General features: G+C 45.7%; 2 protein-coding genes and 2 long non-coding RNA genes across 4 annotated transcripts; 1 reads left to right on the top strand and 3 right to left on the bottom strand.

Annotated features, from left to right (window-relative positions):
• Window positions 1–12,976: 12,976 nt before the first annotated feature.
• On the bottom strand, window positions 12,977–44,441 carry LOC116988576. The gene is made up of 2 exons (XR_004415994.1): window positions 44,401–44,441; window positions 12,977–13,301 (listed from the first exon to the last, which is right to left on the bottom strand). It is a non-coding gene; the product is annotated as an uncharacterized LOC116988576 (long non-coding RNA).
• Window positions 12,978–15,079, bottom strand: LOC116988574 (C-reactive protein-like). Its single transcript, XM_033045417.1, is given in 3 exon segments — window positions 12,978–14,230; window positions 14,233–14,394; window positions 15,016–15,079. Coding segments are annotated over 3 exon segments (678 nt in total). The 3' UTR covers window positions 12,978–13,778.
• Window positions 39,742–54,591, top strand: LOC116988575. Its single transcript, XR_004415993.1, has 3 exons — window positions 39,742–39,753; window positions 47,429–47,433; window positions 54,450–54,591. It is a non-coding gene; the product is annotated as an uncharacterized LOC116988575 (long non-coding RNA).
• On the bottom strand, window positions 44,454–46,345 carry LOC116988573 (C-reactive protein-like). Its single transcript, XM_033045416.1, has 3 exons — window positions 46,310–46,345; window positions 46,118–46,193; window positions 44,454–45,495 (listed from the first exon to the last, which is right to left on the bottom strand). Exons 2-3 carry the CDS (start codon window positions 46,179–46,181, stop codon window positions 44,879–44,881), a joined length of 681 nt encoding a protein of 226 aa, XP_032901307.1. The 5' UTR covers window positions 46,182–46,193; window positions 46,310–46,345; the 3' UTR covers window positions 44,454–44,878.
• Window positions 54,592–54,815: the final 224 nt, after the last annotated feature.

Genomic DNA, 54,815 nt, shown 5'->3' with positions numbered 1-54,815 from the left:
GCCCAGTTTTCAAGCTGCCACCAGCTTCAGTGAACCGCTTACTGCCGATGAAGGCGTGGGGTGTGTTGTCGCCGAAACGATGAAGCTTTGCTCGTCGTCGGTACCTTGATTAGTCCGACAGCTTTTGCTTCCTTATGCAGGTATTCCTTATGCAGGTATTACTCCGGCCCCTTCCGGGTTTTCTGCCAACGGCTGGTAACCAACTCTTCTGGCAGCAACACCTTCGTTTGCGAGGATTCCCTTGAAGCCATACTCATGTGCTTCAGTATGTTCCACGGACATACTTTCGAATTTGAAGTCAGTTACACACTGACCACTCGCACTCCCCTCCACAGAGATGGAGATTCGTAGGAAGCCCTGAAACAGGTGCTGCCGCAGGCCCCTGAGGATACCTGCGCTGATATGGCCCCTCCTACGGACCTATATCAGGATGGAGCATCACATTTGTGGGATAAACGCCCGAGGGCACTATCCATGTTCCATTTTTTCCATTGCGGGCACTTCTGATTCATGCCCTTCGTGCCTCGTGGTATGCTCTCCGGCTGTACCTTCGAACTCATGAGTCAGAAAACTGACCCCGAATGCTCCCCTCCTCAGAGAGGGAGACATTGTGCAGCTCTAAAACAGGTGCCGCTGCCGCGGGCTCCCGAGGAGACCCGGGTGATATAACTCCATCCTTTGGAGCATATCATTGTGGAGCAACCTCTCCATCAGGTGCTCCATGTGGGTTAGACGTCCGTAGACGCTACCCATTGAAGGAGGGGAACCCTCCTGGCCTGACTCGCCCGAGTCCATCGGCCTGCCCGACTTATTGTTGGATTTACCCCCTTTCATTGGCACCACAGCGGTCTGGGAGCCGCTGACCGCATTGTCAGCGACTGGGGTAGCGAACCCGATGGCCGCCGGCTACCCGCGCTTCCCCGGTCCGAACCGGGGATTTCCCCTCGGTCCATAACCGGTTTCACCGCGGCCCGTCCGGACTTCGCCCCTAAAATATCCAGCAGGAAACCTCTGTAGGAAGAGATTCCTGCAAGAAAAAACAGAACCTGGTAATAAGTACAAAACTTACCTGCAGGTTTAAACTTACCGCTGGAAGGAGCGATGCGCCTGCCAGTCAGTCGTTGCGCAATGCTTCAGATGTAATGACGCGCATGCGTGCTGACGGCCTTCTTCACCTAGTCACTCACGTGACTCCGAAGTAAAACAGCTATAGGCCTTGCCTTCTTTGTAGTCGCTAAGCAGGCGAAACTTCAGTGAAGTAGCGGGCTGGTTAGCCTCATCATAACTCCACCTCCAGCCCCACCTCCAGTTTAAATCCCATTTGGAATATTTTGGAGGACCAAGAAACTGACAAGATGACTTGACAGATCGACGATGGATGTGGGAGGTCAACAGTCGGTAGCACAGGCTTCATCGTGTACGATGCAGCGTAAACAAGAGCAGCGAGTTCGTCTTTTCGTCCCGTCTTTTTCAACCCCCTGTCTGCTAAAAAATGCTTCAAAGCTTCGGCTTTCCATTGCAGAAAATCATCCAGTGTCATATGGTCATAATTTGGGTCAGCCATAACCAATATAAGATTCAAAGAAGACAAAAACACAGACTGAAAATGTACTCACAATTTATACAGCGCTGCATTCGCTTTTAAAAAAAATCCCGATGACCTTTGACAAATCCCATGATTCCTTGCATTTATCGAGATACTGAACTCGTTTAACCTCGATCAATTAGCTCACCTTGGATCCCCTGACATTTAACCTTCCAGAGTCACCTGCAATGCGGACTCTTATCAAATGCCCTGCTGATGTCCGTATCGACAACATATATGTCTTTGCCCTTGTCAACATTTTTGGTTACTTCTTCAAAAAAGATTCATAAGATAATTTCTTCCACCTACAAAACCATGCTGATTATCCCTAATCAACCTTTGTCTAAATGCATATATATCTAATCCCATAGAATCCTCACCAGTAACTTGTTTTCCACAGATGTTAGGTTCACTAATCTATAGTTCCCAGGCTTTTCCAGCCCCTTAAATAGAGAAAAACATTAGCACCCCTCCAGTCTTCTGGCACCTCACCCATGTCTAATGATGATTCTTATCTCTCAATCAAGTTCTCCTGCCATTTCTTCTCTAGCTTCCAGTTCCAGTTGCTCTAGCTTCGCCGTTCCAGTTGCCGGTTTTTCAGGGGACTGCCGGCAACTTGACAGTCGCCGGCAGTCAGCTAAAAAATTGCTTAAGTGGGACAGGCCCATCAGGGACTCCAAAAAGTATACAGTAAAAGAGTAGCTGTGGAGAGAATATTGTTGCCCTGAAGGATCAACATCACTGTCAGTGGTCGGGATAGGATTTGCTTGCATTTGAATGAGAATAGGCTAAGTAGGGAAAGTCAGCATGACTTTCTTGGCGGCATGTCATGTCTTGATATAGTTTTTTGTCAAAGGCAATTAATGAGGGTTGGGCAGTGGATCTTGTTTACATGGAATTTGATAAGGCACATGATAAAGATTCTCAGTCATAAGCTGGGGCAACACGAAGAACAGTCTGGGAACTCACTCCCTACATCAAGGCAACGGTGCAAAAGTCACCTGTCGAAGGAGGGGTATGAGATTTGAGGATCTAATCAAAGCATGAGACAGGGGATGAAGCAGATGGATGGTCTCCTGGACTATCCTTGCTGATTAACCCTGGGAGTGATTCAGTGGGACTGGGGGCCAAGTGTAGAGGGAAAGGCTGAGATCAGGAGTGGGCATCAACCATGGGATGGGTTCCCAGATGGAGGATGGATGAGGATCCACAAACCTGTCTATGACGACGGGACAATGGTGGAATCAAAAGCTTCAAATTCCTGTGGGTGCATATTTCTGAAGATCTTTCCTGGACACAAGATAGACACAAAAAGCTGGAATAACTCAGTGGGGCAGGCAGCATCCCTGGAGAGAAGGAATCGGTGATGTTTTGGGTCAAGTCCACACTAATGCAATTATAAAGAAAACCCATCAATGCCTCTACTTCCTGAGGTGATCAGGGAGATTTGGTATGTCAGAGAGGATTCTCTTGAACTTCAACAGGTGTACAGTAGAGAGCATCACGGCCTGGTTCGGCAACTTGAATGCCCAGGAATGGAGAAGTCTGCAAAAGGTTGTGAACACTGCCCATTCTATCACAGGTTCTGACCACCCCAACATCAAAAAGATTTACAGGTGTCGCTGCCTCAAAAAGGAAGCCAGCATCGTCAGAGACCAACACCACCCTGGCCACACACTCATTTCATCCATATCACTGGGAAGAAGATAAAGTACCCTGAAAACTGTAACGTCCAAGTTCAGGCCAGTTCTATCAGGCTAGTAAACAGTACAACCGCCATTAAGCTCTGAATTACATAGACTATCATTGTATGGATTGCTCTACTGTTGTTTGTTTTTTATGTACGTATATTTTATTGTATGGCAGTATGCAAAAACAAATTTCAGACCTCGCTTTGATAATAAAGTGTTATCGTATTGTATTGTATCGTATATGTGGTGTGTGAGTATATGTATACATATATATATATATGTATATACATTTGTGTGTATGTGTGAATAAGTGTATACATACACACACTGAACTTGTCTTTCTCATTTATTATATTGCTTACAGTGCACTATGTTTATGTATTCTTTGTGCTGCTGGAAGTAAAAATGATCTATCTGGGACACATGACAAGAAAATATTCTTGATAATCTCCTGTTCTAGACTATTGGGCGGCAGCTCCACCCCCTTAGATTAAAAGTGTAAAAAAGGCAAAAGATTTTGAAATTAAAACCACCAGCTTCAAATGATGTCACAATGGCTCAGCTAACAGACACCTGCCTCAGCAAAGATATCATCCTGTAGTTGACACGTTATTTGCGATTATAGCTTTAAAAATGCCAACTTTCACAAGATCGTTACATATTCTGATTCACATTTTCCCCCTCGAGGCAGAGACCACTTTCACTAAACATTTTATGCTTTATTTCTTGACTTATTACTGATTAAAGTTTAATAAAATCAAAATACCTTTAATTTCAAACAGAACAGCTTTAACTGATGACGTCATAATGGCCAGACTAGCAGGTGGAGGGCGAATTACTATTACAACACACAGGGCAGGTGCAATTGGAATTTTGTTTAAAGATCGCTGTTGAGGAAGGCAAGGGGAGGGCTGGAATCTTACGTTCGGGAACGGTTTGAGTTGGAGGACCACGCCTCCCGTGGGGGTTATGGGTAGGGAATGGGTGCGTTGGGGGAGTCTGCACTTGGTCTAGTCTCCTTTAAACTTTCTCTGTCCCACTGTAAACCTGTGCCCTCTGGTACTTGTCATTTCCAAGTAAAGACGATCTACCCCAACTATGCTCCACGTCATTTGTGCTTCTTTAATGCTCCAGTGAAAACAACCTCAGTTAGTCCAATCTCTCCTTGTACCTAACGCACAACATTGTGGCTAAAAGACATTGAGGTTTTTACTGGTAGTGCTTGCAATGTGCATTTATCTGCACTGTAGGATACTGCATGGATAGTGGCCATTTAGCCCATGCTGTCCATACCTGCTCTCTCTGACCTTCCCCAGAATTTGCCTTTCATTTCCTGACCTACTCTCCTCTGGGGGAGTAGCAACAACCAAAGATCCTATAGCGAAGCAAGATAGACCACTTCTTCTAAATGCAATGGGCTGACGTGTAGTACGCAACGGAGCAGAATGTGGGCCTTTTTTTCATCCATTTCAGTAACCCGACCCGACCCGACTCGCAATGTAATCAACGTTGCGGGGGAACAGTTTGTGTTAATAAATTATAATTCTGAAAATGAGGAGAAGATTTTTAACAAATAACTTTTATTTTTACGAGGATGTTTCCGTAACCGGCTTCCGTCTCCGCACTAGTATCTTTGCTCCGCCATGGGATCTTTGGTGCGGAGACGGAAGCCGGTTACGGAAATGGGTCCGAAAATTACCATGAATCTGCCCATGACCGTACTACGACTTTTTCGTTGAGTGGTCTATCTTGCTTGCTATAGGATCTTTGGCAACAACCTCCATTTCTATGCACGGATCTGCATCCTGTTAACCTTTAGGACGCAGTAATCTCTGTTTCCAAGGTGCTCCATGATTTGCTCTACCAGTTCTGGCTAATTTACCAGAACAATTTCAGCAATGCTGCCTTCCTTGTAAACGAGAAACAGGCTGAAGAGCGGGTTCTGCAGAATGCACTTCTGAAACTCCATCCCTGTCCCTAAGATTTCAAGAAAAAATCTTTTTGCAGAAAACTGCGCCCTAATTATCCTGTGCTCCATCTCCGATGGCAAAGGTGCAATTTCAAACAGAGATTGAACATTCAAACTTCATATTTTACAGGTACACAAAAAAGCTGGAGAAACTCAGCGGGTGCAGCAGCATTTATGGAGCGAAGGAAAAAGGCAAAGTTTCGGGCCGAAACTCTTCTTCGGACTGCAGTCTTCGATTTTCCAGCATCTGCAGTTCCTTCTTAAACACTTCATATTTTACAGGATTGATGAAGAAATCAGTGATATTCCCAAGCAAAACAGCCAACAGCTTTGTCAGGTTGGATGCACCCGATTTCTCTGATTTGACTGCGTTTACTGTCTGCCTCAGAGCAGCCTCAAAAAGGTGAGATAACAGTCTGGGTCAACGGGAGACATAGTCTTATGCCCCTGTCCCACTTTGGAAACCTGAACGGAAACCTCTGGAGACTTTGCACCCCACCCAAGGTTTCCGTGCAGTTCCCGGAGGTTGGAGGTGGTTGCCGGAGGTTGCAGGTAGTGGAAGCAGGTAGGGAGACTGACACAAACCTCCTGGAACCTACGGGAACTGCACGGAAACTTTGGGTGGGGCGCAAAGTCTCCTGAGGTTTCCGTTAAGGTTTCCTAAGTGGGACAGGGGCATAAGGAAGGCTGGTGGATTGGGTGGAGTTGTGAGAAACGGTGGCCAGTTCGATCTTCACCATAAATGGAAGAGCCTTTGGGAGTGTTGTAGAGCAGAGGGATCTAGGAGTACAGGTACATAGTTTAGTTTATTGTCACATGTATCAAGGTACTATGGTGCTATCCCGTCAATGAAAAGACTATATATGTTCATACATGTTCACAATCCAGCTGCCCAGACTGTACAGAATAATGTTCAGAGCAAGATGGAGACCAGAAAAGTCGATTTAAGATAGTCTCTACAATGAAGTAGATGGTAGCTCAGGAACATTATAGGATGGTTCAGTTGCCTGCAGTAGCTGGTTAGACAATATCCCTGAATCTGAAGAATGCCTCAGCTATAAGGAAAGGTTGCACAGGCTCGGACCTGATTTCCTGCTCCGAAGACTGAGGGGTTATTGTATAGAGGTGTATAAAATCATGAGGGGAATAGTTAGGGTGAATACACGCAGTCTTTTACCCAGAGTAAGGGTATCAATACCCATTGGACATGGGTCAAATGTGAGAGAGGGAATATCTAATAGGAACCAGAGGAGCAACTTTTTCCCTCGGAGGGTGTTGGATGCACAGATCAAGCTGCCAGAGGAAGTGCAGGAAAATAAGTGTCTCTATGAAGCTGAGGACAGCCACCAGCACTCAGACACCTCCTCATACCTACCCTTTGACCAGGAGCCCACAGTTGAAGACTAGGCCCTCTCTGGCGAGAAGGAATGGGTGACGTTTCGGGATGAGTCCACACTAATGCAATCGTTTGTCAGAGAGATAACGGATGGTAATATGTGAGATCGTGTTCTAAAACCCAATGCGATTGAGTTGATCAGCCAGGGGTGTTACAGTGATGGAGGGAACATCATTGACTGGGGATCAACAACATTTACAACAGGATGGAATGTCATAATTAAAGACAATAATGATTGTACACTTTAAATGTTTTGGCTACAAAAAGCATTTAAATGTGCAGAGGGGAACACAACCTCCTCAAACTAATCTTGCTAAATATGGCCTCGCTTTGCGATCTTTCCTCTCTAAACCAGATCAGTAGTTGAAGTACTGATGTTGATTCCAGAATGAAGGGCTGCTTATGTCGGGGTAAGGGACAACTCACTGTCCTTCCAGTTTCTCATCACCCTCACTGATAGGGTAATGGCTTCAAACTCAGTACACAAGAGTCTCGGCCATTCTCCGTCACACATTGAGAGAGGGATGGGGAGCGGGGAACCATGGTGGATGTCTACATGGATCAGCAGGGTGTAAACCCCAGGGCACTGCCCCACACACTGACCATTGACTGATGCCCAGGGACTGCTCAGAACAGACAAGTCTGCCCTCTTTAACCAGACTCCCCTCCTCATCCATTCTGCTGGAGCCCTTCCTCAAATCCCACTGGGAATAGTTGGGCATCCCAGTTAAAAGATGTAGCAGTACAGAGCGGTGTCCAGGGCATTTGGTGCCATCTCCCTGACACACACATGTAGACAAGAAAGCGTCAGGGGCACGGGGGTGGTGGTGATGGGCAGACACGGACTGTGGGAAAGTCCCTGTGGTGGAGGCTGATCCCGTCTTGATTTAGATTGTGCTGATTGGAATTATTACTGTCTCTCTCTGTATTACCCTCTTGATTTCACATTGTTTGTTACACCAAGGTTTGGAAAGCTCACAATGTGTTCTGTGCTTCCAGTGATTGTGATTGGACTGTAAAATTGCAGTTTCATCAGCTTAATAAATGAGCATCAAAACAGAATGGATCATGTGTTTGCGTACGTCAATGACTGTGTTTGTGTATCCGGGTTCCAAGTAAGGTTCACTGCACTCAGTGTCCATTACTAAGTCTTAAAAACATCCCTAAATACACCTATCAAATTCTGCACCATCTAAGCCTTTTGCACAAAGTTCAGTAGAATCTTGATCAGCAAGGCAAGTAGGCAATGGAATGGTTAATGGAGTTGAATGCAGATAAGTGTGAGGTGTTGCATTTTTAGAAGTTGAATCAGGACAGGATCTTCACCATAAATGGAAGAGCCTTTGGAAGTGTTGTACAGCAGAGGGATCTAGGAATTCAGGTACAAAGTTCCCCTAAAGATGCATAGTTTAACAGGTAGAAGGGGTAGAAAATAAGACTTTTGGTACATGTTTTTTAATACATTTGGTACATTTTGGTAATAGGTCAAATAGAAAGATTAAACGAGAACTTGCCATTTGAAATTTGATTTTGATTTTATGAGAAGTTGCGATGAGGGATAACGTGAAGAAACCCATCAGCCCGCATGCACGTCAACCTTTAAAGCAGCCATATGAAATCACAGAACAATTGCTGACCTAACTATAGGAAGATTTAAGAAACTAGAACTACCGATGATCTTTATGAGAATAGGGTTGGGAGTGGAGGGCACGTAATTCCTCATCGCAATTTCTCATAAAATAAAGATCAAACTTCAAACGGCAAGATTTCGTTTAATTTTTCTATTTTATTTCGAAGTCACGTGAGTGACTACGTGAAGATTTCAAAACTCTGTGATTTCATGCCGTGAACCCGAGTCCATGCAAACACACTGCATCAGTTGACCAGATATGGTTGAAAAGATAGTGCATTCAGACATGATATAGATTAAAAACATGCTGATGCTTTTAATGAAACTAATAATAATAAAAGTGGTTCCTTACATCCGGGAAAAAAAAATGTATTTAACAGAACTCAAAATTGTGTTGGCAAATGAACCAGGCCTGGCAATAGGATTATTGTAAAAGGCTTGGAAAGTCTGCTCATGCGACCATCCTGCTGTCATCTGCTAGGATGCGGTCCAGCGGAACCTCCATGAACCTCGCTGCTTATGTTGTTACAGCCCTGATGGAGTGAGATTTAAAAACATCAGTGTCCACTCCTGCGAAAGCCAATACATGTCTCAACCACCTAGAGATGGTCTGCACCGATACCCTCTTGTGTGGTTTCCTATGAGTGATGAACATAGCCAGTTCAGTGCCTCTAAGGTTCTTCGTAGCCTTTATATATTGTTGAATATATGTGACAACACATAATCTACGATCCGTTGGATATGCCAAAAATTCCAGCTTCAGACCCGGTCTTCTTTGCTTAATTAACTCATTTATATAGAACGCTATCTTATTGGTAGACATAACCGTCCAGTCCAGCCTTAGCTTATGCAATGACTGGACACGTTGCGCTGAAACTAGCGCCATGAGCATTATTAGCTTATAGGTGAGCCAGACCAAAGATAATTGCTAATAAAGATAATAAAGACATGAAATTCTCTGCCACAGAAGGTAGTTGAGGCCAGTTCATTGGCTATATTTAAGAGGGAGTTAGATGTGTCCCTTGTGGCTAAAGGGATCAGGGGATATGGAGAGAAGGCAGGTACAGGATACTGAGTTGGATGATCAGCCATGTTCATATTGAATGGCGGTGCAGGCTCAAAGGGCCAAATGGCCTAATCCTGCACCTATTTTCTATGTTTCTATAAAGATGCAGCTGGAGCCCAACCGCGAAACAGTGTTAACACAACGTTAACATCCCATACTTCCACGTACCTGGGCCTGGGAGGATTTATGTTAAAGATACCCTTCATGAATTTGGATATCAAAGGGTGAGACCCAACAGAGTGGTGTCCCAATCCCAGCAGCAAGTACGATGATACGGCACTTTTGGCAGTGTTGATGGCACTATAACTTAATCTTTTATCAAAAAAATAACATTGAAAGAAACTCTGGGACATCAGCTATACGTGCCGTATTATGTTATATTTGAATTTACACAAAACACTTCCCATCTCTTGATGTAGGGAATGTACTGTTTTTTGGTATTGTCCCGCAAAGCTGCAGTGATCACGTCCACTGTTCGGTCGGATAATCTGAGCCCCAGTAAAGGTCTTCTTAAACTCTGCAAATCAATAAGTTGATTTTTATCATGCAGAGGGTGAGATTCCCGAGTCATGGGATGAACAAGCAAAGCTTTATGCTTACTAATAACCATATATGGTTCCGTTAACATTCCTAACATCAACAGGAACCATGGCTGCGTAGGCCAGTCAGGCACTACTAAAATGCCTGATGCGGAATCTTGCTTGATTTTTAGCAAGCACAGGCTGATGAGGCAAAATGGAGGAAAGGCATAAAAGAACATTCCCCCCCAGTGTAACGAGAATGCATCTATCGCTACTGCCCCTGGGTCTGGCTACCATACAAAATATTTTGGCAACTGGTAATTAAGCCTAGATGCAGGTGCAGCACGCAGTGAAGAAAGCAAATGGTATGTTAACATTCATAGCAAATGGATTTGAGTATAAGAGCAGGGTGGTTCTACTGCAGTTGTACAGGCCTTGGTGAGATCACACCAGGAGGATTGCATACAGTTTTGGTCTCCTAACCAGAGGAATGACATTCTTGCCAGGTTCACCAGACTGATTCCTGAGATGGCAGGACTTTCATATGAAGAATGACTGGATAGACTCAGCTTGTACACGCTAGAATTTAGAAGATTGAGGGGGGATCTTATAGAAACTTACAAAAATCTTAAGCGGTTGGACAGGCTAGATGCAGGAAGATTATTCCCGAAGTTGGGGAAGTCCAGAACTAGGGGTCACAGTTTAAGGATAAGAGGGAAGTCTTTTAGGACCGAGATGAGAAAATCATTTTTCACACAGAGAGTGGTGAATCTGTGGAATTCTCTGCCACAGAAGGTAGTTGAGGCCAGTTCATTGGCTATATTTAAGAGGGAGTTAGATGTGGCCCTTGTGGCAAAAGGGATTAGAGGGTATGGAGAGAAGGCAGGGTTGGGATAATGAGTTGGATGATCAGCCATGATCATATTGAATGGCGGTGCAGGCTCGAAGGGCCGAATGGCCTACTCCTGCACCTATTTTCTACGTTTCTATGTTTCTATGTTACTTGTTTTAACTACCTCCTCCGGCAGCTCATTCCATATACCCTCCACCCATTGTGTAAAAGAGTTACCCCTCGTTTTCATTAGATCTTCCCGCCCACCACCCACTCACCTTAAACCTATGTCTTCTGGTTATCGATTCCCCTACTCTGGGGACTCTGTGCATCGACCCAATCTATTCCTCGCACAAGTTTTGTACACTTCTATAAGATCACCCTCATTCTCATGTGCTGAAAGGAATTGAGTCCTAGTCTGTTCAACTGCTCCCTCTAGATCAGGCCCTCCACTCCTGGCATCATCCTTGTAAATCTTCTCTGCACGCTTTCCAGCTTGACAACATCTTTCCTATTACACAGTGCCCAGAAATGAACACAATACTCTAGAAATGTGGCCTCACAAACACCTTATATAACTGCAACATGACTTCCCAACTTCTATACTCAATACTCTGGCCAAATGATCAAGATCTTGATGCAATTTTTGACAAATTTATTAGATTAGATTAGATTAGATCCTTTATTTGTCATTCAGACCTTACGGTCTGAACGAAATGTCGTTACCTACAATAATAAACAACAGAACAGACAGTAAACACAAATTAACATCCACCATAGTGAGTCCACGAAGCACCTCCTCACTGTGATGGAGGCAAAAATCTTAGGGCTGCTGTCTCTTCCCTCCTCTTCTCCCTCCGCGCTGAGGCGATACCCCACCGGTCGATGGTAAGTCAGTCCCGCGGCTCACCGAGCGCCGCGAACGGGCCGGTTCAAACACTGCGGCCCGGGTTGGTCGAAGCTGCCGCCCTCCAGTCCAGCGGACGCAGCTGTTGATGACGTTGTTCACTGCCCCGCGGCCGAACCCCGGACTCAGGCCGCCGCCGCCACAACGCCGCATCAGCCACCGGAGCACCGTTCCAGCTCCGAGCCGGGTCGCCCTCATGTGAGCGTCTCAACCCCGCGCCAGGCCGCCCTCATGGCAGCACTGTTACCCTCGAGCCAGGCCGCCCTCACGGGAGCGCCGTTACCCTCGAGCCAGGCCGCTCTCACGGAAGCGTCTCAGCCCCACGCCAGGCCGACCTCAAGGGAGCGCCGTTACCCTCGTGCCAGGCCGCCCTCACGGGAGCGTCTCAGCCCCGCGTCAGGCCGCCCTCATGGGAGCGTCTCAGCCCCGCGCCAGACCGCCCTCACGGGAGCGCCGTTACCCTCGAGCTGGGTCGCCCTCACGGGAGCGCCGTTACCCTCGAGCTGGGCCGCCCTCACGGGAGTGCCGTTACCCTCGAGCTGGGCCGCCCTCATGGGAGCGTGCCCAGGGCGAGTCCTGACAGGCTCTGCCTCCGGAACCTCGAGGTCGCCAGCTCCGCCATTAGGCCTCAGCGCAGACGGAGGCAGAGAAGGGGGTACGACAAGAAAGTCGCATTCCCCCAAAGGGAGAGACAGGAAGCCCTGTTTCAACCCCCCCCACACACAACACAACCCAAAAACCAAAAACTGAGCCAAACAAGACGAAAAAAACAACACAGAAAAGCAAAAACAAACGGACTGCAGGCGAGCCACTTCTGGAATCTTCAAGGTGGGATGGGTCTGACCTTTGTGAGTGCAGAGTGTACGTTGCATGTGGTGGACAGGGTGAAACAAAGCAGTTGCTGATAGCTCCATCTTTGTGTGTGATCTGCAAGTTGTGATCAGCCAAGCAGATTACCACTGCAACACGTGGCTGCTGGAGGAGACACTCTCTTCATTCATGAGGCCAGTTGCAATAGCATTTTGGTCAGTGTGGACCTAGGGATGTGGATTTGGAGATCTCCGCAATGGTGGTACCACAGGATGTTAGAATGTGCTTTGGGGCAGCAATTACTGGGCTATAATGGCCTCCGTTGGCAAGCATGGTACAACAACTGTTACTAGCCAGTGGAGTTCTCCCCTTTTCCCACGGATACACATTCACCCTGTTTGTTTCATCGTCTCTCAGCCTAAAGTGATCTTATTGCCAACAGATCAGCTCCATACTGGGCTGTCTTGAATTAATTTAGTGATGGACACTGAGAATGCACTGTGTTAACTGCAGACCAGACACACACACGCGCACACACACACAGAGACATTTCTGAGACAAGATCATTGTTGTTTTGATGCTCGTTTATTAAGTTGATGAAACTGCAATGTTACAGTTCAATCACAATCACTGGAAGCACAGAACACATTGTGAGCTTTCCGAACCTTGGTGTAACAAACAATGTGAAATCAAGAGGGAAATACAGAGAGAGACAGTAATAATTCCAATCAGCACAATCTAAATCAAGACAGGATCAGCCTCCACCACAGGGACTTTCCCACAGTCCGTGTCTGCCCATCACCACCACCCCGTGCCCCTGACGCTTTCTTGTCTACATGTGTGTGTCAGAGAGATGGCACCAAATGCCCTGGACACCGCTCTGTACTGCTGCACCTTTTAACTGGAATGCCCAACTGTTCCCAGTGGGATTTGAGGAAGGAGAATGGTCGAGGAGGGGAGTCTGGTTAAAGAGGGCGGACTTGTCTGTTCTGGGCAGTCCCTGGGCTTCAATCAAGGTCAGTGTGTGGGGCAGTGCCCTGGGGTTTACACCCTGCTGATCCATGTAGACATCCACCATGGTTCCCCGCTCCCCATCCCTCTCTCAATATGTGACGGAGAATGGCCGAGACTCTTGTGTATTGAGTTTGAAGCCATTACCCTGTCAGTGAGGGTGATGAGAAACTGGAAGGACAGTGAGTTGTCCCTTACCCTGACGTGAACAGCCCTTTATTCTGGAATAAACACCACTACTTTTACTACTGATCTGGTTTAGAGAGGAAAGATTGCAATGCAAGGTTATATTCAGCTACAGTAGTTTGAGGAGATTGTGTACCCCTCTGCACATTTAAATGCCTTTTGGAGCCAAAACATTTAAAGTGTACAATCATTATTGTCTTCAATTATGACGTTCCCTCCTGGTGTAAATGTTGTAGATCCCCAGTCAATGATGTTCCCTCCATCACCGTAACACCCCTGACTGATCAACTCAATCTCATTGGGTTTTAGAACACGATCCCACATATTAACATCAGTTATCTCTCCGACAAAGGATTGTTTCTTGTCAAAATTTCCTCCGACTGAGTCTTGCTCCTGACCAAGAAAAAACTGACCAGACCCTCTCACAACCCGACCCTTTCCACCAATCTTCTGTACACTGCGTCTCCCATTGACCCAGACTGTTATCTCACCCCCTTTAGACTCCCAGTTCACACAGATGTGTCTCAGTAAAGAATTCATTTCAGGGACGTAAAACCTATCTTCACTACTTCCTAACAACACATAGAGTTGTGTTTTATTTACATGCAAAATCAGGAGTTCGTTGTGGAATAGCATGTTGCGTAGGAGAGCAAACTGAAAGGGCGTGTTGCTTCAGTGGCTGCCCTGAAACAAACAGTAAAGGCAGTCAAACTGGCGAAGTGAGGCGCATTCAACCTGACGAAGCTGTTGTCTGTCTCGGTTGGGAATATCACTGATTTTCCATATAATCCTGTAAAATTGAAGAGTAAAAATTTAAAATCTCAGTTTGAAATGGTAACTTTGCCATCTGAGATGTAGCACAAGGTCGCTAGTGAGCAGTGATTTGCAAAAGGATGTTTTTTTTAAATGTGAGAGACAGAGTGGCATCTGAAGACTGGCAGGTTTGGAGAGAGTGTTGAAGTTTTTACCAGGATTGGAGCACCTTCGGTACAAGGAGAGGTGGGACAAACATGGATTATTTTGTCTGGAGTGTTGGAGGTTGAGGGGCAAACTGTAGAAATACAAAATGACAAGCAGCATAGTTAATGTAGATAGTCAGAGTCAGTTTTTCCCCCCAGGGTGGAAATGACAAGTAGCAGAAGGCACAGATTGATAGTGAGAGGGATCACGTTAAAAGGAGATGTGAAAGGCAAGTTTCTGTTTCCACAGTGGTGGGTGCCTGGAACACACTGCCAGGGGTGGTGGTAGAAACAGATACAATAGCAGTGTTTAAGGGCATTTAGACAGACACATGCACATTGAGGAATAGAGGGATACAGACCATGTGCAGGGAGATGGGATTAGTTCAGACTGACATCATGGTCAGTACAGACACACACTCTCCAAACCTACATGTAAATCTCATACAAACCTGCACTGTCCGATCCTGACAGGTAAATGCACATCACAAGCACAATTGTTGCGAAGGGCTTCATCCTGTCTCCAACCTGTTAAAACATAGAATTCCCAATTCATTTCATTTCACTTGTCGATCCATTGAAACTGAGAACCAGCAGCCAGTCCCGTGTGTCAGCAACACACAAACAGTCCCTCTGGTACTCACTGTGTCTGTCTCCGACAAGTTGGTTTCACCTCAGGGGGGTCCAATACCCTGGGCACAAGATGCTGCAATTTATATTCTGCTGAACCCAGTCACTGCCAATCGCAGGATGGAATTGAGGGGGTGGAGCAAACTCTGCTGCCATCCAATACTCAGAGAGCTGCCATTGATCTGTGTGTTGTCATCAGTCAGCATCAGGTGATGAGGGGGAGGGAGTGGAGTGAGCCACGTTAATTCACCTTCCCGGGAGGTGATGAAGTTCACCTCCCCCGCCCGATGAGAGATATCTTCCCTATCCCACTGTGGCTCTGATCTGTAACACAACTTCATGTTGATAGGGAGAGGCACATGTTCATGTATTGGATGCTTGCCATGAGGTTGTGGTCAGGACCGCTGACAGCTGATTCCTGGAATATATGTAAAGAAGTTTGGTTTACTGCCTGGATTCACCCCATGGGAAAGTGTCCAATCAGTGAATGAGTGGGCAGAACTTAGAGTCATCGCATCATACAGCACAGAAACATACCCTTCAGTCCAACTTGTCAATGCTAACCAAGATGCCCTGTCTACACTAGTCCCACCTGCCTGCATTTGGCCCACATCCCATTATACCTTCCCTATCCATCTTCCTATCCATCTTCCTAACCAAAATTCCCACCACCCTCCGTGAGAATAAGTTGCTGCTCAGGTTTCTTTTCATCCTACCCTCTCACCTTGAACCTATGTCCCCTGATTCTTGATTACCCTACTGCGTCTAAAAGACTGTACATTTGCCCTATCTATTCCGTTCATGACATTATACATTTTTATAAAATCAGCCCTCAGCATTCTGCACACCAAGGCATAAAGTCCTGGCCTGCTCATCCTCCCCATATCTTCTCTGCAGTCTTCCTAACTTAATGACAACCTTCCTATAACTGGGTGACCAAGACAATGCACCAAACTTGCTCTCTGCAGCAAATATGATGAGAAGGCATGATTGGCACAGTTAATGGCACTATAACTTAATTTATTGTCAAAGACCCATTTGAAAATGAACTCCAAGACGTCAGTTGTCCGTGCTGTATTATATGTAACATTAGCATTTAAACAAAACACTTCCCATCTCCTGAAGAGGAAATGTACTGCTTTTTAGGTGCTATCCCTGCACTCTGCAGAGAGCATATACATGGATCGGTCTGACAACCTGAGCCGCAGGAACAGTTGTCTCAGGGTCTGCAAGTCAATGAATTGATTTTATCATGTAGAGGCTGGTTCCCCAAGTCACAGGCTGAACCAGCAAAGTTTGTGTTTAGAATAACCATATAAGGTTCTATTATTATTCCCAGCATAAGCGGGAGCCATGGTTGCATAGGTCAGTCCGACTGTACGAAAAAACTTGAAGCGGGAACTTGCTGAATTTATTGCAAGACCAGACTGATGAGGCAAAATGGAGGAAAGACATAAAGACCATTCCTCCCCCGTGTAGCGAGAATGTATCTCTCGCCACTGTTATGCCACATATTTTTGCAACCAGTGAATGAGCCTGGATGCAAACATATCGATATTCGGTGTTCCATCGAGCCATAATGTCATAAAATACTTTGTGATCCAACATCCATTTTGTGTGGTCATTGATTTTACGTGGTGATGCACCAGTGCCAAATGAGGTTAGGTAAAATATCACAGGATACATTGACTTGATTGCACCCATGTGACTAACATATGCTACCACCACAGTGTATCAACTTGGAATTGAGCATGCAGATTGTGCATATTCGCGCAATAACCCTTTAACCCATAGAATGCACCTAGTGTCTATAGGTATTTGATACCAATAACTGAAGAAGTGGTAACTCATGAAGATTTACTGACCAAAAACTACTGGAACAATGCTAAGTACTGTTCGTCCACCATTGTGACTTTGTTAGCTTCAGCTGGCAATAGCATAGGTCTGTTAACAATGACCTACATGGCACTTGAGAGGTTACTACTTTGCATGTTGTAAGTTCTGATAATGCAAAGGCCCAACTTGCACAGCTGAAACACAGCTACTATATTGCCAATTACATTTGATGAATAGAAGGCTGCTTCATAACAACGGCTTCTATTAATTCCAATCTCTTGCCCTAGGGCGGAGTCACAGACAAATTAATAGCTAAAGGTAGATCCCAATAATCAATAACTCTAGTTGGTATCAACTTTAATTTAACTGGATGGATGAGGAACCTCAATTTCTCAAATATAGTTTGCAGCTGAAACAGTTGATTTTAGCAATATACAGCGTTTACAATATCATCCAGATAAGCCAAAACAAGTGCTTTTTTGAGCTCTGAGCAGTCCAAGCACCAGTTTAGTAATTTGGTAAATAACCTGGGAGCTGAAGTTAGCCCATTTTGCAACGCTTTAGCTGTTATCATTGCCCCATCCAGATAAATTTCAAATGTCTCCGGTGATCCATGTGAATGGACCTAAATAGTATGCATCTTTGAGATTGATGCATGCCATAAAGATCCTATGGAAATCAGTTGTTAGACAGTAACGAAGTTCCCTATTCTGAAATGTTTATGTTGCACATGTGAGTTAATCAAGTATGAACCGACATCCTTCGTTTTTCACAATGAACAGTCCACCCCTGCCATAATTCCGTGCCTGCCTCGAACGACAACTTTGGCCAGATTCCCGAGCCTGTCTCGAAAGGCAATCCTAGCCATAATGCTGAGCCTGCCTCGAAAGACAACTCTGGCAATAATTCTGAGCCTGCCTCGAAAGACAACTCTGGCCATAATTCTGAGCCTGCCTCGAAAGCCAACTCTGGCCTTATTTCCAAGCCTGTCTTGAAAGGCAATCCTGGCCATAATACTGAGCCTGCCTCGAAAGACAACTCTGGCCCCAATTCCAAGCCATGCTTGGAACCCTTATATACTGTGCAGTATAAACTAATCGCATGTTATCATTTTAGTTATAAACGGATCTGAATGTCATGTTATCATTGTCATTTGTACAAAAACAAGTGTAAATATTACCAACATGTAAATGGTCCACATACCCCATGTTTTGGAAGAACCAGACCCACCTACCTCCATGGGTACCGGTGGTCTTATGGTAAGCCCAAAGGCCCCTGATGTGGGTTCTATTTCCCTCCTTGATTGGAGAGTAGGACTGGTAGGGTGCGTGGATGCCATATTTTTCCTGAGACTGGCTTGGGCCTTGGCCTGAAAGACCTCTGCCCAGTTTTCAAGCTGCCACCAGCTTCAGTGAACCGCTTACTGCCGATGAAGGCGTGGGGTGTGTTGTCGCCGAAACGATAAAGCTTTGCTCGTCGTCGGTACCTCGATTAGTCCGACAGCTTTTGCTTCCATATGCAGGTATTACCTGTTGGATAAGTCTTACCTGAAGAGAAGATTCAGCGGCTGGTTTCATTTCCTGGATTTCATGCCCCCTCCAATGTCACCCCTGATAGCGCTGTTCACTGCCGGCACTTGTTGCGTGATGGAAACTCCGGCCCCTTCCGGGTTTTCTGCCAACGGCTGGTAACCAACTCTTCTGGCAGCAACACCTTCGTTTGCGAGGATTCCCTTGAAGCCATACTCATGTGCTTCAGTATGTTCCACGGACATACTTTCGAATTTGAAGTCAGTTACACACTGACCACTCGCACTCCCCTCCACAGAGAGGGAGATTCGTAGGCAGCCATGAAACCGGTGCTGCCGCAGGCCCCTGAGGATACCTGCGCTGATATGGACCCTCCTACGGACCTATATCAGGATGGAGCATCACATTTGTGGGATAAACGCCCGAGGGCACTATCCATGCTCCATTTTTTCCATTGCGGGCACTTCTGATTCATGCCCTTCGTGCCTCGTGGTATGCTCTCCGGCTGTACCTTCGAACTCATGAGTCAGAAAACTGACCCCGAATGCTCCCCTCCTCAGAGAGGGAGACATTGTGCAGCTCTAAAACAGGTGCCGCTGCCGCGGGCTCCCGAGGATACCCAGGTGATATAACTCCATCCTTTGGAGCATATCATTGTGGAGCAACCTCTCCATCAGGTGCTCCATGTGGGTTAGACGTCCGTAGACGCTACCCATTGAAGGAGGGGAACCGTCCTGGCTTGACTCGCCCGAGTCCATCGGCCTGACCGACTTATTGTTGGATTTACCCCCTTTCATAGGAAACCCCAGCGGTCTGGGAGCCGCTGACCGCATTGTCAGCGACTGGGGTAGCGAACCCGATGGCCGCCGGCTACCCGCGCTTCCCCGGTCCGAACCGGGGATTTCCCCTCGGTCCATAACCGGTTTCACCGCGGCCCGTCCAGACTTCGCCCCTAAAATATCCAGCAGGAAACCTCTGTAGGAAGAGATTCCTGCAAGAAAAAACAGAACCTGGTAATAAGTACAAAACTTACCTGCAGGTTTAAACTTACCGCTGGAAGGAGCGATGCGCCTGCCAGTCAGTCGTTGCGCAATGCTTCAGATGTAATGACGCGCATGCGTGCTGACGGCCTTCTTCACCTAGTCACTCACGTGACTCCGAAGTAAAACAGCTATAGGCCTTGCCTTCTTTGTCGTCGCTAAGCAGGCGAAACTTCAGTGAAGTAGCGGGCTGGTTAGCCTCATCATAACTCCACCTCCAGTTTAAATCCCATTTGGAATATTTTGGAGGACCAAGAAACTGACAAGATGACTTGACAGATCGACGATGGATGTGGGAGGTCAACAGTCGGTAGCACAGGCTTCATCGTGTACGATGCAGCGTAAACATGAGCAGCGAGTTCGTCTTTTCGTCCCGTCTTTTTCAACCCCCTGTCTGCTAAAAAATGCTTCAAACCTTCGACTTTCCATTGCAGAAAATCATCCAGTGTCATATGGTCATAATTTGGGTCAGCCATAACCAATATAAGATTCAAAGAAGACAAAAACACAGACTGAAAAAAGAAAAAGGGTGGCTAAGGGGAACGTTGGTCCATTGGAGGGTGAGACTGGAGAGTTGTTGGTGGGGAACATGGAAATGGCAAAGGCATTAAACGAGTATTTTGTATCAGTCTTCACCATAGAAGACACAAAAAATATTCCAACGCTGGATAAACAGGGGGCGGTAGGAATGGAGGAGCTAAATACTATTAAGATCACCAAGGAGGTGGTATTAGGGAAATTAATGAGACTGAAGGAGGATAAATCCCCTGGGCCTGATGGATTACATCCAAGGGTCTTGAGGGAGATAGCGGTGGGGATTGTGGATGCATTGGTGATAATTTTCCAAAACTCCCTGGAGGCAGGAACGGTCCCAGTGGATTGGAAAATGCCCAATGTAACACCTATATTTAAAAAAGGAAGTAAACAGAAGGCGGGTAACTATAGACCGGTTAGTCTAACATCGGTGGTGGGTAAAATGTTAGAGACAATTATTAAAGAAACACTAACGGGGCACTTGGATAAACATGACTTCATCGGACAGAACCAGCATGGTTTTGTGAAGGGGAAGTCCTGTTTAACGAATCTGCTCGAATTCTTTGAGGAAGTAACAACCCGGGTGGATAAAGGGGAACCGGTGGATGTGGTATACTTGGACTTCCAAAAAGCTTTTGACAAGGTGCCACATAAGAGACTATTGCTAAAAATAAAAAATTATGGGATTGGGGGTAATATATTAGCATGGGTAGAGGATTGGCTAACAAATAGGAAGCAGAGAGTGGGGATAAATGGTTCATACTCGGGATGGCAACCGGTAACTAGCGGGGTTCCGCAAGGGTCGGTGCTGGGACCCCAGTTGTTCACAATTTATATAAATGATTTGGAGGAGGGAACCAAGTGTAATATATCAAAATTTGCGGACGATACAAAAATGGGAGGAAAAGTAGGGGATGAGGAGGATAGGAAGAGTCTGCAAAAGGATATAGATAAGCTAGGTGAGTGGGCAACACCTTGGCAGATGAAGTTTAATACTAATAAATGTGAAGTCATTCACTTTGGGAAAAAAAATGATAGGGCAAGTTATTTTCTAAATGAGGAGGAGCTGCGTTGTAATGCAACGCAAAGGGATCTAGGGGTATTAGTACATGAATCACTAAAAGTTAGTATGCAGGTGCAGCAAGCAATCAGGAAGGCCAATGGAGTTTTGGCCTTTATTGCTAGGGGGATTGAGTATAAAAACACGGAGGTCTTGCTGCAGCTGCACACAGTATTAGTGAGACCACATTTGGAATACTGTGTACAGTTCTGGGGTCCATACTTAAGAAAGGATGTACTAGCCCTGGAGGCAGTGCAGCGAAGGTTTACAAGATTAATTCCTGCAATGAGGGGATTGACATATGAGGAAAGGTTAAGTAGGCTGGAACTCTACTCTTTGGAGTTTAGAAGAATGAGAGGCGATCTCATTGAAACATATAAGATCGTGAGGGGCCTTGATCGGGTGGATGCACCGAGGATGTTCCCAATGATCGGGGAAACTAGAACTAGGGGACATAGTTGCAGAATAAGGGGGGGCTCTTTTAAAACGGAGATGAGGAAGAACTTCTTCACCCAGAGGGTGGTTAATTTATGGAATTCACTGCCCCAGGGAGCAGTGGAAGCAGAAACTTTAAATATATTTAAGACTAAAATAGATGTTTTTTTAGCTGCCAAGGGGATAAGGGGCTACGGGGAGAGGGCAGGGATATGGACCTAGGTATGGTTAGTATAGTAAGACCTGAGTGATCTCCTGGACAAGTGTCGATCGCCTGGATTGGGGTCGGAGAGGAATTTCCCGGATTTTTTTCCCGAATTGGACCTGGGTTTTTATCCGGTTTTTTGCCTCCCCCAGGAGATCACGAGGTTTTTGGGGTGGAGAGGGGTGATAGCGGTATAAAGGGGAGGGTAGTGTCTTGTGTTCTGTGTCTTGTGTCTACTGTTTGTGGGTAAGTGTGTCTGTTTAGTGTTCAGCCATGTGCGAATGGCGGTGCGGGCTCGACGGACCTGGTGGTCTACTCTCGCACCTACTTTCTACGTTTCTATGTTTCTATGTTTTACTCACAATTTATACAGCGCTGCATTCGCTTTAAAAAAAAATCCCGATGACCTTTGACAAATCCCATGATTCCTTGCATTTATCGAGATACTGAACTCGTTTAACCTCGATCAGTTAGCTCACCTTGGATCCCCTGACATTTAACCTTCCAGAGTCACCTGCAATGCGGACTCTTATCAAATGCCCTGCTGATGTCCGTATCGACAACATATATGTCTTTGCCCTTGTCAACATTTTTGGTTACTTCTTCAAAAAAGATTCATAAGATACTTTCTTCCACCTACAAAACCATGCTGATTATCCCTAATCAACCTTTGTCTCTCCAAATGCATATATATCTAATCCCATAGAATCCTCACCAGTAACTTGTTTTCCACAGATGTTAGGTTCACTAATCTATAGTTCCCAGGCTTTTCCAGCCCCTTAAATAGAGAAAAACATTAGCACCCCTCCAGTCTTCTGGCACCTTACTCATGTCTAATGATGATTCTTATCTCTCAATCAAGTTCTCCTGCCATTTCTTCTCTAGCTTCCAGTTCCAGTTGCTCTAGCTTCGCCGTTCCAGTTGTCGGTTTTTCAGGGGACTGCCGGCAACTTGACAGTCGCCGGCAGTCTGCTAAAAAATTGCTTAAGTGGGACAGGCCCATCAGGGACTCCAAAATGTATACAGTAAAAGAGTAGCTGTGGAGAGAATATTGTTGCCCTGAAGGATCAACATCACTGTCAGTGGTCGGGATAGGATTTGCTTGCATTTGAATGGGAATAGGCTAAGTTGGGAAAGTCAGCATGACTTTCTTGGCGGCATGTCATGTCTTGATATAGTTTTTTGTCAAAGGCAATTAATGAGGGTTGGGCAGTGGATCTTGTTTACATGGAATTTGATAAGGCACATGATAAAGATTCTCAGTCATAAGCTGGGGCAACACGAAGAACAGTCTGGGAACTCACTCCCTACATCAAGGCAATGGTGCAAAAGTCACCTGTCGAAGGAGGGGTATGAGATTTGAGGATCTAATCAAAGCATGAGACAGGGGATGAAGCAGATGGATGGTCTCCTGGACTATCCTTGCTGATTAACCCTGGGAGTGATTCAGTGGGACTGGGGGCCAAATGTAGAAGGAAAGGCTGAGATCAGGAGTGGGCATCAACCATGGGATGGGTTCCCAGATGGAGGATGGATGAGGATCCACAAACCTGTCTATGACGACGGGACAATGGTGGAGTCAAAAGCTTCAAATTCCTGTGCGTGCATATTTCTGAAGATCTTTCCTGGACACAAGATAGACACAAAAAGCTGGAATAACTCAGTGGGGCAGGCAGCATCCCTGGAGAGAAGGAATCGGTGATGTTTTGGGTCAAGTCCACACTAATGCAATTATAAAGAAAACCCATCAATGCCTCTGCTTCCTGAGGTGATCAGGGAGATTTGGTATGTCAGAGAGGATTCTCTTGAACTTCAACAGGTGTACAGTAGAGAGCATCACGGCCTGGTTCGGCAACATGAATGCCTAGGAATGGAGAAGACTGCAAAAAGTTGTGAACACTGCCCATTCTATCACAGGTTCTGACCACCCCAACATCAAAAAGATTTACAGGTGTCGCTGCCTCAAAAAGGCAGCCAGCATCGTCAGAGACCAACACCACCCTGGCCACACACTCATTTCATCCATATCACTGGGAAGAAGATAAAGTACCCTGAAAACTGTAACGTCCAAGTTCAGGCCAGTTCTATCAGGCTAGTAAACAGTACAACTGCCATTAAGCTCTGAATTACAGACTATCATTGTTTAGATTGCACTACTGTTGTTTGTTTTTTATGTACGTATATTTTATTGTATGGCAGTATGCAAAAACAAATTTCAGACCTCGCTTTGATAATAAAGTGTTATCGTATCGTATATGTGGTGTGTGAGCATCATGCAGCAATCTCTGCTTCCAAGGTGCTCCATGATTTGCTCAACCAGTTCTGGCTAATTTACCAGAACAATTTCAGCAATGCTGCCTTCCTTGTAAACTAGAAACAGGCTGAAGAGCGGGTTCTGCAGAATGCACTTCTGAAACTCCATCCCTGTGCCTAAGATTTCAAGAAAAAATATTTTTGCAGAAAACTGCGCTCTAATTATCCTGTGCTGCACCTCCGATGGCAAAGGTGCAATTTCAAACAGAGATTTAACATTCAAACTTCATATTTTACAGGATTGATGAAGAAATCAGTGATATTCCCAAACAAAACAGCCAACAGCTTGGTCAGGTTGGATGCACTCGATTTCTCTGATTTGACTGCGTTTACTGTCTGCCTCAGAGCAGCTTCAAAAAGGTGAGATAACAGTCTGGGCCAATGGGAGACGTAGTCTTATGCCCCTGTCCCACTTAGGAAACCTGAACGGATACCTCTGGAGATTTTGCGCCCCACCCAAGGTTTCCGTGCGGTTCCCGGAGGTTGGAGGTGGTTGCCGGAGATTGCAGGTAGTGGAAGCAGGAAGGGAGACTGACAAAAACCTCCGGGAACCTCCGGGAACTGCACGGAAACCTTGGGTGGGGCGCAAAGTCTCCAGAGGTTTCCATTAAGGTTTCCTAAGTGGGACAAGGGCATAAGGAAGGCTGGTGGATTGGGTGGAGTTGTGAAAAACGGTGGCCACTTCGATCTTCACCATAAATGGGAGAGCCTTTGGGAGTGTTGTAGAGCAGAGGGATCTAGGAGTGCAGGTACATAGTTTAGTTTATTGTCACATGTATCAAGGTACTATGGTGCTATCCAGTCAGTGAAAAGACTATATATGTTTATACATGTTCACAATCCAGCTGCCCAGACTGTACAGAATAATGTTCAGTGCAAGATGGAGACCAGAAAAGTCCGATTTAAGATAGTCTCTACAATGAAGTAAATGGTAGCTCAGGACCATTATCGGATGGTTCAGTTGCCTGACAGCAGCTGGGTAGAAAATATCCCTGAATCTGAAGATGGCCTCATCTATAGGGAAAGGTTGCACAGGCTCGGACCTTATTTCCTGCTCCGAAGACTGAGGGGTGATTGTACAGAGGGGTATAAAATCATGAGGAGAATAGTTAGGGTGAATGCACGCAGTCTTTTACCCAGAGTAAGACTATCAAGACCCATTGGACATAGGTCAAATGTGAGAGAGGGAATATCTAATAGGTACCAGAGGAGCAACTTTTTCCCTCCTTGGTGTTGGATGCACAGATCAAATTGCCAGAGGAAGTGCATGAAAATGAAGTGTCTCTTTGAAGCTGAGGACAGGCACCAGCACTCAGACTCCTCCTCATACCTACCCTTTGAGCAGGAGCCCACAGTTGAGCTAGGCCATCTCTGGCGAGAAGGAATGGGTGGAATATCGGGATGAGTCCACACTAATGCAGTCGTTTGTCGGAGAGATAACTGATGTTAATATGTGGGATCGTGTTCTAAAACCCAATGAGATTGAGTTGATCAGCCAGGGGTGTTACATTGATGGAGGGAACATCATTGACTGGGGATCAACACCATTTACAACAGGAGGGAATGTCATAATTAAAGACAATAATGATTGTACCCTTTAAATGTTTTGGCTACAAAAAGCATTTAAATGTGCAGAGGGGAACACAATCTCCTCAAACTACTCTTGCTAAATATGGCCTCGCTTTGCGATCTTTCCTCCATAAACCAGATCAGTAGTAGAAGTACTGATGTTGATTACAGAATAAAGGGCTGTTTAAGTCGGGATAAGGGACAACTCATTGTCCTTGCAGTTTCTCATCCCCCTCACTGACAGGGTAATGGGTTCAAACTCAATACACAAGAGTCTCGGCCATTCTCCGTCACACATTGAGAGAGTGACGGGGAGTGGGGAACCATGGTGATGTCTACATGGATCAGCAGGGTGTAAACCCCAGGGCACTGCCCCACACACTGACCCTTGACTGAATCCCAGGGAGTGCTCAGAACAGACAAGTCCGCCCTCTTAACCAGACACCCCTCCTCGTCCATTCTGCTGGAGCCCTTCCTCAAATCCCACTGGGAACAGTTGGGCATCCCAGTTAAAAGATGTAGCAGTACAGAGCGGTCTCCAGGGCATTTGGTGCCATCTCCCTGACACACACATGTAGACAAGAAAGCACCAGGGGCACGGGGGTGGTGGTGATGGGCAGACACGGACTGTGGGAAAGTCCCTGTGGTGGAGGCTGATCCTATCTTGATTTAGATAATGCTGATTGGAATTATTACTGTCTCTCTCTGTATTTAACCTCTTGATTTCACATTGTTTCTTACACCAAGGTTTGGAAAGCTCACAATGTGTTCTGTGCTACCAGTGATTGTGATTGGACTGCAACATTGCAGTTTCATCTGCTTAATAAATGAGCATCAAAACAGAATGTATTATGTGTTTGCGTACGTCAATGACTGTGTTTGAGTATCCGGGTTCCAAGTAAGGTTCACTGCACTCAGTGTCCATTACTAAGTCTTAAAAACATCCCTAAATACACCTATCAAATTCTGCACCATCTTAGCCTTTTGCACAAAGTTCAATAGAATCTTGATCAGCAAGGCAAGTAGGCAATGGAATGGTTAATGGAGTTGAATGCAGATAAGTGTGAGGTGTTGCATTTTTAGAAGTTGAATCAGGACAGGATCTTCACCATAAATGGAAGAGCCTTTGGGAGTGTTGTAGAGCAGAGGGATCTAGGAGTGCAGGTACATAGTTCCCCTAAAGAGGCATAGTGTAACAGGTAGAAGGGGTAGAAAATAAGACTTTTGGTACATGTTTTTAATACATTTGGTACATTTTGGTAATAGGTCAAATAGAAAGATTAAACGAGAACTTGCCATTTGAAATTTGATTTTGATTTTATGAGAAGTTGCGATGAGGGATAACGTGAAGAAGCCCGCCAGCCCGCATGCACGTCAACCTTTAAAGCAGCCATATGAAATCACAGAACAATCGCTGACCTAACTATAGGAAGATTTAAGAAACTAGAACTACCGATGATCTTTATGAGAATAGGGTTGGGAGTGGAGGGCACGTAATTCCTCATCGCAATTTCTCATAAAATATAGATCAAACTTCAAACGGCAAGTTCTCGTTTAATCTTTCTATTTTATTTCGAAGTCACGTGAGTGACTACGTGAAGATTTCAAAGCTCTGTGATTTCATGCCGTGAACCCGAGTCCATGCAAACACACTGCATCAGTTGACCAGATATGGTTGAAAAGATAGTGCATTCAGACATGATATAGATTAAAAACATGCTGATGCTTTTAATGAAAGTAATAATAATAAAAGTGGTTTCTTACATCCAGGAAAATAAAAATGTATTTAACAGAATTCAAAATTGTGTTGACAAACGAACCAGGCCTGGCAATAGGCATTTTGTAAAAGGCTTGGAAAGTCTGCTCATGCGACCATCCTGCTGTCGCTAGGATGCGGTCCAGCGGAACCTCCATGAACCTCGCTGCTTATGTTGTTACAGCCCTGATGGAGTGAGATTTAAAAACATCAGTGTCCACTCCTGCGAAAGCCAATACATGTCTCAACCACCTAGAGATGGTCTGCACCGATACCCTCTTGTGTGGTTTCCTATGAGTGATGAACATAGCCAGTTCAGTGCCTCTAAGGTTCTTTGTAGCCTTTATATATTGTTGAATATATGTGACAACACATAATCTACGATCCGTTGGATATGTTAAAAACTCCAGCTTCAGACCCAAGACTCCTAGGTCTTCTTTGCTTAATTAACTCATTTATATAGAACGTTATCTTATTGGTAGACATAACCGTCCTGTCCAGCCTTAGCTTTTGCAACGACTGGACACGTTGCGCTGAAACTAGCGCCATGATCATTATTACCTTATAGGTGAGCCGGACCAAAGATAATTGATAATAAAGATAATAAAGACCTGGAATTCTCTGCCACAGAAGGTAGTTGAGGCCAGTTCATTGGCTATATTTAAGAGGGAGTTAGATGTGGCCTTTGTGGCTAAAGGGATCAGGGGATATGGAGAGAAGGCAGGTACAGGATACTGAGTTGGATGATCAGCCATGATCATATTGAATGGCGGTGCAGGCTCGAAGGGCCGAATGGCCTACTCCTGCACCTATTTTCTATGTTTCTATGTTTCAATAAAGGTGCAGCTGGAGCCCAACCGCGAAGCAGTGTTAACACAACGTTAACGTCCCATACTTCCACGTACCTGGGCCTGGGAAGATTTATGTTAAAGATACCCTTCATGAATTTGGATATCAAAGGGTGAGAACCAACAGAGTGGTGTCCCGATCCCAGCAGCAAGTACGATGATAAGGCACTTTTGGCAGTGTTGATGGCACTATAACTTAATCTTTTATCAAAAAAGAACATTGAAAGAAACTCTGGGACATCAGCTATACGTGCCGTATTATAAGTTATATTTGAATTTACACAAAACACTTCCCATCACTTGATGTAGGAAATGTATTGCTTCTTGGTATTGTCCCGCCAAGCTGCAGTGATAACGTCCACCATTTGGTCGGATAATCTCAGCACCAGTAAAAGTCTTCTTAAACTCTGCAAATCAATACGTTGATTTTTATCATGCAGAGGGTGAGATTCCAGAGTCATGGGATGAACAAGCAAATCTTTATGCTTACTTATAACCATATATGGTTCCGTTAACATTCCTAACATCAACAGGAACCATGGCTGCGTAGGCCAGTCAGGCACTACTAAAATACCTGAAGCGAAATCTTGCTTGATTTTTTGAAAGCACCGGCTGATGAGACAAAATGGAGGAAAGGCATAAAAGAACATTCCTCCCCAGTGTAACGAGAATGCATCTATCGCTACTGCCCCTGGGTCTGGCTACCATGCAACATATTTTGGCAACTGGTAATTAAGCCCAGATGCAGGTGCAGCAGGCAGTGAAGAAAGCAAATGGTATGTTAGCATTCATAGCAAAAGGATTTGAGTATAAGAGCAGGGAGGTTCTATTGCAGTTGTACAGGGTCTTGGTGAGACCACACCTGGTGTATTGCATACAGTTTTGGTCTCCTAATCTGAGGAAATACATTCCTGCCATAGAGGGAGTACAGAGAAGGTTCACCAGACTGATTCCTGGGATGGCAGGACTTTCATATGAAGAAAGACTGGATGGCTTGTACACGCTAGAATTTAGAAGATTGAGGGGGGATCTTATAGAAACTTACAAAATTCTTAAGGGGTTGGACAGGCTAGATGCAGGAAGATTATTCCCGAAGTTGGGGAAGTCCAGAACTAGGGGTCACAGTTTAAGAATAAGAGGGAAGTATTTTAGGACTGAGATGAGAAAATCATTTTTTACACAGAGAGTGGTGAATCTGTGGAATTCTCTGCCACAAAAGGTAGTTGAGGCCAGTTCATTGGCTATATTGGGACGACAGATGGCACAATGGGCTAAGTGTTCGGCTGGCAACCGGAAGGTAGCCGGTTCGAATCCCGCTTGGAGTGCATACTGTCGTTGTGTCCTTGGGCAAGACACTTCACCCACCTTTGCCTGTGTGTGAATGTGTGTGAATGTGTGTGAGTGATTGGTGGTGGTCGGAGGGGCTGTAGGCGCAGATTGGCAGCCACGCTTCCGTCAGTCTGCCCCAGGGCAGCTGTGGCTACAGAAGTAGCTTACCACCACCGAGTGTGACTGAGGAGTGAATGAATAATGCGATGTAAAGCGCCTTGAGTATTAGAAGGCGCTATATAAATCCCATCCATTATTATTATTATTATATTTAAGAGGGAGTTAGATGTGGCCCTTGTGGCTAATGGGATCAGGGGGTATGGAGAGAAGGCAGGGATGGGATACCGAGTTGGATGATCAGCCATGTTCATATTGAATGGCGGTGCAGGCTCGAAGGGTCGAATGGCCTACTCTTGCACCTATTTTCTATGTTTCTATGTTTCTATGTTACTTGTTTTAACTACTTCCTCCGGCAGCTCATTCCATATATCAACCACCCATTGTGTAAAAGAGTTATCCCTGAAGTTTCCATTAGATCTTAGAGGACCAAGAAACCAAGAAACTGACAAGATAACTTGAATGCTCGATGATGGATGTGGGAAGTCAGCAGTCGGTAACACAGGCTTCATCATGTACGATGCAGCGTAAACAAGAGCAGCGAGTTCGTCTTTTTGTCCCGTCTTTTTCAACCCCCTGTCAGCTAAAAAATGCTTCAAAGCTTTGACTTTCCATTGCAGAAAATCATCTAGTGTCATTTGGTCGTAATTTGTGTCAGCCATAACCAATGTAAGATTCAAAGAAGACAAAAACACAGACTGAAAATGTACTCACAGTTTATACAGCGATGCATTCGTTTTTTTTTAAAATCCCGATGACCTTTGACAAATCCCATGATTCCTTGCATTCATCGAGATACTGAACTCGTTTAACCTCGATCAATTAGCTCACCTTGGATCCCCTGACATTTAACCTTCCAGAGTCACCTGCAAATGCCCTTATCAAATGCACTGCTGATGTCCGTATCGACAACATATATGTCTTTGTCCTTGTCAACATTTTTGGTTACTTCTTCAAAAAAGATTCATAAAATACTTTCTTCCACCTACAAAACCATGCTGATTATCCCTAATCAACCTTTGTCTCTCCAAATGCATTTTTATTCAATTCAATTCAACTTTAATGTCATTGCACAAATACTGAGTATGGGTACAACGAAATGCAGTTTTGCGTCAGTCCGTAGTAGTGCAATATAGAATTTAAAAAAAAAAAGAGGATACAGAACAATAGAAAATGCAGAATAATTAAACAATGGGGACGGAGGGACCGGAGGAATCTATCGGCGGGACTCCGAGTTCAGCAATGCGACGGTATGATTGTAGAAGCTGTTCCTCATCCTACTGGTACGAGACCTGAGGCTCCTGTACCGCCTCCCTGATGGGAGGAGGGCAAACAGTCCATGATTGGGGTGGGAGGGGTCTTTAATGATCTTCCCAGCTCGTTTCAGTCACCGTTTTCGGTGGAGGGCATCCATGGCAGGGAGCGGGACGCCGATGATGTGCTGCGCGGTTTTCACCACCCGTTGTAGTGCCTTCCTGTCCGCAACAGTGCAGCTGCTGTACCATACCGTGAAGCAGGCGGTCAGGATGCTCTCGATGGTACACCTGTAGAAGTTGGTCAGGATCTGGGGGGACAGGTGGGCTTTCTTGAGCCTCCTCAGGAAGTAAAGGCGCTGCTGTGCCTTTTTGACCAGGTGTTGAGGGACCAGGACAAATCCTCCGAGATGTGTACCCCAAGGAATTTGTAGCTGGAGACGCGCTCCACCTCAGTCCCGTTTATGTGGATGGGGGTATGTCTGCCCCCTCTGACCTTCCTGAAGTCGACAATAAGTTCCTTCGTCTTCTTGGAGTTGAGGACGCGGTTATTATTGGCACACCAGGTTGTCAGGTGCTGGACCTCCTCTCGGTAGGCTGACTCATCGTTGTCACTGATCAGTCCTACCACCGTGGTGTCGTCAGCAAACTTAATGATGGCGTTGGATCCGTACTTAGGGATGCAGTCGTGGGTGAAGAGGGAGTAGAGGAGAGGGCTGAGCACACAGCCCTGTGGCACGCCGGTGTTCAGTGTTATAGTGGTGGAGTTGAGGTTGTTGACCCTAACAGACTGTGGTCTGTTGGTGAGGAAATCCAGTGTCCAGTTGCAGAGGGAGGTGGAGATGCCAAGCCCGCTTAGTTTGGTGATCAAGCTGGCGGGGATGACAGTGTTGAAAGCGGAGCTGAAATCAATGAACAGCAACCTGATGTAGGAGTTGTTGTTGTCCAGGTGGGTCAGGGCAGAGTGTAGGGCCGCCGCTATGGCGTCCTCTGTAGACCTGTTGGCCCGGTAGGCAAACTGATGGGGGTCCAGTGTGGGGGGGAGGCTGGCTTTGAGGTGAGCCAAGATCAGCCGCTCAAAGCACTTAGCAATGACAGGGGTGAGTGCCACTGGGCGGAAATCGTTGAGGCTCCCTGTGGCTGACTGTTTGGGCACTGGCACGATGGTTGATGTCTTGAGGCAAGTGGGGACAACACCCTGGGCCAGTGACAGATTGAAAATGTCGGTGAAGACTTGGGATAGTTGTCCAGCACATGCCCTAAGCACCCGGCCAGGGATGCCATCGGGGCCGGCAGCTTTGCGCTCATTCACCTTGCTCAGTGCATCTTGTACAGCAGAGGTGGAGAGACTGAGGGGTTGTTCATTTGGGGGTGGAGCAACTTTGATGGCTGGGGTTTTGTTATCACGGTCAAAGCGAGCATAGAAATGGTTTAGCTCGTCAGGAAGGGTGGCGTTGTCTGGGGGAGGGGTGTTAACTTTCTGGTAATCGGCAAGGGATTTGATTCCTTGCCACATGCGCCTGGGGTCAGAATTGTTATGGAAGTGCTCCTCAATCCGCCGTTTGTGATTGAGTTTGGCATTCCTAATTCCCATTTTCAGATTGGCCCTAGATGAGCTGTATCCCTCAGCGTCGCCAGATCTGAAAGCGGCATCGCGAGCCTTCAGTAGGAGTCTGACCTCCCTGCTCATCCACGGTTTCTGGTTAGGGAAGGTCTTTATTTCTTTGTGTGTAGTGACATTATCGGTGCAGAATTTTATATAGTCCATAACTGTTGAGGTGTATGAGTTGATGTCCACTTGTGAATTGAAGGTGGACTGGGTAGCAAACAAACTCCAGTCTGTCTGCTGAAACTGCTGCTGTAAAACAGAGACAGCCCCCTCAGGCCAGACCTTGACTGTCCTCGTGGTAGGTTTCACACGTCTGATCAGAGGTGTGTATTTGGGGAGCAGGAACAGAGAGAGGTGGTCAGACTGTCCAAGGTGGGGGAGGGGGAGGGCTTTGTAGGCTTCAGTAATATTAGTGTAAACTAAGTCCAGAATATTGTTTCCTCTGGTTGGGCAGGAAACATGCTGATGGAACCTGGGGAGTTGTATCTAATCCCATAGAATTCTCACCAGAAACTTGTTTTCCACAGATGTTAGGTTTACTAATCTATAGTTCCCAGGCTTTTCCAGCCCCTTAAATAGAGAAAACCATTAGCACCCCTCCAGTCTTCTGGCACCTCACCCATGTCTAATGATGATTCTTATCTCTCAATCAAGTTCTCCTGCCATTTCTTCTCTAGCTTCCAGTTCCAGTTGCTCTAACTTCGCCGTTCCAGTTACCGGTTTTTCAGGCGACTGCCAGCAACTTGACAGTCGCCTGCATTCTGCTAAAAAATTGCTTAAGTGGGACAGGCCCATCAGGGACTCCAAAAAGTATACAGTAAAAGAGTAGCTGTGGAGGGAATATTGTTGCCCTGAAGGATCAACATCACTGTCAGTGGTCGGGATAGGATTCGCTTGCATTTGAATGAGAATAGGCTAAGTAGGGAAAGTCAGCATGACTTTCTTGGCGGCATGTCATGTCTTGACATAGTTTTTTGTCAAAGGCAATTAATGAGGGTTGGGCAGTGGATCTTGTTTACATGGAATTTGATAAGGCACATGATATAGTTTCTCAGTCATAAGCTGGGGCAACACGAAGAACAGCCTGGGGACTCACTCCCTACATCAAGGCAATGGTGCAAAAGTCACCTGTCGAAGGAGCGGTATGAGATTTGAGGATCTAATCAAAATCCATGAGACAGGGGATGAAGCAGATGGATGGTCTCCTGGACTATCCTTGCTGATTAACCCTGGGAGTGATTCAGTGGGACTGGGGGCCAAATGTAGAGGGAAAGGCTGAGATCAGGAGTGGGCATCAACCATGGGATGGGTTCCCAGATGGAGGATGGATGAGGATCCACAAACCTGTCTATGACGACGGGACAATGGTGGAGTCAAAAGCTTCAAATTCCTGTGCGTGCATATTTCTGAAGATCTTTCCTGGACACAAGATAGACACAAAAAGCTGGAATAACTCAGTGGGGCAGGCAGCATCCCTGGAGAGAAGGAATCGGTGATGTTTTGGGTCAAGTCCACACTAATGCAATTATAAAGAAAACCCATCAATGCCTCTGCTTCCTGAGGTGATCAGGGAGATTTGGTATGTCAGAGAGGATTCTCTTGAACTTATACAGGTGTACAGTAGAGAGCATCACGGCCTGGTTCGGCAACTTGAATGCCCAGGAATGTAGAAGACTGCAAAAAGTTGTGAACACTGCCCATTCTATCACAGGTTCTGACCACCCCAACATCAAAAAGATTTACAGGTGTCGCTGCCTCAAAAAGGAAGCCAGCATCGTCAGAGACCAACACCACCCTGGCCACACACTCATTTCATCCATATCACTGGGAAGAAGAAAAAGTACCCTGAAAACTGTAACGTCCAAGTTCAGGCCAGTTCTATCAGGCTAGTAAACAGTACAACCGCCATTAAGCTCTGAATTACATAGACTATCATTGTTTGGATTGCTCTACTGTTGTTTGTTTTTTATGTACGTATATTTTATTGTATGGCTGTATGCAAAAACAAATTTCAGACCTCGCTTTGACAATAAAGTGTTATCGTATCGTATATGTGGTGTGTGAGTATATGTATATATATATATATATATGTATATACATTTGTGTGTATGTGTGAATAAGTGTATACATACACACACTGAACTTGTCTTTCTCATTTATTATATTGCTTACAGTGCACTGTGTTTATGTATTCTTTGAGCTGCTGGAAGTAAAAATGATCTATCTGGGACACATGACAATAAAATATTCTTGATAATCTCCTGTTCTAGACTATTGGGCGGCCGCTCCACCCCCTTAGATTAAAAGTGTAAAAAAGGCAAAAGATTTTGAAATTAAAACCACCAGCTTCAAATGATGTCACAATGGCTCAGCTAGCAGGCACCTGCCTCAGTGAAGATATTATCCTGTATTTGACACGTTATTTGCGATTATAGCTTTAAAAACGCCAACTTTCACAAGATTGTTACATATTCTGATTCACATTTTCCCCCTCGAGGCAGAGACCACTTTCATTAAACATTTTATGCTTTATTTCTTGACATTACTGATTAAAGTTTAATAAAATCAAAATACCTTTAATTTCAAACAGAACAGCTTTAACTGATGACGTCATAATGGCCAGACTAGCAGGTGGAGGGCAAATTACTATTGCAACACACAGGGCAGGTGCAATTGGAATTTTGTTTAAAGATCACTGTTGAGGAAGGCAAGGGGAGGGCTGGAATCTTACGTTCGGGAACGGTTTGAGTTGGAGGACCACGCCTCCCGTGGGGGTTATGGGTAGGGAATGGGTGCGTTGGGGGAGTCTGCACTTGGTCTAGTCTCCTTTAAACTTTCTCTGTCCCACTGTAAACCTGTGCCCTCTGGTACTTGTCATTTCCAAGTAAAGACGCTCTACCCCAACTATGCTCCACGTCATTTGTGCTTCTTTAATGCTCCAGTGAAAACAACCTCAGTTAGTCCAATCTCTCCTTGTACCTAACGCACAACATTGTGGCTAAAATACATTGAGGTTTTTACTGATAGTGCTTGCAATGTGCATTTATCTGCACTGTAGGATACTGCATGGATAGTGGCCATTTAGCCCATGCTGTCCATACCTGCTCTCTCTGACCTTTCCCAGAATTTGCCTTTCATTTCCTGACCTACTCTCTGGGGGAGTAGCAACAACCAAAGATCCTATAGCGAAGCAAGATAGACCACTTCTTCTAAATGCAATGGGCTGACGTGTAGTACACAACGGAGCAGAATGTGGGCCTTTTTTTCATCCATTTCAGTAATCCGACCCGACCCGACTCGCAGTGTAATCAACGTTGCGGGGGAACAGTTTGTGTTAATAAATTATAATTCTGAAAATGAGGAGAAGATTTTTAACAAATAACTTTTATTTTTACGAGGATGTTTCCGTAACCGGCTTCCGTCTCCGCACTAGTATCTTTGCTCCGCCATGGGATCTTTGGTGCGGATACGGAAGCCGGTTACGGAAATGGGTCCGAAAATTACCATGAATCTGCCCATGACCGTACTACGTCTTTTTCGTTGAGTGGTCTATCTTGCTTGCTATAGGATCTTTGGCAACAACCTCCATTTCTATGCACGGATCTGCATCCTGTTAACCTTTAGGACGCAGTAATCTCTGTTTCCAAGGTGCTCCATGATTTGCTCTACCAGTTCTGGCTAATTTACCAGAACAATTTCAGCAATGCTGCCTTCCTTGTAAACGAGAAACAGGCTGAAGAGCGGGTTCTGCAGAATGCACTTCTGAAACTCCATCCCTGTCCCTAAGATTTCAATAAAAAATCTTTTTGCAGAAAACTGCGCCCTAATTATCCTGTGCTCCATCTCCGATGGCAAAGGTGCAATTTCAAACAGAGATTGAACATTCAAACTTCATATTTTACAGGTACACAAAAAAGCTGGAGAAACTCAGCGGGTGCAGTAGCATTTATGGAGCGAAGGGAAAAGGCAAAGTTTCGGGCCGAAACTCTTCTTCGGACTGCAGTCTTCGATTTTCCAGCATCTGCAGTTCCTTCTTAAACACTTCATATTTTACAGGATTGATGAAGAAATCAGTGATATTCCCAAGCAAAACAGCCAACAGCTTTGTCAGGTTGGATGCACCCGATTTCTCTGATTTGACTGCGTTTACTGTCTGCCTCAGAGCAGCCTCAAAAAGGTGAGATAACAGTCTGGGTCAATGGGAGACATAGTCTTATGCCCCTGTCCCACTTTGGAAACCTGAACGGAAACCTCTGGAGACTTTGCACCCCACCCAAGGTTTCCGTGCGGTTCCCGGAGGTTGGAGGTGGTTGCCGGAGGTTGCAGGTAGTGGAAGCAGGTAGGGAGACTGACACAAACCTCCTGGAACCTACGGGAACTGCACGGAAACTTTGGGTGGGGCGCAAAGTCTCCTGAGGTTTCCGTTAAGGTTTCCTAAGTGGGACAGGGGCATAAGGAAGGCTGGTGGATTGGGTGGAGTTGTGAAAAACGGTGGCCAGTTCGATCTTCACCATAAATGGAAGAGCCTTTGGGAGTGTTGTAGAGCAGAGGGATCTAGGAGTGCAGGTACATAGTTTAGTTTATTGTCACATGTATCAAGGTACTATGGTGCTATCCCGTCAATGAAAAGACTATATATGTTCATACATGTTCACAATCCAGCTGCCCAGACTGTACAGAATAATGTTCAGAGCAAGATGGAGACCAGAAAAGTCGATTTAAGATAGTCTCTACAATGAAGTAGATGGTAGCTCAGGACCATTATAGGATGGTTCAGTTGCCTGACAGTAGCTGGTTAGACAATATCCCTGAATCTGAAGAATGCCTCAGCTATAAGGAAAGGTTGCACAGGCTCGGAACTGATTTCCTGCTCCGAAGTATGAGGGGTTATTGTATAGAGGTGTATAAAATCATGAGGGGAATAGTTAGGGTGAATACACGCAGTCTTTTACCCAGAGTAAGGGTATCAAGACCCATTGGACATGGGTCAAATGTGACAGAGGGAATATCTAATAGGAACCAGAGGAGCAACTTTTTCCCTCGGAGGGTGTTGCATGCACAGATCAAGCTGCCAGAGGAAGTGCAGGAAAAGTAAGTATCTCTATGAAGCTGAGGACAGCCACCAGCACTCAGACACCTCCTCATACCTACCCTTTGACCAGGAGCCCACAGTTGAAGACTAGGCCCTCTCTGGCGAGAAGGAATGGGTGACGTTTCGGGATGAGTCCACACTAATGCAATCGTTTGTCAGAGAGATAACTGATGGTAATATGTGAGATCGTGTTCTAAAACCCAATGCGATTGAGTTGATCAGCCAGGGGTGTTACAGTGATGGAGGGAACATCATTGATTGGGGATCAACAACATTTACAACAGGAGGGAATGTCATAATTAAAGACAATAATGATTGTACACTTTAAATGTTTTGGCTACAAAAAGCATTTAATTGTGCAGAGGGGAACACAACCTCCTCAAACTAATCTTGCTAAATATGGCCTCGCTTTGCGATCTTTCCTCTCTAAACCAGATCAGTAGTCGAAGTACTGATGTTGATTCCAGAATGAAGGGCTGCTTATGTCGGGGTAAGGGACAACTCACTGTCCTTCCAGTTTCTCATCACCCTCACTGACAGGGTAATGGCTTCAAACTCAGTACACAAGAGTCTTGGCCATTCTCCGTCACACATTGAGAGAGGGATGGGGAGCGGGGAACCATGGTGGATGTCTACATGGATCAGCAGGGTGTAAACCCCAGGGCACTGCCCCACACACTGACTATTGACTGATGCCCAGGGACTGCTCAGAACAGACAAGTCTGCCCTCTTTAACCAGACTCCCCTCCTCATCCATTCTGCTGGAGCCCTTCCTCAAATCCCACTGGGAATAGTTGGGCATCCCAGTTAAAAGATGTAGCAGTACAGAGCGGTGTCCAGGGCATTTGGTGCCATCTCCCTGACACACACATGTAGACAAGAAAGCGTCAGGGGCACGGGGGTGGTGGTAATGGGCAGACACGGACTGTGGGAAAGTCCCTGTGGTGGAGGCTGATCCCGTCTTGATTTAGATTGTGCTGATTGGAATTATTACTGTCTCTCTCTGTATTACCCTCTTGATTTCACATTGTTTGTTACACCAAGGTTTGGAAAGCTCACAATGTGTTCTGTGCTTCCAGTGATTGTGATTGGACTGTAAAATTGCAGTTTCATCAGCTTAATAAATGAGCATCAAAACAGAATGGATCATGTGTTTGCGTACATCAATGACTGTGTTTGTGTATCCGGGTTCCAAGTAAGGTTCACTGCACTCAGTGTCCATTACTAAGTCTTAAAAACATCCCTAAATACACCTATCAAATTCTGCACCATCTAAGCCTTTCTCACAAAGTTCAGTAGAATCTTGATCAGCAAGGCAAGTAGGCAATGGAATAGTTAATGGTGTTGAATGCAGATAAGTGTGAGGTGTTGCATTTTTAGAAGTTGAATCAGGACAGGATCTTCACCATAAATGGAAGAGCCTTTGGAAGTGTTGTACAGCAGAGGGATCTAGGAATTCAGGTACAAAGTTCCCCTAAAGATGCATAGTTTAACAGGTAGAAGGGGTAGAAAATAAGACTTTTGGTACATGTTTTTTAATACATTTGGTACATTTTGGTAATAGGTCAAATAGAAAGATTAAACGAGAACTTGCCATTTGAAATTTGATTTTGGTTTTATGAGAAGTTGCGATGAGGGATAACGTGAAGAAGCCCACCAGCCCGCATGCACGTCAACCTTTAAAGCAGCCATATGAAATCACAGAACAATCGCTGACCTAACTATAGGAAGATTTAAGAAACTAGAACTACCGATGATCTTTATGAGAATAGGGTTGGGAGTGGAGGGCACGTAATTCCTCATCGCAATTTCTCATAAAATAAAGATCAAACTTCAAACGGCAAGATTTCGTTTAATCTTTCTATTTTATTTCGAAGTCACGTGAGTGACTACGTGAAGATTTCAAAACTCTGTGATTTCATGCCGTGAACCCGAGTCCATGCAAACACACTGCATCAGTTGACCAGATATGGTTGAAAAGATAGTGCATTCAGACATGATATAGATTAAAAACATGCTGATGCTTTTAATGAAAGTAATAATAATAAAAGTGGTTCCTTACATCCGGGAAAAAAAAATGTATTTAACAGAACTCAAAATTGTGTTGGCCAACGAACCAGGCCTGGCAATAGGCTTATTGTAAAAGGCTTGGAAAGTCTGCTCATGCGACCATCCTGCTGTCATCTGCTAGGATGCGGTCCAGCGGAACCTCCATGAACCTCGCTGCTTATGTTGTTACAGCCCTGATGGAGTGAGATTTAAAAACATCAGTGTCCACTCCTGCGAAAGCCAATACATGTCTCAACCACCTAGAGATGGTCTGCACCGATACCCTCTTGTGTGGTTTCCTATGAGTGATGAACATAGCCAGTTCAGTGCCTCTAAGGTTCTTCGTAGCCTTTATATATTGTTGAATATATGTGACAACACATAATCTACGATCCGTTGGATATGCCAAAAATTCCAGCTTCAGACCCGGTCTTCTTTGCTTAATTAACTCATTTATATAGAACGCTATCTTATTGGTAGACATAACCGTCCAGTCCAGCCTTAGCTTATGCAATGACTGGACACGTTGTGCTGAAACTAGCACCATGAGCATTATTAGTTTATAGGTGAGCCAGACCAAAGATAATTGATAATAAAGATAATAAAGACCTGAAATTCTCTGCCACAGAAGGTAGTTGAGGCCAGTTCATTGGCTATATTTAAGAGGGAGTTAGATGTGTCCCTTGTGGCTAAAGGGATCAGGGGATATGGAGAGAAGGCAGGTACAGGATACTGAGTTGGATGATCAGCCATGTTCATATTGAATGGCGGTGCAGGCTCAAAGGGCCAAATGGCCTAATCCTGCAACTATTTTCTATGTTTCTATAAAGATGCAGCTGGAGCCCAACCGCGAAACAGTGTTAACACAACGTTAACATCCCATACTTCCACGTACCTGGGCCTGGGAGGATTTATGTTAAAGATACCCTTCATGAATTTGGATATCAAAGGGTGAGACGCAACAGAGTGGTGTCCCGATCCCAGCAGCAAGTACGATGATAAGGCACTTTTGGCAGTGTTGATGGCACTATAACTTAATCTTTTATCAAAAAAATAACATTGAAAGAAACTCTGGGACATCAGCTATACGTGCCGTATTATGTTATATTTGAATTTACACAAAACACTTCCCATCTCTTGATGTAGGGAATGTACTGCTTTTTGGTATTGTCCCGCAAAGCTGCAGTGATCACGTCCACTGTTCGGTCGGATAATCTGAGCCCCAGTAAAGGTCTTCTTAAACTCTGCAAATCAATAAGTTGATTTTTATCATGCAGAGGGTGAGATTCCCGAGTCATGGGATGAACAAGCAAAGCTTTATGCTTACTAATAACCATATATGGTTCCGTTAACATTCCTAACATCAACAGGAACCATGGCTGCGTAGGCCAGTCAGGCACTACTAAAATGCCTGATGCGGAATCTTGCTTGATTTTTAGCAAGCACAGGCTGATGAGGCAAAATGGAGGAAAGGCATAAAAGAATATTCCCCCCCAGTGTAACGAGAATGCATCTATCGCTACTGCCCCTGGGTCTGGCTACCATACAACATATTTTGGCAACTGGTAATTAAGCCTAGATGCAGGTGCAGCACGCAGTGAAGAAAGCAAATGGTATGTTAACATTCATAGCAAATGGATTTGAGTATAAGAGCAGGGAGGTTCTACTGCAGTTGTACAGGCCTTGGTGAGATCACACCAGGAGGATTGCATACAGTTTTGGTCTCCTAACCAGAGGAATGACATTCTTGCCTGGTTCACCAGGCTGATTCCTGAGATGGCAGGACTTTCATATGAAGAAAGACTGGATAGACTCAGCTTGTACACGCTAGAATTTAGAAGATTGAGGGGGGATCTTATAGAAACTTACAAAAATCTTAAGGGGTTGGACAGGCTAGATGCAGGAAGATTATTCCCGAAGTTGGGGAAGTCCAGAACTAGGGGTCACAGTTTTAGGACCGAGATGAGAAAATCATTTTTCACACAGAGAGTGGTGAATCTGTGGAATTCTCTGCCACAGAAGGTAGTTGAGGCCAGTTCATTGGCTATATTTAAGAGGGAGTTAGATGTGGCCCTTGTGGCAAAAGGGATTAGAGGGTATGGAGAGAAGGCAGGGTTGGGATAATGAGTTGGATGATCAGCCATGATCATATTGAATGGCGGTGCAGGCTCGAAGGGCCGAATGGCCTACTCCTGCACCTATTTTCTACGTTTCTATGTTTCTATGTTACTTGTTTTAACTACCTCCTCCGGCAGCTCATTCCATATACCCTCCACCCATTGTGTAAAAGAGTTACCCCTCGTTTTCATTAGATCTTCCCGCCCACCACCCACTCACCTTAAACCTATGTCTTCTGGTTATCGATTCCCCTACTCTGGCGACTCTGTGCATCGACCCAATCTATTCCTCGCACAAGTTTTGTACACTTCTATAAGATCACCCTTATTCTCATGTGCTGAAAGGAATTGAGTCCTAGTCTGTTCAACTGCTCCCTCTAGATCAGGCCCTCCACTCCTGGCATCATCCTTGTAAATCTTCTCTGCACGCTTTCCAGCTTGACAACATCTTTCCTATTACACAGTGCCCAGAAATGAACACAATACTCTAGAAATGTGGCCTCACAAACACCTTATATAACTGCAACATGACTTCCCAACTTCTATACTCAATACTCTGGCAAAATGATCAAGATCTTGATGCAATTTTTGACAAATTTATTAGATTAGATTAGATTAGATCCTTTATTTGTCATTCAGACCTTACGGTCTGCACGAAATGTCGTTACCTACAATAATAAACAACAGAACAGACAGTAAACACAAATTAACATCCACAATAGTGAGTCCACGAAGCACCTCCTCACTGTGATGGAGGCAAAAATCTTAGGGCTGCTGTCTCTTCCCTCCTCTTCTCCCTCTGCGCTGAGGCAATACCCCACCGGGCGATGGTAAGTCAGTCCCGCGGCTCACCGAGCGCCGCGAACGGGCCGGTTCAAACACTGCGGCCCGGGTTGGTTGAAGCTGCCGCCCTCCAGTCCAGCGGACGCAGCTGTTGATGACGTTGTTCACTGCCTCGCGGCCGAACCCCGGACTCAGGCCGCCGCCGCCACAACGCCGCATCAGCCACCGGAGCACCGTTCCAGCTCCGAGCCGGGTCGCCCTCATGTGAGCGTCTCAACCCCGCGCCAGGCCGCCCTCATGGCAGCACTGTTACCCTCGAGCCAGGCCGCCCTCACGGGAGCGCCGTTACCCTCGAGCCAGGCCGCCCTCACGGAAGCGTCTCAGCCCCGCGCCAGGCCGACCTCAAGGGAGCGCCGTTACCCTCGAGCCAGGCCGCCCTCACGGGAGCGTCTCAGCCCCGCGTCAGGCCGCCCTCATGGGAGCGTCTCAGCCCCGCGCCAGCCCGCCCTCACGGGAGCGCCGTTACCCTCGAGCTGGGTCGCCCTCACGGGAGCGCCGTTACCCTCGAGCTGGGCCGCCCTCACGGGAGCGAGCCCAGGGCGAGTCCTGACAGGCTCTGCCTCCGGAACCTCGAGGTTGCCAGCTCCGCCATTAGGCCTCAGCGCAGACGGAGGCAGAGAAGGGGGATACGACAAGAAAGTCGCATTCCCCCAAAGGGAGAGACAGAAAGCCCTGTTTCAACCCCCCCCCCCCCCCCCACACACAACACAACCCAAAAACCAAAAACTGAGCCAAACAAGACGAAAAAAACAACACAGAAAAGCAAAAACAAACGGACTGCAGGCGAGCCACTTCCGGAATCTTCAAGGTGGGATGGGTCTGACCTTTGTGAGTGCAGAGTGTACGTTGCATGTGGTGGACAGGGTGAAACAAAGCAGTTGCTGATAGCTCCATCTTTGTGTGTGATCTGCAAGTTGTGATCAGCCAAGCAGATGACCACTGCAACACGTGGCTGCTGGAGGAGACACTCTCTTCATTCATGAGGCCAGTTGCAATAGCATTTTGGTCAGTGTGGACCTAGGGATGTGGATTTGGAGATCTCCGCAATGGTGGTACCACAGGATGATAGAATGTGCTTTGGGGCAGCAATTACTGGGCTATAATGGTCTCCGTTGGCAAGCATGGTACAACAACTGTTACTAGCCAGTGGCATTCTCCCCTTTTCCCACGGATACACATTCACCCTGTTTGTTTCATCGTCTCTCAGCCTAAAGTGATCTTATTGCCAACAGATCAGCTCCATACTGGGCTGTCTTGAATGAATTTAGTGATGGACACTGAGAATGCACTGTGTTAACTGCAGACCAGACACACACACGCGCACACACACACAGAGTCATTTCTGAGACAAGATCATTGTTGTTTTGATGCTCGTTTATTAAGTTGATGAAACTGCAATGTTACAGTTCAATCACAATCACTGGAAGCACAGAACACATTGTGAGCTTTCCAAACCTTGGTGTAACAAACAATGTGAAATCAAGAGGGAAATACAGAGAGAGACAGTAATAATTCCAATCAGCACAATCTAAATCAAGACAGGATCAGCCTCCACCACAAGGACTTTCCCACAGTCCGTGTCTGCCCATCACCACCACCCCGTGCCCCTGACGCTTTCTTGTCTACATGTGTGTGTCAGGGAGATGGCACCAAATGCCCTGGACCTGCTGCACCTTTTAACTGGAATGCCCAACTGTTCCCAGTGGGATTTGAGGAAGGAGAATGGTCGAGGAGGGGAGTCTGGTTAAAGACGGCGGACTTGTCTGTTCTGGGCAGTCCCTGGGCTTCAGTCAAGGGTCAGTGTGTGGGGCAGTGCCCTGCGGTTTACACCCTGCTGATCCCTGTAGACATCCACCATGGTTCCCCGCTCCCCATCCCTCTCTCAATGTGTGACGGAGAATGGCCGAGACTCTTGTGTATTGAATTTGAAGCCATTACCCTGTCAGTGAGGGTGATGAGAAACTGGAAGGACAGTGAGTTGTCCCTTACCCTGACGTGAACAGCCCTTTATTCTGGAATCAACACCACTACTTTTACTACTGATCTGGTTTAGAGAGGAAAGATTGCAAAGCAAGGTCATATTCAGCTACAGTAGTTTGCGGAGATTGTGTACCCCTCTGCACATTTAAATGCCTTTTGGAGCCAAAACATTTAAAGTGTACAATCATTATTGTCTTCAATTATGACGTTCCCTCCTGGTGTAAATGTTGTAGATCCCCAGTCAATGATGTTCCCTCCATCACCGTAACACCCCTGACTGATCAACTCAATCTCATTGGGTTTTAGAACACGATCCCACATATTAACATCAGTTATCTCTCCGACAAAGGATTGTTTCTTGTCAAAATTTCCACCGACTGAGTCTTGCTCCTGACCAAGAAAAAACTGACCAGACCCTCTCACAACCCGACCCTTTCCACCAATCTTCTGTACACTGCGTCTCCCATTGACCCAGACTATTATCTCACCCCCTTTAGACTCCCAGTTCACACAGATGTGTCTCAGTAAAGAATTCATTTCAGGGACGTAAAACCTATCTTCACTACTTCCTAACAACACATAGAGTTGTGTTTTATTTACATGCAAAATCAGGAGTTCGTTGTGGGAATAGCTTGTTGCGTAGGAGAGCAAACTGAAAGGGCGTGTTGCTTCAGTGGCTGCCCTGAAACAAACAGTAAAGGCGGTCAAACTGGCGAAGTGAGGCGCATTCAACCTGACGAAGCTGTTGTCTGTCTCGGTTGGGAATATCACTGATTTTCCATATAATCCTGTAAAATTGAAGAGTAAAAATTTAAAATCTCAGTTTGAAATGGTAACTTTGCCATCTGAGATGGAGCACAAGGTCGCTAGTGAGCAGTGATTTGCAAAAGGATGTTTTTTTTAAATGTGAGAGACAGAGTGGCATCTGAAGACTGGCAGGTTTGGAGAGAGTGTTGAAGTTTTTATCAGGATTGGAGCACCTTCGGTACAAGGAGAGGTGGGATAAACATGGATTATTTTGTCTGGAGTGTTGGAGGTTGAGGGGCAAACTGTAGAAATACAAAATGACAAGCAGCATAGTTAATGTAGATAGTCAGAGTCTGTTTTTCCCCGCAGGGTGGAAATGACAAGTAGCAGAGGGCACAGATTGATAGTGAGAGGGATCAAGTTAAAAGGAGATGTGAAAGGCAAGTTTCTGTTTCCACAGTGGTGGGTGCCTGGAACACACTGCCAGGGGTGATGGTAGAAACAGATACAATAGCAGTGTTTAAGGGGCAATTAGACAGACACATGCACATTGAGGAATAGAGGGATACAGACCATGTGCTGGGAGATGGGATTAGTTCAGACTGACATCATGGTCAGTACAGACACACACTCTCCAAACCTACATGTAAATCTCATACAAACCTGCACTGTCCGATCCTGACAGGTAAATGCACATCACAAGCACAATTGTTGCGAAGGGCTTCATCCTGTCTCCAACCTGTTAAAACATAGAATTCCCAATTCATTTCATTTCACTTGTCGATCCATTGAAACTGAGAACCAGCAGCCAGTCCCGTGTGTCAGCAACACACAAACAGTCCCTCTGGTACTCACTGTGTCCGTCTCCAACAAGCCGGTTTCACCTCAGGGGGGTCCAATACCCTGGGCACAAGATGCTGCAATTTATATTCTGCTGAACCCAGTCACTGCCAATCGCAGGAAGGACCTGAGGGGGTGGAGCAAACTCTGCTGCCATCCAATACTCAGAGAGCTGCCATTGATCTGTGTGCTGACATCAGTCAGCATCAGGTGATGAGGGGAAGGGAGTGGAGTGAGCCACGTTAATTCACCTTCCCGGGAGGTGATGAAGTTCACCTCCCCCGCCCGATCAGAGATATCTTCCCTACTCCACAGTGGCTCTGATCTTTGACACAACTTCATGTTGACAGGGAGAGGCACATGTTCATGTATTGGATGCTTGCCATGAGGTTGTGGTCAGGACCGCTGACAGCTGATTCCTGGAATACATGTAAAGAAGTTTGGTTACTGCCTCGATTCACCCCATGGGAAAGTGTCCAATCAGTGAATGAGTGGGCACAACTTAGAATCATGAGTCATCGCATCATACAGCACAGAAACATACCCTTTAGTCCAACTTGTCAATGCTAACCAAGATGCCCTGTCTACACTAGTCCCACCTGCCTGCATTTGGCCCATATCCCATTATACCTTCCCTATCCATCTTCCTATCCACCTTCCTAACCAAAATTCCCACCACCCTCCGTGAGAATAATTTGCCGCCCAGGTTACTTTTCATCCTACCCTCTCACCTTGAACCTATGTCCCCTGATTCTTGATTACCCTACTGTGTCTAAAAGACTGTACATTTGCCCTATCTATTCCATTCATGACATTATACATTTTTATAAAATTAGCCCTCAGCATTCTGCACACCAAGGCATAAAGTCCTGGCCTGCTCATCCTCCCCATATCTTCTCTGCAGTCTTCCTAGCTTAATGACAACCTTCCTATAACTGGGTGACCAAGACAATGCACCAAACTTGCTCTCTGCAGCAAATATGATGAGAAGGCATGATTGGCACAGTTAATGGCACTGTAACTTAATTTATTGTCAAAGACCCATTTGAAAATGAACTCCAAGACATCAGTTGTCCGTGCTGTATTATATGTAACATTAGCATTTAAACAAAACACTTCCCATCTCCTGAAGAGGAAATGTACTGCTTTTTTGGTGCTATCCCTGCACTCTGCAGAGAGCATATACATGGATCGGTCTGACAACCTGAGCCGCAGGAACAGTCGTCTCAGAGTTTGCAAGTGAATGAATTAATTTTATCATGTAGAGGCTGGTTCCCCGAGTCACAGGCTGAACCAGCAATGTTTGTGTTTAGAATAACCATATAAGGTTCTATTATTATTCCCAGCATAAGCGGGAACCATGGTTGCATGTTATGCCACATATTTTTGCAACCGGTGAATGGGCCTGGATGCAAACATATCGATATTCGGTGTTCCATCGAGCCATAATGTCATAAAATACTTTGTGATCCAACATCCATTCTGTGTTGTCATTGATTTTACGTGGTCATGCACCAGCGCCAAATGAGGTTAGGTGAAATATCGCAGGATACATTGACTTGATTGCACCCATGTGACTAACATATGCTACCACCACAGTGTATCAACTTGGAATTGAGCATGCAGATTGTGCATATTCACACAATAACCCTTTAACCCATAGAATGCACCTAGTGCCTATAGGTATTTGATACCAATAACTGAAGAATTGGTAACTCATGAAGATTTACTGACCAAAAACTACTGGAACAATGCTGAGTACTGTTCGTCCACCATTGTGACTTTGGTAGCTTCAGCTGGCAATAGCATAGGTCTGTTAACAATGACCTACATGGGACTTGAGAGGTTACTACTTTGCACATTGTAATTTCTGATATTGCAAAGGCCCAACTTGCACAGCTGAAACACACCTACTATATAGCCAATTACACTTGATGAATAGAAGGCTGCTTCATAACAACGGCTTCTATTAATTCCAATCCCTTGCCCTAGGGCGGAGTCACAGACAAATTAATAGCTAAAGGTAGATACCAGGAACCTCAATTTCTCAGATATAGTTTGCAGCTGAAACAGTTGATTTTAGCAATATACAGCGTTTAGAATATCATCCAGATAAGACAAAACAAGTGCTTTTTTGAGCTCTGAGCAGTCCCAGCACCAGTTTAGTAATTTGGTAAATAAACTGGGAGCTGAAGTTAGCCCATTTTGCAACGCTTTAACTGTTATCATTGCCCCATCCAGATACATTTCAAATGTCTCCGGTGATCCCTGTGAATGGGACCTAAATAGTATGCATCTTTGAGATCGATGCATGCCATAAAGATCCTATGGAAATCAGTTGTTAGACAGTAACGAAGTTCCCTATTCTGAAATGTCTATATTGCACATGCGAGTTAATCAAGTATGAACCGACATCCTTCATCTTTCACAATGAACAGGCCACGCCTGCCATAAAACTGTGCCTGCCTCGAACGACAACTCTGGCCAGATTCCCGAGCCTGTCTCGAAAGGCAATCCTGGCCATAATGCTGAGCCTGCCTCGAAAGACAACTCTGGCCATAATTCTGAGCCTGCCTCGAAAGACAACTCTGGCCTTATTTCCAAGCCTGTCTTGAAAGGCAATCCTGGCCATAATACTGGGCCTGCCTCGAAAGACAACTCTGGCCCCAATTCCAAGCCATGCTTGGAACCCTTATATACTGTGCAGTATAAACTAATCACATGTTATCATTTTAGTTATAAACGGATCTGAATGTCATGTTATCATTGTCATATGTACAAAAACAAGTGTAAATATTACCAACATGTAAATGGTCCACATACCCCATATTTTGGAAGAACCAGACCCACCTACCTCCATGGGTACCGGTGGTCTTATGGTAAGCCCAAAGGCCCCTGATGTGGGTTCTATTTCCCTCCTTGATTGGAGAGTAGGACTGGTAGGGTGCGTGGATGCCATATTTTTCCTGAGACTGGCTTGGGCCTTGGCCTGAAAGACCTCTGCCCAGTTTTCAAGCTGCCACCAGCTTCAGTGAACCGCTTACTGCCGATGAAGGCGTGGGGTGTGTTGTCGCCGAAACGATGAAGCTTTGCTCGTCGTCGGTACCCTGATTAGTCCGACAGCTTTTGCTTCCATATGCAGGTATTACCTGTTGGATAAGTCTTACCTGAAGAGAAGATTCAGCGGCTGGTTTCATTTCCTGGATTTCATGCCCCCTCCAATGTCACCCCTGATAGCGCTGTTCACTGCCGGCACTTGTTGCGTGAGGGAAACTCCGGCCCCTTCCGTGTTTTCTGCCAACGGCTGGTAACCAACTCTTCTGGCAGCAACACCTTCGTTTGCGAGGATTCCCTTGAAGCCATACTCATGTGCTTCAGTATGTTCCACGGACATACTTTCGAATTTGAAATCAGTTACACACTGACCACTCGCACTCCCCTCCACAGAGAGGGAGTTTCGTAGGCAGCCATGAAACCGGTGCTGCCGCAGGCCCCTGAGGATACCTGCGCTGATATGGACCCTCCTACGGACCTATATCAGGATAGAGCATCACATTTGTGGGATAAACGCCCGAGGGCACTATCCATGCTCCATTTTTTCCATTGCGGGCACTTCTGATTCATGCCCTTCGTGCCTCGTGGTATGCTCTCCGGCTGTACCTTCGAACACATGAGTCAGAAAACTGACCCCGAATGCTCCCCTCCTCAGAGAGGGAGACATTGTGCAGCTCTAAAACAGGTGCCGCTGCCGCGGGCTCCCGAGGAGACCCAGGTGATATAACTCCATCCTTTGGAGCATATCATTGTGGAGCAACCTCTCCATCAGGTGCTCCATGTGGGTTAGACGTCCGTAGACGCTACCCATTGAAGGAGGAGAACCCTCCTGGCTTGACTCGCCCGAGTCCATCGGCCTGACCGACTTATTGTTGGATTTACCCCCTTTCATTGGCACCACAGCGGTCTGGGAGCCGCTGACCGCATTGTCAGCGACTGGGGTAGCGAACCCGATGGCCGCCGGCTACCTGCGCTTCCCCGGTCCGAACCGGGGATTTCCCCTCGGTCCATAACCGGTTTCACCGCGGCCCGTCCGGACTTCGCCCCTAAAATATCCAGCAGGAAACCTCTGTAAGAAGAGATTCCTCCAAGAAAAAACAGAACCTGGTAATAAGTACAAAACTTACCTGCAGGTTTAAACTTACCGCTGGAAGGAGCGATGCGCCTGCCAGTCAGTCGTTGCGCAATGCTTCAGATGTAATGACGCGCATGAGTGCTGACGGCCTTCTTCACCTAGTCACTCACGTGACTCCGAAGTAAAACAGCTATAGGCCTTGCCTTCTTTGTAGTCGCTAAGCAGGCGAAACTTCAGTGAAGTAGCGGGCTGGTTAGCCTCATCATAACTCCACCTCCAGCCCCACCTCCAGTTTAAATCCCATTTGGAATATTTTGGAGGACCAAGAAACTGACAAGATGACTTGACAGATCGACGATGGATGTGGGAGGTCAACAGTCGGTAGCACAGGCTTCATCGTGTACGATGCAGCGTAAATAAGAGCAGCGAGTTCGTCTTTTCGTCCCGTCTTTTTCAACCCCCTGTCTGCTAAAAAATGCTTCAAACCTTCGACTTTCCATTGCAGAAAATCATCCAGTGTCATATGGTCATAATTTGTGTCAGCCATAACCAATATAAGATTCAAAGAAGACAAAAACACAGACTGAAAATGTACTCACAATTTATACAGCGCTGCATTCGCTTTAAAAAAAAATCCCGATGACCTTTGACAAATCCCATGATTCCTTGCATTTATCGAGATACTGAACTCGTTTAACCTCGATCAATTAGCTCACCTTGGATCCCCTGACATTTAACCTTCCAGAGTCACCTGCAATGCGGACTCTTATCAAATGCCCTGCTGATGTCCGTATCGACAACATATATGTCTTTGCCCTTGTCAACATTTTTGGTTACTTCTTCAAAAAAGATTCATAAGATACTTTCTTCCACCTGCAAAACCATGCTGATTATCCCTAATCAACCTTTGTCTCTCCAAATGCATATATATCTAATCCCATAGAATCCTCACCAGTAACTTGTTTTCCACAGATGTTAGGTTCACTAATCTATAGTTCCCAGGCTTTTCCAGCCCCTTAAATAGAGAAAAACATTAGCACCCCTCCAGTCTTCTGGCACCTCACCCATGTCTAATGATGATTCTTATCTCTCAATCAAGTTCTCCTGCCATTTCTTCTCTAGCTTCCAGTTCCAGTTGCTCTAGCTTCGCCGTTCCAGTTGCCGTTTTTTCAGGGGACTGCCGGCAACTTGACAGTCGCCGGCAGTCTGCTAAAAAATTGCTTAAGTGGGACAGGCCCATCAGGGACTCCAAAAAGTATACAGTAAAAGAGTAGCTGTGGAGAGAATATTGTTGCCCTGAAGGATCAACATCACAGTCAGTGGTCGGTATAGGATTTACTTTGCCCTTGTCAACATTTGTTGACAAGGGCAAAGGGCAAGGGCGCTGTGATGGAAGTTTTTTTGGCCTTCCATCACAGCGATGTGATGGATGTTTATGTAAATTATGTTGTGTCTTGGGTCTATTTGTTTATAATGTATGGCTGCAGAAACGACATTTCGTTTGGACCTCAAGGGGTCCAAATGACAATAAATTGAATTGTATTGTATTGTATTGTATTGTTGTATTGTATTGTATTTGAATGAGAATAGGCTAAGTAGGGAAAGTCAGCATGACTTTCTTGGCGGCATGTCATGTCTTGATATAGTTTTTTGTCAAAGGCAATTAATGAGGGTTGGGCAGTGGATCTTGTTTACATGGAATTTGATAAGGCACATGATAAAGATTCTCAGTCATAAGCTGGGGCAACACGAAGAACAGTCTGGGAACTCACTCCCTACATCAAGGCAACGGTGCAAAAGTCACCTGTCGAAGGAGGGGTATGAGATTTGAGGATCTAATCAAAGCATGAGACAGGGGATGAAGCAGATGGATGGTCTCCTGGACTATCCTTGCTGATTAACCCTGGGAGTGATTCAGTGGGACTGGGGGCCAAATGTAGAGGGAAAGGCTGAGATCAGGAGTGGGCATCAACCATGGGATGGGTTCCCAGATGGAGGATGGATGAGGATCCACAAACCTGTCTATGACGACGGGACAATGGTGGAGTCAAAAGCTTCAAATTCCTGTGCGTGCATATTTCTGAAGATCTTTCCTGGACACAAGATAGACACAAAAAGCTGGAATAACTCAGTGGGACAGGCAGCTTCCCTGGAGAGAAGGAATCGGTGATGTTTTGGGTCAAGTCCACACTAATGCGATTATAAAGAAAACCCATCAATGCCTCTACTTCCTGAGGTGATCAGGGAGATTTGGTATGTCAGAGAGGATTCTCTTGAACTTCAACAGGTGTACAGTAGAGAGCATCACGGCCTGGTTCGGCAACTTGAATGCCCAGGAATGGAGAAGACTGCAAAATGTTGTGAACACTGCCCATTCTATCACAGGTTCTGACCACCCCAACATCAAAAAGATTTACAGGTGTCGCTGCCTCAAAAAGGAAGCCAGCATCGTCAGAGACCAACACCACCCTGGCCACACACTCATTTCATCCATATCACTGGGAAGAAGATAAAGTACCCTGAAAACTGTAACGTCCAAGTTCAGGCCAGTTCTATCAGGCTAGTAAACAGTACAACCGCCATTAAGCTCTGAATTACATAGACTATCATTGTTTGGATTGCTTTACTGTTGTTTGTTTTTTATGTACGTATATTTTATTGTATGGCAGTATGCAAAAACAAATTTCAGACCTCGCTTTGATAATAAAGTGTTATCGTATCGTATATGTGGTGTGTGAGCATCATGCAGTAATCTCTGCTTCCAAGGTGCTCCATGATTTGCTCAACCAGTTCTGGCTAATTTACCAGAACAATTTCAGCAATGCTGCCTTCCTTGTAAACTAGAAACAGGCTGAAGAGCGGGTTCTGCAGAATGCACTTCTGAAACTTCATCCCTGTGCCTAAGATTTCAAGAAAAAATATTTTTGCAGAAAACAGCGCTCTAATTATCCTGTGCTGCACCTCCGATGGCAAAGGTGCAATTTCAAACAGAGATTTAACATTCAAACTTCATATTTTACAGGATTGATGAACGGATACCTCTGGAGACTTTGTGCCCCACCCAAGGTTTCCGTGCAGTTCCCGGAGGTTGGAGGTGGTTGCCGGAGATTGCAGGTAGTGGAAGCAGGTAGGGAGACTGACAAAAAGCTCCAGGAACCTCCGGGAACTGCACGGAAACCTTGGGTGGGGCGCAAAGTCTCCAGAGGTTTCCATTAAGGTTTCCTAAGCGGGACAAGGGCATAAGAAAGGCTGGTGGATTGGGTGGAGTTGTGAAAAACGGTGGCCAGTTCGATCTTCACCATAAATGGAAGAGCCTTTGGGAGTGTTGTAGAGCAGAGGGATCTAGGAGTGCAGGTACATAGTTTAGTTTATTGTCACATGTATCAAGGTACTATGGTGCTATCCAGTCAGTGAAAAGACTATATATGTTTATACATGTTCACAATCCAGCTGCCCAGACTGTACAGAATAATGTTCAGTGCAACATGGAGACCAGAAAAGTCCGATTTAAGATAGTCTCTACAATGAAGTAGATGGTAGCTCAGGACCATTATCGGATGGTTCAGTTGCCTGACAGCAGCTGGGTAGACAATATCCCTGAATCTGAAGATGGCCTCATCTATAGGGAAAGGTTGCACAGGCTCGGACCTTATTTCCTTCTCCGAAGACTGAGGGGTGATTGTATAGAGGTGTATAAAATCATGAGGAGAATAGTTAGGGTGAATACACGCAGTCTTTTACCCAGAGTAAGAGTATCAAGACCCATTGGACATGGGTCAAATGTGAGAGAGGGAATATCTAATAGGAACCAGAGGAGCAACTTTTTCCCTCCTTGGTGTTGGATGCACAGATCAAACTGCCAGAGGAAGTGCAGGAAAATGAAGTGTCTCTTTGAAGCTGAGGACAGGCACCAGCACTCAGACACCTCCTCATACCTACCCTTTGACCAGGAGCCCACAGTTGAGCTAGGCCATCTCTGGCGAGAAGGAATGGGTGGCATTTCGGGATGAGTCCACACTAATGCAGTCGTTTGTCGGAGAGATAACTGATGTTAATATGTGGGATCGTGTTCTAAAACCCAATGAGATTGAGTTGATCAGCCAGGTGTGTTACATTGATGGAGGGAACATCATTGACTGGGGATCAACACCATTTACAACAGGAGGGAATGTCATAATTAAAGACAATAATGATTGTACACTTTATATGTTTTGGCTACAAAAAGCATTTAAATGTGCAGAGGGGAACACAATCTCCTCAAAATACTCTTGCTAAATATGGCCTCGCTTTGCGATCTTTCCTCTATAAACTAGATTAGTAGTAGAAGTACTGATGTTGATTCCAGAATAAAGGGCTGTTTATGTCGGGGTAAGGGACAACTCATTGTCCTTG

This window comes from Amblyraja radiata, chromosome 27 (assembly GCF_010909765.2).
Source record: "Amblyraja radiata isolate CabotCenter1 chromosome 27, sAmbRad1.1.pri, whole genome shotgun sequence".
In the NCBI taxonomy this organism is placed as follows: Eukaryota; Metazoa; Chordata; class Chondrichthyes; order Rajiformes; family Rajidae; genus Amblyraja; species Amblyraja radiata.
The sequence above is the reverse complement of the archived record's forward strand: the minus strand, read 5'-3'. Positions and strand labels throughout refer to the sequence as shown.

Excerpts from the sequence above, each read along its gene's own strand:
- LOC116988573 (XM_033045416.1), bottom strand. The coding sequence starts at position 46,181 with ATGAAGCCCTTCGCAACAATTGTGCTTGTGATGTGCATTTACCTGTCA. Across the intron at positions 45,496-46,117 it reads GTCAGGATCGGACAGTGCAG|GATTATATGGAAAATCAGTG; the intron begins GTTTGTATGAGA and ends TCAATTTTACAG.